Source organism: Corvus kubaryi, unplaced genomic scaffold (assembly GCF_017639235.1).
Source record: "Corvus kubaryi isolate FWS band 111438036 unplaced genomic scaffold, C.kubaryi_AGA036_p1.0 37398, whole genome shotgun sequence".
In the NCBI taxonomy this organism is placed as follows: domain Eukaryota; kingdom Metazoa; phylum Chordata; class Aves; order Passeriformes; family Corvidae; genus Corvus; species Corvus kubaryi.
The window spans coordinates 44,164,878-44,236,966 of NW_024581137.1; the positions used below are offsets into that span (position 1 = coordinate 44,164,878).

General features: G+C 38.9%; 1 protein-coding gene across 12 annotated transcripts; it reads right to left on the reverse strand.

Annotated features, from left to right (window-relative positions):
* Positions 1-5,419: 5,419 nt before the first annotated feature.
* On the reverse strand, positions 5,420-56,531 carry ZNF438 (zinc finger protein 438). 12 transcript variants are annotated; one of them, XM_042043136.1, is made up of 7 exons: positions 56,463-56,531; positions 53,759-53,812; positions 50,038-50,155; positions 24,632-24,688; positions 14,548-14,652; positions 8,311-10,084; positions 5,420-7,218 (listed from the first exon to the last, which is right to left on the reverse strand). In XM_042043136.1, exons 4-7 carry the CDS (start codon positions 24,657-24,659, stop codon positions 6,606-6,608), a joined length of 2,520 nt encoding a protein of 839 aa, XP_041899070.1. In that variant the 5' UTR covers positions 24,660-24,688; positions 50,038-50,155; positions 53,759-53,812; positions 56,463-56,531; the 3' UTR covers positions 5,420-6,605. The 12 variants fall into 12 exon arrangements, with proteins under 12 accessions (XP_041899070.1, XP_041899071.1, XP_041899066.1 ...); XM_042043137.1 differs by lacking the exon at positions 56,463-56,531 and adding an exon at positions 55,895-56,133; XM_042043132.1 differs by lacking the exon at positions 50,038-50,155 and having other exon boundaries at positions 56,463-56,530.
* Between the last annotated feature and the right edge of the window lie 15,558 nt (positions 56,532-72,089).

The following is a 72,089-nucleotide window of genomic DNA, read 5'->3' on the forward strand; positions in this document are numbered from 1 at the left end:
GGCACATTTTTTAAAGAGATTCCAGCAATGCAACAATTAATCCAATTTCCTGGAAGAACTCACATGACCACTGCGTATTTCAGGGTTCAGATCAGCCATACATATATTAGCAATACAATAATAACACTGTTACTGCCTTTTAATAAAACAATTAGAAAATACTGTCCAGTGTGACACTAACACACAGGTTAGAAGTGTTCCAGAGACTTAATCCTTTTACAATTTTGTCTGTGATTGTGTGTGCATGCCTGTATAAAGACACTGGAAACGCTGCTCTTGAAAGACATGAGACTGTTAACCGGTGCAGACATTGCAGTTGTCTCCTGGAGTGCTGGTATCCCATCCATTTATCAGCCCAGCTGTCTCACAGGGTAAAAATAAAAAGGTGCTTTCAGTTTAACAGGATGTAATTGACTTAAGAAGGAGGGCTGGGCTCTGCTGTGCTGGGCTTGGGAGTCTAAAAAGTGGATTAGGAGAGTAGCACGTAAAACAGCATAAAACCCCTAAATTCTACCCTGGAAAACTTTGTCTCCAAATATTCAAAAAAGAGAATAAAAAAAAGTGAGCTTTCAAACAGTCTATACCATTTCTCTATTTTATAGTTCACTGCAATTTCTTTTAATTACCTTGCAATTTAAATCAATTGAATTCTAGAGCTGGTTCCCCTTAAAAAATGTCTTCTTGCAAACTTTAATTAGCTCCAGAGAAAAGAGAGCAGATGACTTTAAATGGCACAGAAGTGGATTTATTGGCAAGTGTGTCAGGTTTGCACTTAGCAAGGAATTGGCAGATAGCAGAATATGGCTGGACAGAATTCAAACTCCAAGGACTTGGAGCTGGAAAAGGATTTATTTGAATAGCAAAGTATAGCAGTGTATTTGCTTCAGTTAAAATTATTAAAAGCTTTTAACCAAAAACACGAAGAAATTAAACTTCCAGTGAAAGGCAAGCAACTGCATTGCTTCAAAGGTATTGTCACAGGGATATTTATTGCTTTCCTTCCTCACTGTGTCACTGCTCCTAGCAATAGGAAGGTGTATTGATCTCCTTGATCTGGTGTTCATTCAAAAGCCAGATTAAACCTGAACCTGCACAAAATTACTGAGCATTCAGGAAATAAAACGGGTTTTTTTTGTCTTAAATCAACTATAGAAAAATAGTAGTCTATCCAGTGCATGTGAAAGGTAGAGAGCCTGTAGTCCCAGGAAAAGCAGTGTGAAAGGAGCCTGAGCTGCTCCACGTGGACAGACAAGAGGCTTGGCCACGGTCTGCAGCAACAAAACCAGGTGGTTGTGCTGAGAGAAGTTTGCACTACTGAAGGACTGCCAGCTGAAACTAGAACTTTATTTGGGGTTGTGGGGATTTTTTTGTCTCAAGCATCATGTTTTCTTCAAAAAAGGAAAAAAATTGCTTGTGACAGTGCTTGAAGTGTCAGCTGACACACTGAAGCCTTGTTTACACTCGTGACCCCCACACGGGCCATGGACCAGTGTGAACTGCAACAGAAATAGCTTCCAAAAAGCAAAAACCACTGCTCTGCTCCTGGGCTGGTGCTAAGCCCTGCTTTGTGCAGGTCGCTGCCCTGGCCAGCCCCTGGCCTCCCCTGTAACCAAGGGGAGGGGAGGGGAAGGGAGGGGGGACAGAGGACAGAAAAGCAATCTCATCACAGTGTCTCTGAACTGCTGCTTTATACTATCACATCTGCGTGAGACACTTTTATGGAACTTCTCTGATTCCATTATTCAATTCTAACCAGGTGATGGGACATTCTAGTCTTTTACAATGGTACATAAATACCTCAAAATCACATTTAGCAGCTGCTTTTTCTTGTAGCAACACTTCACTTTTTTTACCCTACTACTTATCAGTGTTGCATCTGCAGGAAACTGAGTGAGCCATTTTCCTACTTTGTTAAGCACAGATGCAGATTTTGATTTCATTTTTATGGACTAAAGATAAAAGATGCTTTCCTCAGAAAATTAAATGACCACATTTCAAGTCTGGCAGCAGCTGGTCTCAGCAGCCAGCATGTGGCTCACCCAACTACAAGCATGTAACTGAGACACCAAAAGAAGAGGACATTGGCAAAGAAAGCTGCACCATTTAGAAAAGCTCATGCCTAAGGAAGCTGAGGGTGCTCCAGACTGAGGTACCTCAAATGGAAGCAGAATCTGGAATGATGTAACAAAGGGGAGAAGTTTAAGGCTCCAGGACACTTCCACCAAAGGCCAGTCACACTGAAGCCTGAACTACATTCAATACATTGTGCCAACCTCCATCATCACTACTTCCCTCACACATTTCTTTGCCTTTCCTTTACTGACTTCTGCTCTAAGTCCCCAGAAAGTGCTTGAGTATCTGCATGGCTTGGACCACGATCTGGACCGGCACATCAGCAGAAATACTTAGCAGAAAAATTCAAGCCAAAGAGAAGGCATGGACATTGTTAAATTCTTATTTCCCTTGGCCAATCTAAGTAACTCTAGATAAGAACAAACTGTTTGTACCCATCAGTAGAAGACCTATCATCTATAAACATCACCTACAGTGGTGTGCAGAGAGATCCACATATGGAACACTTTGCTCACCTCTTTCCAATAGAATTTGCTTCTTCCTGATTTCATCTGTTATTCTAGATTAAAATGGGAGGTTTTTGCAAAGTAACCTCAAAGTGACGTTTCTGGGTTTGTCAGCAGCAGAAATCATAATTCATCCCATCATTTCTAATGCTTACACAGAAAAGTCAATACAATTTAAAAAAATAAATAAAAGGGAGAAAGCTTCCTTTGTACTCGACAGCATCAGGAGTATCATATTTTACACCACCTCTGGTACTACTACGTCAAAAAAATTGCCTAACAAGCACAAGTAGAGAAGTATGTTACTGTCATTTTTCAGGATTTCTTGAAGGTTTGTCAATAAGGTATTAGAAATTCACCCAAGTCTGAAAACCAAGTTATTTTTACACTCAAATTTCTAGTTTCTATTTGGGAACTGCAGAACAGTCAGCCTCATTAAGTCATACACTGAAACCTAAACTTACTTCCATGTTTCCCCACATTATGCGCATATATATATATATATATATACACACATATATATGTAATGCCACCAAGACTCTTTTGAGTCCATGGAACATGTCTGCTTGTTTAGAAAAAAAGAGACACATTTTTTACTGAAACTTGCTTGCAGACTCAGGTCTTCTTCAGTACTCCTCACCAAGAAAAATTACGGCAATTTAATAAAAAGTGAAGAAAATCCTGCAATGTGACAGATCAGCTATAAAAGTGCACACTGAAATGAGGACAACCTTTAAGCCATCAGAATTTTCTTCATGAGACCAGATTTTTTCGGTGTCATACTCAGCACAGAGAGATTTTCATTTTTCAGAGCTCTATGAAATTTGACAAGTAAACCTACTACAGTTAATAGCATTTTAATCTTTATGCATAACAATCACAAACCTACATTGTACAGGTTTGATAATAGTAGCTGACAGCTGAATTTGAAGTATACATTTTGTTCCAAGATAGATGCGCGTGTAGGTGGATGTGTTGTAGAAATACAATGTACGACACGGCTGAGCCTAGGTAAGCTGGTGATCCTCTAAACATCATCTGCACGAAGTTAGGGCAGAAATCTGCTCCTTTAAATACCTGTTCATCCTTCTTATGACACTTTCTTTAAAGAGCTCAGTGAATAGTAGGTAAAATAAGTATCTAATGAGGTATGACAGAAACCCTGATTGAGCTAAACAGCAGAGAGCTGAATTCTAATAAATAAATGAAGCAAAACGTTTACTGCCAGCAACTATGTCAAGTTAGACATAGGAAACTGTAGCTATGCAGCTGGAGAAGGGCAATAGTCTGCAAGCCAGAAAAGTGGTGGAACTCCTCCAGCTTTGATTATTTATGGTGTGATGATGAAGGAACAACTTTCCATGTGATGAACAGCTTTAAAGTTGAACAGTGAAGCTGAGAGAGAGATTTAATGAAAAATCAGAGGGGAACAAAACTACAGCTACAAAAACAATAACATTCGGTTTAACAATTTAAAAATGTAATTTGTGTGCAAAACCAGATGTTAACTTTTCCAGCTTCAAGGTAAACAGCAAACTGTATTCATAACAACCCTTCTGCTGGACAGCAGACACTACCTAATGTTACAGTATGTAAGGCTCACTTTGGACCTCCAAATCTTATCAAAATGAACACAAATGCCAAACAAACACATTTTAAACAAAGGACACATCTGTATTTAATGCAAAGCTATTTTCCGAAGTCCCAACCTTTCATAATCTACCATAATCATAATAGTCTGAAACATAAGACTGCTTTCAGGCTCAGAAAAAAAAGGCTTCTAATTTTAAACATTTATGAGGACACTGAGAAGTGGCTTAGAACCATGCTTTAAAACATGTTTTCAGGCTTTGAACTGCTGAAAGCTGAGACCCCTTTACCCATTTGGCCTGAAGAAAGGGAGAGAAGTACAAAAATATGATGAAAAGACTGCACATGAAAATTTCTATTAAAGAAAACGCAGCTGACTCCTTCATTCCAGCCCCTTCCTCCCATCACCACTGCACCTTCCCCTCCAGGGAAAGTGCACTTCTTGCCTGATGAACACCCCCACACAACTCATCTACATCACAGGCTCTGATGCACCACTGTTTTTAACAAATACTTTTTGAAAATAATTTTAAGGGGCCACTCTGCCATTGCTGATGCTGTTCCTGAACAGGAAGGACTTTGCCTCAGCACTGCATTGATGCCTGCTCATTTTAAACTATTCCTTGGGATGGGTGACTTAATGTTCATTCCAAAAAAAGATCATGATCAAACCTTTTAAATGGTTTTTCCCAACTCGTAAAATGCATGCTTTATGCTGGGAATAAATTTCCCTTTGATATAGTGTAACTATGGGAAGGAGAGATTGTTCTCACATTTCTGTTTCATGGAAAACACCCTGCTGTTTGTTTTTTAAAGGATTAAGTTGCAGGAGTAAAAAATGCTGCTAAATGCAACACACTCTACTAAGTTAAATACAGCCTCAGTCTGATATGAAACACTAACTTTAAAAATAGCTATTCCTTTACAAATGTGCCAGTGAAAATAAATATGAATATATTGTAGGCATTAAAAGAGGAATGTGTCAAGAATAAGAACAAGTACTACTTTTAAGGTAATTCAGCATAAAATATCCCCAATATATGAAAGCGAAGAAACAGCCAAAAATATAAATTTATAGCAACAGATAGTAGGAAGGAAGTTTTGAAAATCCATGGGAATTCTTCTACCTTATCAGGCACCTGTACAGTTCTGTGAGCATTTTCTTTTTGTCTTTTATTATTCTTGATTCCTGCCTTATAGTTCAATTTCAGGGCAAAGCACCATACAACAAGAAATTGCATTCAAAACTATTAGGTCATCAAAATTGCGTTTACTTTTTAAAAACAAAACATACACACAAAATATTGCAACAGCCTCTGGAATCCTACTCAGAAAGCCCAACATTTTTAGATCTCATGTTTTCATCACCATAATTTTTGCAAAATAGCAAGCGGCAACTCAGGCTATTTTAGGAATGACTCTTTCATCAACGCAGTCCCTCAACTACAGCTGACCACAAGAAGGAATGAATAGAGTAGTACTGCAAGGATAGTACTGGTGTATTTTTCAGCTTGCCCTCTGACATGCTCTGACTTCTGCTGGAGAGTGATGCAGCGATCTCTCAAGACTGCCTCCATTATTGCTCCCAAAATAATTCAGAGGTACATAAGGCTTTAAGCAGTTTAAACACCAATTTCAAATTGGATTCAATGGTTTCAATGACCTTTTCATCAAAACCAAGCTCCAGAACTGCATCCCCTGACAGCCTGACAGGACCTGTCCCCTGGAGATGTGCTGGGCTCCATCTTAATGCGTGGCAACTCATCTTCGACCCAAAAAGCTACAGGCAAAAAAATACATGTAAAGGTTTTACTGCTAAAATACAGAGATCTTTGCTGTTACCAGGACAGAACTGAACACAAAAACACCTGCAAGCAATGAACATGGTTGAAGATACTGAAATCAAGACAACAAGAATTAAAAGTTCTTAAATTATAGACTATAAAGCTCCTGAGTGCCAGCTGCATGTAAGCACATTCCAATGATCAAGAGAACTGTATGAAAATATGCATTTACCAGAAAATCTGGAAGCATAGTTGGGACCTGACTTCCAGTCAGGTTTGTAATTTCATTCCAGATTGAGATTACAACATATAAATTGATTTATTTTTGTGTGTACAGTATAATTTAATTTACAAATCTATTTCCTTGAGATTAACCATTAGTATTGAGTATTTGCTGTTATAAAGTTCCTTAAGCATGAATTTTAAGTACAATCATTCATAATCAGATTCCATGTACCCATCTGGAATGATACTGAATAAATACATTTTCTAGTCACCAAAATAAAGGTTAGTATAACTTTTTAAAAAATCCCCAACAAACCCAACTAACAAACCTTTGAAATGATACTTCTGTTGAGTTAGTTTAGCAAGACAGTGAAAAAACAATTTGGTAAGGTAGTTAATGCTTTTCATAGCATTGTAGAGTTAAGCTTCAATATTCACCGTTATCAGAAAGTTCAATAATTCCTTGTTTTGATACCAAAGTAAAAATTGCCCATAAAGTGGAAGGGTCTTCACAATTATGATGACTCTGCCAATGATCACAAAGATCCTCTTTTCTTCCAAATAACCGTTTGCATAAAATGCAGTTATAGCCCGCTTTAGACCAAAATTCTATTTTTTTGCTTGGTGTACCAAACCCCACATTTTGCCTCTCCTTGGAGGCTTCACTACTTCCTGACTGAGTCAGTTCACTTTTAGGTAAAATATTGACATTATTTTGATGGTGGAAGTTTATCTGTCTCTTCAGTTTTGGAACAGTGTACAGCTCCTCCTGACAGGCACTGCACTTTGCTAAACGTCTTCTCTCGCTGCGCTGTTTCCACAAGTGGGTTGTGTGTTTCACCAGTTCCCCCCTTGTTCCTCTGTTTCCTTGCAAAATCCCTTCCTTTACTCTTCCCTGAATCTCTTCTCCATGGCAGCACAGTAAGTGAAACTTCATTTCACCAAAAGACTCTGCAATAAACTGGCATTGACCACATTTGACCTGTAATTTCACTTCTCCCGGGTTATGGAATAGGTCCTCAAAATTGCACTTATTTCCCCTGTTGAAAAAAAGGAAATACAAGCTATTTCAGTATTAGCCAGGCAGAGAAAAGGGATGGCAATTTCTGTCCTTATAAGTTCCAAGAAGAGATGACAGTCATGAAACACTTTTAATTAAAAACAGGCATTGTTTCTACAGTATCTGATTCACTCAAAAGAGGAAAAAAAAAGAAACTAAATAAATAATAGTAAAGCTGGTTTGGAAAAAACTGAAACCAAATAACACTTCTGAGCTTAAGAATTGCCTCCAAAATTAGCCATGGTAGAAATAACCTTTTAACAACAGCTACTATGACAGCTACTAAGACTGACAGAAAAGTACTGCTGTTCTCAGCCTCAAGACCTTAAAAATTTCTAACTGATGCTCCAGAGAGTGGAGCTGTGCAAAGTAAAACAAGTAAAATGGAACTGTAGTGTTGCAGTGAGGAGTTACATTAAAGCCCTGAGTATTCGTCAGTGAAAATAAATGCACAGTGGAACAAACAAAAAAGGCAACATTTAAACTGTATCAAGAGATTTCACCTCAAAATCATAATAGAGAGGTAAAAGAATGTTCTATCCATCTTAATATGATAAATTAACTTTTCTACTTGGCTGAGTGATCACAAAAGCAGCAAACTCAGGATGGATTAGCTCACAGCACTCCCTAAAAGGAAATGGGATAATGGTATTTAAGAAGGAAAACCAACTGCAAGCTACTGCTGAAATATGAATTGTTTTTCGCTTACTGCAATTGGTTCCCTTATCTTCTAGGGAAAACCCCAAAGTGGGTAGGACAGAAGATGCAGATTAACAGAATGCTAACCACAAGAAACCAACTGACCCAAATACGGAAGTATATTGGGTGTTACTAGAATATATGCAAAATTACTTCGCATATTCAAGTGTCAATAACGATTTTTAGCCAATAAATCAGCTAAAATATACTGGTTGATCTAATGGATTGACTAGATTCAAATGGAATATTTAAACCTTTAGGAATCTCACTTGGGGGAAAAAAGCAACAATTTTCATAATGGTGAGGTTTATAGATTTCCACTGACAACTTGAAATCCAGTTTTCATTAGCATTTACTTAGTGAAAACTCTCACCTCTCTGTAGCTTCTTCTGCCTCTTTTATATTCCTGTCTCTCTTCTTTAAAGTATCTTGCATCTGTTGCTCACTAGTAGAGGGCTCTGTGCTGATAACAACCCTGTGGACTTCCCTGAGGTGGCCAAAGTACACTTCGGCATGGCCAAAAACTTTAGCACAGAATTCACAGCACACCAGCTTTTTGGGTTTGCCTTCGTTGTGATGAAGCTTCATATGGGTGCTGAGGCTCCCAGAATGGATATACGCCTTCCGGCAGATCCTGCAGCTGTACAGCCGCCGGCTCGTGTGCATGTTCATGTGGTCCTGGAGATGGTGCTTAAACTGGAACGTGTGGTTACAAACATGACATCTGTGCAGCGGCTTAGGGGTGGCTGAACATGTATTTCTACTTAGATCACTTGATTTAGCTGATGTAGCATCACTTTGCTTGGAACTTAAACATTTATTGGCGAGTGAGCCATTTAAAAGTAAGTCTTGCTCATGAGACGGTGTGTCTATGATTGCTGCAGGAGTCAGCGGTGCAAGCGCCTGCGCAACCACCACTGGTTTTGGTCTGATACTGCGGTATTTTTTCACTGCTTCTGCTTTATTCCTTCGCTTGGCCTGAAATGCCAATAAATCATCCGGGGCTCTTTTTTTCCTGCCTCTTCTTTTAGAGGCTGCACTGTTCAATTTCTTAAGGCTGTCGACATCATCCACTTTGCTGGATGGAGAGAAGGTATTTTCTCGAGTGGTTTGTTTGGGTACTTGTGTAAATGATACAGCTAATTGCTTATCAAAGGCTTTGGTTTTCATCAAAGATGGTATCTTTTCACACTCAGATTTTAGTGAATGACCAGATATATCCATAACATTAGTATTCACCTTGGATTTACAGAATACTGAATTTTTCATCCTTGAGTAAGGCAAAATAGGAAGTTTTCCTTTTGGTGCTGACGGAGTCATCTGAATTGTACTGCAAAAAACTGCTGGTGACAAGACAGCAACAGGATTTGCAGAATTTGTAGGTTTTTTCTTTAGTTTCTCAGATGTCATAAGTGACTCTCTTGTGGTTTCTGATGCTGTCTTCACAGAGTGTAGACTTAGTTTCAGGGGATTAGTTGTACTTGCTGGCTTGGATAGGGAGTCTTCAACTACAGATGGTCCAGAAATACTATTGCTATCAATTTCAGTTTTGTTCGTTAAAGGAGATCCAGATTCCCCACAATTGCTTTTCTTTATTAATGTAGCAACTCCAATTTCAGCTGAGTCACAGTCTCTTATCATCCCTTGCTCAGCTGAATCTGAACTAGAATGAGCTTCAGGACAGTCTTCAGTTACAGTAGTCATGGAGGAAGTCTGTGATGAGATTAGTGCTTTGGTAGGAAACTTGTTACGTGCACTCAAACCAGAGATTTGTGCTGGTTTTTTGTCACTCAGCAATTTATTTCTTACAGATTGGTACCTGGGGATGGGCAGCTTTAGGTTTTCAGAAGGGGCCACAGCTGACTGCTGAACTTGCTGTGTTAGGGCAGGTGCAACACACGGCACAGCCAACAGGGAAAACGTCCCCTTGTGAGCAGCCACCTGCATGACAGCATAGTTCTGAGCTGGTACCACCAGTGGCTTGGAACCTGAAGCTGAAATTGGTGTAACTGGCTCAGGCAAAGATGACTGAAGACAAGAAACCACTCCAGATGTTAAAATTTTTGGTACCATTTTTGGAGCAATGGTCCTAAACTGACTTTTCTTCTGAAAACTTTGTATTATATCCGAAGGGGATTTCTGTTTATCTGTAAGAATAACATGACAAAGATGTGATACACAGTATTTTTTAAAAATTACTCTCTCAAAAGTAAAACTGCTTGCAAAGGATACTATTACACACAAGCTTATAAAAAATATTTAGGCATTTAAATGACCACCCAATTAAATTTAGAATTGCAAAAGTTTCATAGACATAGCACTGTCTGAAGCAACATGCTTGAACAGAGATATGAAAAAAATTTTCTTCTTAATCAAATATTAATTGGATGTTTCATTCAAGGTTAGAAACTACATGACATTTCAGAACAAATACACCCATAAGCCCCTTCAGCCCTGGAAAAGCTGCAATAGCATGCTGCCAAAACTCTGCTGGAAGAACAAGGACAGGATTTAAGCTCCATGACACAGAATTTCTCTGAGCACCAGCTCTGATCATCTCTCTCAAACAGAATCATGCTATCCTTTCAGACTTCCTCTAATATTTTGAATTTGTGGGTTTTATCAGATACAGACCAAAGTTTGCCTGATGAAGTCTTAGAAAAATTACTGCTGCAAAACATACAAATAATGTATAATAAAATCAAAGAAGACTTAAAAGAATATGTGAATAAAAGCTACTGTTAAATACCCAATCACAAAAATTACTCATGTGCCACTAACCCACAACAGAACTACTGTAGTAAGTTATTTAAACATTTTCTTGAAAGATGCAATTTATCAACATTATATCACAATTCCTTCCTGTTTCTACTTGTGTTCATAGAAGTCACAAATGGTTTTAGTAAAGAAGAATGTGGAGGATAATTCAAACAAACAAAAGGAAAAAGATAAAATTCATATGATATAATATGCATTAGGCAGCAAAGACACCTGCTGACCTTTCAGATTCCACAGAAAAGGACTTCATACATAGTTAATTGTACCACTATCATTTAATCTATCAGTCTCATTACCCACTCCCAAATTCAATTATTGATGCTTCCAGTTCTTAAAACCTGGGATAGGTTTCCTGAAAAAAGGAAATCCCAACAATCTCAACCACTGAAAATTCAGCTACAAAGATCCCACGCTGAAAGGCAATTTGGACATAAGCAAAAATAATTCTGAGAGAGGAATCACATTTGAATAGAACACATGAAAGTAAATGTTGGAACCTTGAAATATTGTAGTAAGATAATTCCATAGGAAAGTTTCCATTCCTTGCCATTTTAAAGACCTGTATTATAAATGCATTTGTAGGTTACTCTGGATTTAAAAATGTAACTGTAAATTACTACCAACACTGGAAACTCCAGTAAATTTATCTTAATCCTGGATGTTCTTCTCAGACATCACATACTTTGCAAAAAGCACTGCAAGGTACAAACCTGTCATGTTTCATGACCAGAACTTCTGAAGAGATATACACATATATTCATGGTATGCACATGTGCAGTAAAGCCACTTGCCTTCAGGACATGTTGGATCCTCTGAGCAATCACATATAAACTGTACAGTTCATATTTAGTAGATCTGATGCTTTTCAAAACTCTTTGATCAGCAGATTCATAGAGCAGTAACTATGCAGGGCATAAGCCTTTGATTGTTTTATTGCCAACTACTGCATCAAACCCCGAGTCCATTATGTACTTTCTTTATACTCCAATTAAGTGAAACTACTGGGTACCGCCAAAACTTTCTGCTCAACGTCTGTAGAGATGTTCTGAATTTCTATACATTCTGTGCAGACTGGGTTACTGTATATATGGAATTCCTACACAGATATTGAGACCCCTGCACACAGGATAAGTCCAGGCCTACAGAATTTGTGCAACCTGGAAAAAGCAGAAACATGGTGTGTTTAAAATTGTTTCCCCACAGCACTTTTTATTCTCAATTTTTAATTGGTTTTTTTACATTCTAGTCACTAAATATATAGAAACTTTTACATTTTCAGCTGCTAATATTTCTATTAATACTCAGATGACTATTTGTTTCCTACAAGGTATCTTCTTGTTGTTTTTTTGAATAAATAATTTAAGTACTTCTGAGAAGAACAATAAAATTATGTAGTGTATTGTAATCACTAATCAAACTAGCCCTGAACTTCAATGATAATTACAGGTCAAACTGCATAGCTTAAATACTGCAGGTGACAGAATAAGTGTACATCCCTTTTAGGGAACAGAGTCAGTTCTTGTTTCTCCAGATTATGCTTGCCATTTTCCAAATCAGCAGCTATTCAGCTTGCCACAATATTCAACATGAAGCTGTTTCCATTCTCTTTCATTTTTCTTGTTCCTCTCCTTTTTTATTTCAAAATTTCATTAATTGATTTGCATAAAACTTTTAGGAAAGCCAGCATTTCAGCAGACTACTACCTGTGCTACTCCAAGTTACAAGGCACCCACTCTTCAACCAATGGTAACAGGAAAAGGTGGAAGTTTTGCTGTGGACATGCCACCTCTACAAATGGTAGCCACAAAAAACAAGGTTAATTTGAGGTTAGAAGGAAATATTTGTGGAAATAATGTATGGCACTAGCTCTAAGAAGAACCATATGTTTCTTAAATGCATTGACTTGCCTAATGCAAAATTAAGCAGTAAAATCACTTTTCTATAAAGAAAGTATCTCCACATATTTTCTCAGCATTCCCCTGGAGAATGTTGCTCTAGAAGCCAAGACCTTCATCAAAATCAAACACAAGATGCTCTTTGAAACAAGGTCTGTTTAGATCAATATCCTTCTCACCCAGTTAACACAATACTAAGAATTGATTTAACTGTTTGAGATGGGATTTTTATACAAACACTTTTTCCAACTAGTGTAATTTTATCATAAGTAAGTTTTCCAGGCAAGCTATGTTTGGTACCAACCTTCAATACAACTTTTTTGTTTTGGTTTGGTTCTTTTTTTGTTTTTCCACAAGTTTACATTAGACATTTTAGTGCAGAAGTATTCACTGCAGTGCTTCTGGTAAGCTAAGGATACTCAACTCTGCATTTCCCTCCCCTCCCACACAGCTACTGTAGTTAAGCTGCTTAGCCAGTGCCTAAATATAGAGAAGGGCTAGATGCAGACTAGCTGTCTGATGATGCTTCAGATTTTGTTAACATTTTGCTTGCAGACTGGGAAAGCTAATTGGAAGAACTGGTGGAAGACTACTTAGCATCTTGGATCAGGAGAAAGCAGCCAGTCAATTCACAGACTGGAGGTTCTACTGACCCTACCCAGAGCATGCAAGTGTCATAAGTGACCAAAATTCTGTTTCCCATTTATAGTTGGTGAAAAGTTTCAACAACTTCCTTTGCACACAGACAGAGATATAGTAATTCACGTCTTCATCACGCTGAAGGACTTGGATATGCTCTGGCTGCCTGCCTTGTGCAAAGGCTGCTTGGAAACCTCACATGCATCTTTCAGGGGCATTCCGTTTCCTCCAAATTATTTCTGTCTCTGATTCAAAGGACTCATTTTGACTTGTCAGCTGTGACCTGAGGAAAAGCCTTTGTGCCTATGCAATCCCATGAAGTCTTTCACCTAAGAAGGGGAAGTTTCACTTAAGGGAGGCTGTGCAATGGCATTTGTGAGGATGGCCCTTTGTTTTAGACAACATTCTTTCTACAAGTCAATCTGCAGATCCTTCACTGCTGTTGTCCTCACTCTTTCAGATGGGTGTGAGTTGGGGCAACAGGTAGACACTTTTACTAATTACACACTAATCTGAACCAAATGCAGTTCAACCCCTTTACTTTAGAAGTCTCAGTTAAAAGATTAATGGCTACCATGCTAGGACCTGCAAGTATCAAATCACTCAGAAACCTGCAGGATGGCATAAGCTTTCCTCCCTTCTAAATAACCTTAAAATTGTATAGAAGTGGACAGTGACACAAAAATACAAAAATCAACGATGCATTAAATTCTCTGACAGAGCCATGCTGGGAAGAGCCCTCTGGAGGAAATGGAGCCTCCATGGGTTGCTGCTTCTTCATGGTTCCCCTGCCTTCCCAAGTCAGGTCTACTCCAGCCTAATCTGCCTTATTTCTGTACTTCTTTTAGTTTGTTCCCTATGTAAAGCACACAACATTGCTGAACTCAGACACTGTAGAAAGTATCAGAAGAAATTTAATTTTCAGCACTATCTAGTCTATTTTGAAAATAACCCCCATAGAAACCACTGAGTAACAGTGTTCATTTTTTAAATAATCCTTGTAGGTCCACCTCAGTTGTGCAGGTATGTATTTAATTTGTGTATGAATGAACATATGAGAGAAAATAACACCAAAAAAAAGGATCATCTTGTTTTGAAGGAAAAGACAGAATACAGATGACAATTAATGAATATTCAATGCACATTAATACTGCTGAGTCTTTTGCTGACTTTGAAAGGAAGAGTATCTCTTCTGTGGGAAAAAAAAATGCACGACTTTCTAACACACAACATTAGATCTTTTTCTGCCAATAATAGTTAATCATTCATTTTGCCAAATCTCCATACACACTAAATACCTGTGGATACTGTCTTTCCAGAACAAGTGTCTTGCTTTTGCTGACCCAGCATACTTTGTTGGACACAATGTTTCTCTGCAGGATTAGCATGCAAAAAAACACCACCTGCAAAAGTACTTCAGTCAGTTAAAAATAGATCCCAGGACAAAAAAACCCAAAACAACCAAACTCCCAAAACCAACAAAACCCAGAAAAAGACAATATAAAATGGCAACATAAAACATTAACTTTCAGCTAATGCATTAAGAAAACTACTGCTTCTTGATCTTCACTATTTTTCTCTCCTCAAAATACGCTTTAAAATCCAATATATTACATGCCAAATGCAAGGTGATAGCTTAATAATTGAGTAAAGCTGGTTAATGTGGCAAACAGATGGGATGGTTTAGCTTCACTGTCACGGCAGACAGCCAAGAGCAGCAGAACAAATCACTTCAAAAAATGAAGTTTCAGTAGCTTTAGTGAGGAGTTTTAATACAGGGGCTAAATTCTGTGCTCATTTACACTTCCCATAATTCCATGTAAATAAACTGCAGATATTATAGAAAACAGACTGGACTTCTGTGTTCAAAACCAGTTTTGCCACGCACCTGTACAAAGTAAGATTAGTAACAAAGCCTACAAACCATGAGTGTCCAGCTCCATACATTATAGCAATTAATTTGCAGTTGTTTCTATCTTTGCTAATAATAACCACCTGGGTGGAATGTTCTGGTCTGGGTATTTGCATCAGATAATTTTCTAAAATTAATTTCAACAGAAAATACCAGCCATTCTCAGTATGCCTGCATTAAAAAAAGAAAAAAAAAAATTAATCTAGGAACACATCTGTGCAGTGGGTGAAGACCTTGATATGCGACACAGCAATGTCTCTTTGATCTGTGAAAAGCTGCCCAAATTAGGCAAAGCTGGAGATTCTGGGCATGTGTTCAGTAGATACTTCAAGCAGCTAACTTTTCCGATGATTACAATGTGCTCTTGCTTCAGGCTGGGCCAGATTTTCCCTGAACTACAGCTTTAGGTCCAAGCACCCAAGTTGGAAAAAGGAAATGGCCTCTCCTCATCTCTGAACTGCAGAGCTGACAGTGTATAAGAGAAACACAGGAACACACAGGGCAAGCAGAAAAAGGATAAGACTAGAAATGAGACTTGAAAAGTGTCCAGGCCAAAGAATCAGGGTGGGATATGGGAATTAATGCAGACTTAAGACAGGTAATCAACATTACACATGATGTGGAAAGGAGAAGCATTTAAGCCAAAAGAGGAATCTCACGTTTCTTACATTTTTAGTACTTGATTTTTTAAAGAGTAATATAATTATGTTTACGTAAGTGTGCTTTTGTGTAATTTAAACTAGTTTAGAAAAATAAACAATATAACAAATTATTGTAATGCAAGATTGGAAAATCAACATAGATCATTCACACAAACAGTAAAATACAAAATGTGCAAATACACTTAGAAAATTCATTCTGGTATATCACAGGAGAAACAAGACCAAAACAATTTGTTAAAATTCTAGAGGCTTAAAGCTGTATCTTTAAAGCCATATGTAATTAAATTTGATTTGAGCATAAATGTGATTTGCTAGTTGTATAATAAGCATTTTATAATCTAGAAAGGTTTTCTTTACAGTCTGTAAAGAAGTTTATTATCTTAAGGAATTAGGATTATAGTGCATTTCAAGGAATTCTGTGACCAGTGGAATGCTACCTGGATTCTTTAAATGGTCTCCAAAAGACTATTCTTAGCAGAAGAGCACATTGCAATAACAAAGGTAGACTTTTTTTTTACGTTAATTGGACTTCATTAAAGAGGCTGTTCAACATTAAAATTCCTACTGGCATTTTTCAGTGTGGGAATAAGATAAAACTATTTTTAGCATAAACTGTCACCTTGCAATGGTAAGTCATACAGTAATCCAAGAGCATGGGTGCATAGTTTGTATCTAGGTAAGTTCTTCAGTTTCCTCTCTAATTCAGTCTTTTGGTTTTGCCTGAAATGTCCTTTTTGCACTATTAACCATATATTGATATATGATAAAATTTATACAGATCTAACATACCTTAAGAAAAAAAAAAAATTAGATTACGCCACTTTTTCAACTTCCCAAATCGCTTTCCTCTGTTTTTTGAAAGTGTACATAGGAGAGGCCTTTCACACCATCCTCCTCAACACCCTTTTCTCTAAACTGGAGAGGCACAGACTCTGTTTATAGATGGACTATTGGATGGATAAGGAATTGGCTGGAAGGTAATGGTGAAGATCTCACTGCCTGTATGGAGATGGGTGACAAGTGGTGTCCCTTGGGTCCGTACTGGGACCAGTGCTGTTTTATATCTCCATCAGTGACAAAAACAGTGGGATGGACAATTGCACCCTCAGCAAGTCTGCAGCCAAAACCAAGCTGAGAGGTACATCTGACACACCTGGAGGATGGGATACCTGAGAGACCTGGACAAGATCAAGTGGTCCCATGGGAACTTTGTGAGTTCCTGCACATGGGTCAGGACAGTCCCTGGTATCAATACAGGCTGGGGCTAAAGTGATTCAGAGCAGCTCTGCCAAGAAGAACTTAGGGGTACTGGTGGATGAAAAACTGAGTGTAGCTGGAAATGTGCACTTGCAGCACAGAAAGCCAACAGTGTCCTGGGCTGCATCCAGAGCACCATGGGCAGCAGGGAGAGTGAAGGGATTCTGCCCTTCTGCTCTGCTCTGCTCTGCTCTGGTGAGATCTCACCTGGAGCTCTGTGTCCAGCTCTGGGGACCCCAGCAGAGACATGGACCTGTTGGAGCAAGTCCAGAGTAGGGCCACAAAAACGATGAGAAGGATGGAACACCTCTTGTGTGAGGAAAGGCTGAGAGAGTGAAGGGGTTGTTTAGTTTGGGGGAGACTCCAAGAAGACCTAATTGGGACCTTACAATATCTGAAGGGTGCCAAAAAGAAGGATGGCGACACTTTTTTACAGTGCTTGCAGAAACAGGACAAAGCATAAAGGTTTTAAACGAAAAGAAGGTAGATTCAGACTAGATACAAGGAAGAAATTTTTTAACTGCCCATCAATCTTACCAGCATCTTGATTTTAGTACCTCTGTCCCCAGAGGAAAGTATAACATAAAAAAATACCCATACTAAAGCAGACTTGTTAAACACAAGTTAACACATTGAGAAATTTAGTCACTATATTAGCAGCAGTAGCAACAGTACTACCTAAGACATAATTTTTGATTTCTCATAGATTTAGATTTCATAGATCTCTGTATTGTCCCAACACAAACAACTTTTAAAATACATATGAAATACTATTTCTGTAGGGAATAACAAGTGGCCAACAGCTTTGAGGTAACCTTTTTGAGTTGCAACCTGAAATGTATTAGCCACACAGAGGTAAATCACTATTCAAAAGCAACTTCCTATATAAAATGTGGGCAATGCATGGCTTAACACAACATCCTATTTAAAAAAACCTTTTTTGTGCTACTGTATAAAGCAAGAAAGCCTTCAAAATCCTTCCTAAGAGTCAGAATACATATACATAAGAGATTTTAAACACTTTTGCAGTGAATTAAAATACATTTATTAGCAGATCTACATGCTCTTTTAGCACCTCTCATGCAGTGTTTGTGAACTTTAAAAGCTTTCCATTTTTCTGAAGGCACAGTCTTTCAAGTTGTAAGTTACTCATTTCATATTGAGGTCAACAAAATTAATAGGTCTTAAGCAGATCAAAATATTTTCATATCAAGAAATGAAAGCTGGCATAAAGAAAGCTAGCCATAAAGCATCTGTAATTACTAATAACTTTTTCCACCTTTAGAGCTGAAGAAATCACGCACAGACTTTTCTCACTATGGCAATATAAGAACTAAGGGCTCTGCAACCATAAAAACAGTGACTGAATTTTTAATTACGGAATTTCTGTTTGAGAGACACTGTTAGATACATCACCAAAGACTGTGTTTCAACTTATTTGTGCTTCTGCTATTTTCAGAAACCAACCATGTCAGCCTGCAAGTGGGAATTATCTAGAAACCTTGGTGCTCTGACAGGATGCAATTGAGTAGAATGGAAATTATTTTGGTGTCACTGCAAGTCCAGTGGTTATCAGTTGCTTTTTCCCAGTCATTCTGCTCCATAGAGGACACCATTCCTGAAGATTTGCAAAGCAAGGCTGCAGTGATGCAGCCACTTGGGGGAACTAATTGTTCAGAAAATAGTTGAAAGGAGGTGATGGAAGCACTGGTCATAAACTAGTAATTCATAACCCCCCTATTTGCAAATACAAATTAGGTACTTCAGAAACTGGGGATAAACACCTGTAATTGGATTTTCAAAAATTTCTGGGAGAATTGCCAGTTGAAATTTCTTTTAGTGAGCGTCAGGAAATATATGGACCTAAACAGTAATTCATCCCCTGTAAAGTCAATGTAAAGTCATTTTAAAGGGCCTATCAAGATCAAATCAACATGGAAAAAATTTTAATATGCCTAATATGTAAGTGGTAATTAGTGAACGTATTTTCTCTTAAGTACGGGAAACAGTAATGACCAAGTGTGCTAAAAAAATGAAGGCAGAATTCTTCAAAAACTGCAGCACAAAAAGGTCAAGTAGAACAATTTTATGAATAAATCATAAAATAGTTTCTGATTAGATTTTTGCTCTCCTTTCAAAAAACATATCTACATCTTACTGAGAGTTCAACTCTATTTGGAACAGAAAACACGTATGTCTCACTTCGGTAAGGGAATTAGGCCTCTTACTCCCAAAATCTAATTTTTTTGCAAATACTGATGTGCAAATAGAGAACACAACAAAAAAGCAAAGGTTTTATTCCTGCAAAAGAGTACCTCTTTTGTTTTGGTGAGAATCAGTGCACTTTTTTCTAAAGAAAGACTGTATGCATGAGAAAACAATTAATTTGCCACTTTGGCTCAAAATTGCAACTATATTTTACTTAAGGCATTAAAAACATCTGCATGGTGACTTCTGTAGTACAAACCTCAAATATGTTCCCTCATAACCAGAGGATCAGAAGACTGTCAGTCTTGGCTTGGCCTATTTTGAGTCTTCTGTTATAAACTATACACAAAGTTTATTATTCCCCAAAGGAAGGGCCAGAACAATCATTAAACAATAATTAAACAATCATTAAAGAATAGCTGGAGAGTATTTGCTGGAGGATTTTGTTAATAGGTAATTTCACTGAAAATTACATAAGTCGTCTGAGTTTTGAATGGGGCATCCCTATCTAAGGTTTTTGTTTGCTCTAGTTGTGCCCCTTTTACTTTCTTCATGAGCCAGATTTCTTCAGAAAAAGCCCCTCCAGCTCTGGCTGAGATATGCAAAACATTGCTACCAGTAGTTAATTCCACTAAAGATTAAAACAAAAATAAAGATAAAAGGATCTCCACCATGCTTCAAATAGGTATGTATATTTTTTCAAAGACAGACATAGATCTGTATAGCATAGGAAAACTAAAACACCTTCTGAAATACTGTGGTCCTGGCTAGGCAAACATTAGTTTTCAGAACATATAAAATTATCACTTGCTGCTGAGCTTGAACACAGCTAGGCCTTACTGGCAGTAGGATGCAGCGGAAAACAACTTAAATTACAGTATCTGATTGGTTTTCCTCCCCCAGTGCACAATTACAATTATTTGCAGTGCTTACTGACATTGCTAGCTTGCCCATGCTAGTCACCGTGCTGTTTAAAGGCAGCACTGGCTCTCAAAAGAAGGTGGTGGATGTGCTGTAAAGGAGCTATGGAATACACTGCTGAGAGGTGATAACGGATCAGCAAAGCCCGGCAGTGGTGCCAGCAAACGAGGGGATGCAAAGAGGAACGCAGTCGCCAGGGATGTAGGCCAGAGATGATACCCTCAGCCCGGCGTGTGCCGCAGCCCCAGCCCGGCGCTGACGACGCTGCCGTGTCCGTGGCGGTGCTGCGGACAAAGGAGCCCCGGCAGCGAGCCCAGCAGAGGGAGTCGGTGCCCGCCCCGCCGCCCCGGCGCCGCAGGACGCGCCGGCAGCCCCCCGCTCCCCAGGTGCCCGCCCGGCTTAGAGCCGCGGCTCACGGCCACTGCCCTACTGTAAATCTCAAACGACAGACAGGCTGTTCGATTTGCCTAGTAATTTTGTAATGCTAAACATGGCTTGTCCTGAAAAATCAGGTACAGCGCCGCACCCAACCTCCGAACAACTTCACAACGAGTTACCTTAGTATTTCAAAACATTCTGTGCCTGCAAACTTTTCAGTAAATTCGATGTTTTGTATAACTTGAGAGCATCTTAAAGCAAAGCAGTTGAGCCTTCCCATTTACAAGTAATTACTTCTACTAAACTATTTAGCAACCTCTATAACTGCAGTAAGACTACTGTGCCTGAGATTAAAAAAATATCCTTTACTGAACTTGTGTTAATCTAGTCAGTGCCCGAAATGGCACATCCATGGCTATGTTACTAGAAACACCAGATTTACACTGGATGTTCTTCTTTCAGTAGGCATATGAAAAAAAAAGCACTGTTACCAAAATATTTTACCATCCAAAGGAATACCCTGAAATCTTTGTCAAACTTCCTCGCTTTCATCATTGCTCAGCTCATCACACAAACCATCTGCATAAATAAAGATGTAAGCATTTGCTGTATGGCAAATGGTCTCAGGGGCAGATGTTTTATCCTTGCATTCATGTCACTGGCTTGGATACATTATTTGAACAGATGTACACAATCTGAAAGTGTCGTGTCCCACAGTGAAATGTCTCCAACTGCTTTCTATCAAAGTACATAAATGCTATTTGCACCTGCATTTATGTTAATGATATAAAGGCAGCAGGGGTCCCAGCAAAGTGAGAGCTGATGCTAAGAAACACATTTACAAGGCTAATGGAAGTTTGAGATCTCCCAGCACCAAATAATCATACTAATATGGATACAAAAAGTACAGAACCACACTTGACCTATGGTTCTAAAAAAAATTAAACATGCTCAAAGACCAAAACTATTACTTTAGCGTGTGATACCCTTTTCCAACATACATTTTAAAAAGACAAAACCTGTTCGATAAATAAACCAGGACAACCTTATATTTTGCAAAATATTTGTATAAGATACACAATTCTTTCATGTTAGAGTCATTTAAGAAAAACATCTTATAAATCTGACAATGCCAATGGTATTTCAGTTCACTAAGGCACAGTGGTATTGTATGTCATTATAAAGCATTATAAAAAATACCAACACTTGCTCAACAGTAAATATTTAACACGAGTGTGAATAGTTGAATATAATGCTTCAGTGATTGTTGTCACGTCATAGGTTGTCATATGGATGAAATGATAATTTCATAATTCTGAGGAAAAAATAAGATTTGACAAGTTAGATACTTTTCATTTTTCAGAAAAGTGCATCTAGTTGAACATGATGTTACAATTGCTTGCTACATAAAAGATAGTCACCCTTCTTGGGTGTCTTGAAGGAGTATGGATCAAATTACAGAACACCTGCTATTACATGACAAATGGCAGCAGTGAAGGGTTTAGCTGCCACTCAAAGAACTTGCACTAATCATTACTTCCATACTTAACTGAAAAATAATGAGCACACTCAAAGTACAGAAACACTGACAAATATGCCACACTGAATGTAACTGATGGATAGGTTCCATTTCCAATATAATCTATTTTCAAAAGTTTTATTTGTAAGAAATGTGCCAACACTAGAGTTGTACATAAATCATCACAAATTACTAATACCCTCCATATTTTCAATGCGCTACATTTAAGAAACAAGTGGTACTTGATATAAAGATAAAAAAGTATCATAGCAAAAAAACTTACTGAGACTAGTATATTTATAGAATATCATCATTTCACACTGATATAGCTCCTGGTCACGATCTAGGGAGGCCCTGCAGAGAGATCTCAACAAATTAGAAGACTGGGCCATCACCAACCACATGAAGTTCAACAAGGCAAAGTGCTGGGTTCTGCACCTGGGATGGGCAATCCTGGGTGTAGAAACTGGGGAATGAGAGGATGGAGAGCTGTGCCACGGAAAGGGACCTGGGGGTCCTGGTCCATGTCAAGGTGAACATGAGCCAGCAGTGCCCTGGCAGCCAGGAGGGCCAGCTGTGTCCTGGGGGGCATCAGGCACAGCATCACCAGCCGGGCAAGGGAGGGGATTGTCCCGCTCTGCTCTGCACTGGGGCGGCCTCACCTCGAGTCCTGGGGCAGTCTTGGGTGCCACAATGTAAGAAAGATACAAAACTGTTAGAAAGCGTAAAAAGGAGAGCCGCAAAGATGGTGAAGGGCCTTGAGGGGAAGCCATCTGAGAAGTAGCTGAGGTCTCTTGGTCTGTTCAGCCTGGAGGAGACTGAGGGGAGACCTCAGTGAAGTCTTGTGAAGGGAAGAGGAGGGGCAGGCACTGATCTCTCCTCTCTGGTACCCAGTGACAGGACATGAGGGAATGGCCTGAAGTTGTGTCAGGTGAGGGTTAGGTTGGATATCAGGAAAAGGTTCTTCACCCAGAGGGTGGCTGGGCACTGGAACGGGCTCCCCAGGGAAGTGGTCACAGCACCAATCCTGATGGAATTTAAGAAGCTTTTGGACAATGCTCTCAGCACATGGTGTGACTCTTGGGGATGGTGCCGTGCAGTGCCAAGAGTTGGACTCTATGATCCTTCTGGGTCCCTTCCAACTCAGCTTACTCTGTTCTTCTTCTGTGAATTCTAACATGGAAGCTCACTTCCAAGTTTACCATTCCCTCTGGGTACAAGTTAGTAACAGGATACTGACTGGAATGGATTTTGATTTAGGGGAAAAAAGAAAAAGCCTTCAAAAAAATCTCAAAGCAAATGATTCACCTGAAGTTTGCAAACAGCTTCACAGTCTATATTCTCCTACTACTATTCAGAAATGGCTTTAACGTAAGACTATAACCAGGGTCAAATTCCTGTTACTTAAAGGAAAAATTAAATTAATGCTTTTAAGTATTAGAATTAAGTACTTCAGTCAGAAGCCCAGGAATGCAGGGGACACTGCAGGGTGGACAGCTTTACCCAACAGTAAGTACTGTCTTCCATGAAAGAATAGTCCCAGGAGACACAGAACTCATCCACTAAGATCAGTTAGAATGACATGCTTCTGGAACAGCTTCCTCAGAATTATTACAGCATCATAAAAATATTCAGTCTTCACAACACAGGTAAAGTATAAACTTACATGACAGTAAAAGCTCAAGGCTTCAAATTAAGTAATACATAGCGCTCTTCTTAATTAACGTAAGTACTAACAATGGAAACTTAACTGACAACCAGCAATGGTTCTGAAAGGTCCATTAGAGCTGATGTCATATCCATCAAATGTTCACTCACATTTAAGTATCATTAAAAATGTCATTCATGTTAAAAAATCATATTTAAACATTAGCATTGAGACAGATCAAAAAGGAAAGGAAACTGAAGTTAACAGCTACACATTTAGAGGCTTGGGAATACACAAATACCCTTACTAATAATGGAGGGAAAAAATCAAATGTTAACCCTTCTGAAAACGAAATCAAATGAAAGACAACTTTTGAAGAGACCACATAGAAGAAAGAATTAAGCACAAAAAAATATTCATATGGATGGGAATGCTGGATAAAAGGCATTTAAAAAAATCAAAGTTAATGTTTATTTTCCTGTTTCTGCTAATTGTGTAGCATAATTTGCAGATAGATTTGACCCCATTTAATATGGGGATCAAATATAGCAGGGATTTTCAAATATATGAGGATTTTTTAAAAATTTAATAAAACCTGAATACTTAATTCTGCTGAATCAAACAAGAAGCAGATTTATGCACTTCAAGTTTCAGCTATGGGTGTTAACAGTAATTAGCAATGCCCTAAAGAAGAAAACAATTTTAGTATTCTAATTGTTTAAAGTGATAAATGCTGCAGTAATGTCTGCTTTTTCAAATCATACCTCAGCAGAATACTAGACACAAGAAATACAGTGATTAATAATGATGAGATTTCTTCCACATTTTGAATCACAAGCATCTAATTTCTAAAAAAAGTATAGAAAGCATACTATACCTGCAGAAGTTGTTAATGGATTCTGCATTATGCCCTTTAATAGTTACGACAATGTTCCTAGAAAGAAATACAGATACTTAGAAGCTCTGATAATTTTTAGAAACTAACAAAAAATTAACAGGACAATGGCAATAGTTTCCAGACTTGTATTTCAGAATGGATCCCAGTATGTCCACAGCTCTCACAAAAACACCACCTGAGTTTTAAACCAAGTGTTTCTTATATGTGCTCTCCATATTTCAACACGGTGTACTACTAACTGAGCCTTCTTGTAATTAAACACCTCTCTTAAAGCCAGGAAGGAGGACAGTCATGAATCCCACCCTGACAATGCATTCTGAAGAATCACAGACAGGTTACAGGGTTAAGCAATCATTTCCCTTCAAACATGTGGACCTGTTGGGGAGGATCCAGAGGAGAGCCCCTATGCTGACCACAGCGCTGAAGCACCTCTTTACGAAGACAGGCCAAGAGAGATAAGGCTGATCAGCCTGAAGAATAGAAGGCTCCAGGGAGACCTTATAGCACCCTCCAGTACCTAAAAGCAGCCTACAGGAAAGCTGGAGTGGACTTTTTACAAGGGCATGTACAGATAGGACAAAGGGTAGTGGCATTAAACTGAAAGAGGAGAGGTTTAGATTAGATATTAGGAAGAAATTCTTTACTGTAAGGGTGGTGATGCACTGGAACGGTTTTCCCAGAGAAGCTGTGAATGTCTCATGCCTGGAAGTGTTAAAGGCCATGCTGGATGCAGCTTCGAGAAACCTGCTCTAGTGGAACGTTCCCTGCCATGGCAGGGTAGTTGGAATTAGGTGGCCTTTAATGTCCCTTCCAACCCAAACCATTCTGTGGTTCTCTGAGATTGCACAGATCCCATGTAACTGTCTGACCAACAGAATCTTCCATGGATGCTACAATGAAGATACCAGCTTGCTCTTGTGAACCTAACATTACACCACCATCTCTCCTTAATGTGGTGTTGGTATTTAAAACAAGATTTGATGCACTACATTTGACAAAACAGCTTTATATCAAATGGCCACCCGGTAAACTAAGACTTGGCTACTTCTTTCCAGTGCTGCTGAGTGTGCTGTTCAAGCTCTGGTGAAGTGGGATTCAACAGTCAGTTAAGAGGAAACATAGCAGAATATAATGACAATATAAAATTGTTGTTATCCACTTAGACTTATTTTTCATAAACTGGCCTAGCTTTTGGAATGGCTGCGTAACTGTTTGGTTCAACTGACCACCACCACCATGTTAGACATCACAAAGGGTATAAAGCTCTTGTTCTCCTCACACAGCAGGAGACTTTGGGAAGGTAACAGATAAGGCCATTGACTGACACAGATGGAACTACAACTTCTTGGGGGGTTACTCAGATCTAGGCTTTCATACCTTTCATGTACAGCTACAACATCCCCATGAACAAAGCCAGCTGCACAGATGTGGAGATTGCTTACTTTCCCAACCAATTTAACAGCCAGGAGAATCTTACACAACATGCCAGACATGCACTCAAGACCCATCTTCTGAGCACAGGAAGTACCAAAGATTAGTTTTGGTTAAATACAGAAATACATAGGACAAATACTAATGCAATTACCAAACAAAATAAGCCTTGAATATATTTCTTTATGATCATGCAATAGACTCCAAGAAAGCAAGGGTGAGGTTCTAGGAAAATGGTTCTGTAGGTAGCAGTAAAGTAAAAAACAGACAAAAAATTCCATTTCAGGAAGTTCAACATCAAAGCATAAAAGAACATTGAGTGTGGCTGCTGTGAGGAGACTTCTCACACAGCAAACAGGTGAAGTTCTTTGGCACCTGTATCTTCTGCGCTGAGCCATACAAACCAAGCAGCTCTGGTACATAACCAGCACCTCCTGGCAGAGGTTTGCTGATGCCTATCAGCAGATTGCAGACTGCCTCAAAGAGCCTCTGTCCGTGGTACTTAAGCAGCCAAACCCTGAGCTGTCAGACCCAGCACACAAACACACATTGGCTCATCCAAATGCAGTTTGGGGTTGTGCAAACATACAGAAAATTCCCTCTACACATCCAAGAATGGAACAGACCACATCAGTGTCATTTCAGAATGGTGAGACACTTCTAGAAACCAGTGCGGGTTTCCAACTTCTCTGTTACCCACGTTGTAAGACATCCTTCTTTAAGGCCATATTGATCAATAACAGCTTTTCAGAGAATCGAAGTCCGAAGTTTTTCTTCCCCCTTAGTATTTACAGCACTTCAAAACGTACTGAAGCATTTAAAGCAACACATATTCTTGTAAAAACCATTTGAGAAATGATGTTCAAATAAAGATTCTCAAAATTATTACTTCAAAGTCACATTTTTTTAGGTTTGCATGGTCTTTCCCTGTGTATGGGAGCATCAAACCACATTAAGAGGGTGCCCCATCTATAGTTACCCTCTACTTTTAGAATTACAACAAACCAGACTTCAGGATACAGATCAACAACTCTTAGAATACCATGCAGAAATAGAAGCTCCAGACATTTTTCCAATGTTCTTCCCAGACATATTCACAAACCCTAACCCTACAACACAAAATTGGATCATATAAATCCAAACAATTTGTAGAGGCATCTCTGATTTGAATTCAACTCTAACTGCAGTAAGATAATGGTATTAACCTAGAAAATCCAGTGCTTATTTGACAGACAAGTACATTGATCACCTGCTCTTAATAATAATTATAATTTTTAAAGAGTATAATTTCTCCAATTAACATTGATAATTTCTTTCAGCAATTCATGAATAGTTTTTTTATTGTTGTTACATGAAAGAACCTTTCACCACACTTTATATTTGGAGGTATTTAATCAAGTAACCTCCCTTTTTGGAAAAACTGAAGAGCTCAAGATTCTGAAATCAGGACAAATTCGTATCATTCCTTCAAATTTTTCTATCCATCCTTATATGTATGTTTTCTTTGACTACATACACAGTTTACAAAACAAACCATAAACATTGTGTACTTGTTCTGTCTGTGTTTTACACTGTTTTCAAATACATCAGCGGTGATCCTGTCTTTTTGATCCTTTCTCTGACAGTTTCTGACACTTTTCTGCTAGTCTGTAACATGTTTGACAGGTATTTATTATCTACACACATTTTATGCATGTCCTAAACATAAAATACAGCCTTATCAAAACGTTCTGTACTGCGCATTGATTCAAACTTTTAGAATTTGAAGTTTATAGCATCCACAAAACTACTTATGCCTGCCCTGAGCAGGTTTTTGTTTTCTGGGGTTTTTTTTCCATTTCACTATAAATCTGGCTTGGCATGACTACTTCCCATTAGAAAAACATGCTGATGTTCAAAAAAACTCTAAACTTAGAACTAAAATTACTAATTAAATTTTGTACCTCTTTTACACTCTTATAATCCAGAAAAAATTTTAGGCTGCTCACCAACTAACAAGTCAGTATGTCTTGATGTTTTTATTGAATACTGAGGACATAAATGTTCTTTCACTCTTCCCTGGTCATATTTGAGTCCAAAACTGGCTCTTTCCACATACAGGAGATGATATGGATTATTTCTATCTGGCAGTATCATAAATTCTTCTCCACCTGAGAGCTTATCAAAGTGATAAACATTTTTAAATTCTATATAATCTTAAAATTTGTTTTGCTCAGTTTGTAACTCTACCATAAGACACTAAATTAAATCATTCAAATCACAGTACTCCAGAACTCAAGTTAGTTCTCTAGAAATCTGCTGCTGACTACTCAGAGATGAAAAGAAATCTATTACAAGAATTTCAAGTGAAGCAGAGTTGAGTTGGACAGAATTAGAAAGTAAAATCTCTCTTAATGCCATAAAATAAGCTCTATCATGCCTGTACTACTCCTTATGTAACCAGAGAATGAAAGGATAAATTTCACTATCCCTAAGAGGCAAAAATAGCAAGCAAACTGGAACAAAATCCTATACTTTAACTTAGTCTTTAACAACCAAAGGACACAGAGCATATACATATAATAATTTAAGAGCAATTTTCACAGAAAGATACCCACAGGTCTTTTATATGAAACAGGTGTCCTTATAGACACACTGAATATGAATATCAGTTGAACCCAATTAACCTAATTTGATGCTTGTCCATACTAAGACATTCATCTTAGATGTTACACAAAATCCTTTAGGATATTACAGAGAAAGCGATAAATAGGCTGTAAAGGTTATCACATTAATTTTACTGTCATCCTCATGCTTTAAGCAGACATCAAAACTAAAAACCTCGTCCTCTGGGAAAGAAGAACTATCTGAAAGTAATTATAGGACTTATTATCATAACAGTATTAAACTAGACCACTATGACCCTACCCAAATTTATTTTTGGTACCTTTTGTTAAAAGAACAAAGCTGCTCAATGATGACTGCACCTTCTAATGCAGTGAACATTAGTTCAGGTACTGGAAGAAAGCATTAAATCAAATCTTATAATTTCGTATTAAGTTCAATTATGAATTTTAATTTAAAACTAAGCATGTAAAGAAGTGTTAGTCAAATATTATGTAATTTAATTTCAGAAGGAAAACATCCAGCTAAAAAGAAAAATTAAATACTTAGTACAGTTTAGAAAAGACATTCTCCTGACAGAAACCCATGAAATGCCCACTTGTATTTCAAAAGCAATTTTATTCACTTCATTTTTCACACCTGTTCTTTCATACACTGTGCCATCTTGTAAATGAGTGCCATGCAAACATTATTTCCCATAATTTAGAAACTTTTCAACTGAAATTAAGTTCCCCAAGAAGCCTGAATGTATTGAATCAGCATAGCTTCCAAGAAAGTTGGCAAAATCCATTTTTATATATATAGGCCTAGTTAAACTGGAAATAGAAGATTAAAACATTGAAGCTACGCAAAAATAGAGGAAGATAAAAATGACAGACACTATGACTGACTAGTGTAACACACAAAAGCATTTGTTCAAGCAATTATATTTGCCAAAAGCCTGCAGTGCTTGGCTACTTTATAAAATCAAGCACAAGGCATTAAGCCAATTTGTTTAAAAAATAAAAACCCCTCCAAAATCCTAAACCCCAATAACCAAGCAATAGCTGATTTGCATTTCTGAAAACCTGCAAAAATATTCTGCATTTCACTATTCGTATCCTCAGTCTCAAATGTCTGATTTATTCAATGTTTTCTATTTTACATATTTTTACATCAGGAGTTAATCCTATATCAGTACATCCTTGTCTTCCTATTCTAGATCCAAAGAGATATACATGTAGTCACAAACAACAGTGTGTGAAATTGCTCACTGCTTATGTTTCCATACTTAGATAACTCATCACGGAGAAATGTGTGTCCATGGCAGAATTCTTTTGGCTGAGCCCATTAGATGACTTCAGCAGAACCACAAAAACAAACAGAACAGTACAAACCCAGCAGAACCTAAAACCCAGGCTATTTTTAAATTTTTGGTCATCCTGTGAGATGGACCAGTCCAAGTGCCTTTCCTGAACTTCAAGCCTTACATGCACTGAATGCCACGGTGGCAATCCTGGACAAAAATGCTTCCCTTCATACTCTGCTGGGTGATGTGGGGAATGGTTGGCTGGCAAGCCTACACTCGGCCCATCTGTCAGAGTGGAACTGTGCCTACACGACAGGTTCTATGCCACTTTCAGTAACATGTTGCTGAGAATAAAAGCTTATTTATGAAACAACATAGGGCAACATCAACGTTTGGCTTAAAATAGCAGGCAAATGAAAAATGATTGCTTTTCTTGAGGAGATAAGTCTTTTGAAATCAGCTTGAAGGTTTTTAAGTTTTATGAATAAAGACTAGCACATACACTGCAAGAAATGAGGCTGTTCCACACATTTTCTACTATTGTAGATAAACTAGCATACTAATTATTATTTTACAACTGTAACTAAGAAGCAAATTCAAAGACCTCCAAAAAGATGTATGAAAGTGGAATTTCTCAAAAAGACATTGGGAGAAGAGAAGGCTAAAGAAGGTGCAATATTGATTCTTCACTTTATGAAATGTGTGTGTATTAAATAAAGTGGACTTGAACAGTTTTTATGACTATAAATAAACCCAACTATTTTCCATTCAAGGAAACAACGCCATTCCAAAAAAAATTAAAAATAGTATGGTCACTATTATGCCTCATATTAGACAATTCATTGAATGTCAAAAAATAACACTTTTTTTCCAAATTTCTAGTGTAAAAAGACAGAATGCCATTATGTTTTCCTTAATAAATCCCTTCTCGGTAGGAGTGCTCTGAACGCCACAAACTGGAGACCCGTGTAAGTTCCATGTCTGGGTTAGACATCTCTGCCATTACTCTGTATTAAAAGGCCAAAGCTTCTGATTTAAAATACAGTCTTGATTATTAGTAGTGTGAAACTAACTGTGAAATAATGAATCAATACAAATTAATACATTTTGTTCTTGATTCTGAGGACAGCTAGAAACAATAGTTCTGGAAAATACAAATTTAATTTTTGTAACATACTACATGAAATCTATGCTGTCCATAGTTCTTACAACTTAAAACCAAATTAACTTAGTATTTAAAACAAAACAAGAAACAGAAACATGTACCATTCTTTGGGGGTAATGACTAATCTAGAATTCACTTTAAAATTCAAACTGCACAGTTCCTTCTGCTCCTGTTCCTCCCCACCACCACATTATCCTGGTTCTTAATTAAGCATTAATTTATTGCTTGAGTCCAAACTGCTTAGAACCTTTGCTGGGATTCTCAACAATGCAGCTTCATAAGACACAATCTATGTATCTTACACTTCTGTTAGTAATACGTTGTAATATTCATAGTGGAATTGCAGCACAGCATTATGGTTTTCAGTTTGCAATGCCTGATTGAATTGTGAGACTTCTTGACTTTTGGTCATAATTAATTGCTGTTTTGATCTAGTAAGAGCAGACTACGTATTTTATCTCTCACTGTGTACCTGCTGCTGTACATTAGCGTTCTTTTCAGAGAAACAATATCACAAACACTAAACAGCAATTTCAGTGAAGTTACACTGAAACTTCACAGAGCCAGACAAACATCTATGATTGTGTACACAGCTATTCACAAAATCATTCAGGTTGGCAGGAACTGCACAAGGTCATCACATCCAACTTCCCTGCTTAAAACAGGGTCAACATCAGCCTTACAGTTTCATCCAGATGGGTTTTGAAAACCTCAACAACTGCCTTTCAGAAATCAAACTGTATTTACTAACTGACAGCAAAGGGTAGCCTGAAAATTACAGAAAAATTTGGTCTACATACATAGGACAGATAGTTCCATCAATTCCTGTTGCAATGCTCTTACCATACTTCAGAATTAGCTAAGCCTCCCATATTTCGTATCTAATTCATCAGCTATGCTGATGGATTAAAGAGAACTTCAGTGATCATCAGAGAATAAAGATATTCTGTAATAAATTGACATATATACTTTTTATTTACCTCGTAAATAACCAGTTTTTACACTACAGAAGACCAGGTTATTTCAAAGAGCAGAATAAGGTTAACATACAAAGCTACCAACCAAAATAATTAGAGGACTAAAGGAAAGACCAAAAAACCCACTAGCTGTATTTTACTTGGGTTTTTTTCATCTTCCTCAACTTTAACATTTGAAGAATAAGCTATTACTAGTAGTGTTATAACTTCCACTGAAAGCTTTAGGAGTCTGTTAGTTATCAATTTCAGACTACAGAAAGAACCAGCCAGGTCTGCAATGCTGAAAGAAGAGCAAGTTTTGTTTAATCTGGTAGTCCTAACATATTCTGGAGATACTTAATACCTCAAAACATAATCACGCATACAAAAGATTTATTTGAATGTGTCACATAACACAGCCCTAAAAATTCCATTAATAATTAAAGGATTAAGAGCTACATTCACCCGCTCAATTTGACTGATTTAAGTTTGAATTATGATGCTGAATTCTTCACAGAATCACAGATAGCCCTTAAATTTTGTAGAGACTAAACAAGAAATAATCAATCACTTTTTCTATTTTGGCTTAAGTATATTTTGGGTTGTCACTAATCTGCATCCCTCTAATAAAACTTCCTGTGTCATTCAGGAAGGATTTTTTACAGGGTTCCATTATTTTCATATAGTCTGGGTATATTGTCAATGTTCTACTTAGAAAAAAAAACCAACAGCCAACAAAAAGCAAAAAAAACACTCCAAGGTTTGCAAGGCGAATTGCTTTTACAATTCTGACTAAAATAATGGAATTATTTCTGATTTTACAGCTGCAAACCTGAGCACAGTACTCAATTTTGCCATGGTACCAAATAAGAGCATCATCTACAGCTGTTTCCGTAACAATTTCCATTACAAGTTTCTCAAAAGGTCAAGAAAGCTGCACTGTGGTGTTTATAGTTTGTGCAGCAATATCCTCTATACTTTATAAAATGCAGTGTATGCTTTGTAACTTCAATGTATCATAGTCACAGACCCAAGAAAAACAAGCATTCAAGAACTAAAAAACCAAAATTAATATTAAAAATAAAAATAAAGCAGTTTACTATCACTATGACTGTGACCAATCAAGCAATAAATGACCTAGGCCAAGATGGGATATATTTCTAAGATGTTAAAATTCAAACTACCTACCAACTAATGATTTTCTGTTGAAAGTCCCGCTCAAAAGGGCTCACCTGTAACATACAAACTTCTAAGACAGAAGTTAAAGAAACAAAGAACAGGAAAATTGTATTAGAGCCAAAAAAACTAACACTGCCTAAGACCATTGAAGCAAACTAAATTCTAAGGCCTAATTCCTCTCAAACAAAAAAAGCTCTTAATTTGATTTACACACTCAAATATTCACTGACATATATTGAAGAAAAAAGCCTATTTTCTTCAGCTGAACTCAAAAATAACTTCTAAGTTCTACTGAAGAAATAGAGTTCATTTGAGCACGTGTACACCCTTTGTGAGGCACAGCTGGTCCTTGCAGATAGCCCTGCAGTAAGAAATATTCCAGGTAACAAATCAGATGTTGTACCAAGAACTGCTTCGACTGTTTTGGTGCTACACTGATTCTGCCCTCTAACACTGCTAGCCCAGGGCTGTTTCAGGGCTAAGGATGAGGTTTTTTCTGGATAGTTGAGCATCCACTTCAAGAACACATACACTTTTAAAACTGGAGATGTAAATACAATAGTTGGATTTTTTTTAAACAATACTCAACATTAAAAACATTGCCCAACTATCAGTTGTATCTTATGTTTCCCAAACATGATCCTACTCACTAGAAAGGAATACGTATTTAACAAGTCACACCTAAAAAACCTGTAAAAATCTAATGACTAGCATAAGCAACTTCAATCTTATATGACTTCCACCTTTACTGCCTCCCAAGCATATAATAAACTGTTCTACACTAGAAGAATCATCAAACAGTAAGTTTATAAATTAGAATATGATCTCACTGAAGTACCCTCATAAAAGCCAGAGTTCCAAATTTAGTGCAAAAGTTAAAAGGTCACATTTTAATAAAAGTTCTGTCACAGTAGGTGCCTTAAGTGTTAAAGAATATTGCATAAATTTTATACTTGTAGATAAAAAGAATTCCCAACACACAACCAACGCACCCAAAATTATCTTGCATAATTAAGGGCAGTTCAACACCCACAGCTGAAGATGTGAACTACAGCCCTGGAACCCTCCTGAGAGCTGCAGCCAGGCAGCTGACAGCCCAGCTGAGCACTGAGCACAGGCAGCAGAGGCAGCATCTGCCCTCCCTGTTGCTGCTGCGCCCAGACTAACTCATCCAGACCCCAGCAGAGATGTTCAGCTGCTCGCCCGCATTCTTTGCTTGGTCACATCCCTCTCATTTTCTGGGAAAGGACTGTCACCACTCTGATGGATTCTCCTGCATGGAATGCCCCACTTCCCTGGTTGGGAGCTCCAAAAGCTATGATCCAACTTAGAAAGCAACTTCTGGGCTGAAGTGACTAATGTGTCATTTATTTTAACAACAATCAGAACATAACAGAGGGCATTTTCTAGTCGATCTGGTATAAACACAATTTTTAATACAAACAGTAAAATTTAAATAGACAAATATTCCACAGGCTTATCTAGTTTTGGTGACATGCTTTATTGACTAGCATCAAGAAGTACACAAAATATCAGCTGTTGTTCAAACCGGTACACCATTCCTAGAAAATATAGAGGACAACATATTCTATGATTTATTTAAATTACTCTTTTTTTTTTTGCAGTCTATTACTCCCTACCAGCACTACGTTACTAATGAACCATACTTATTAAAAAAACTTCCACACAGTTAAAAATACAAAAAAGAATAAATCAAAATCTAACCTGTCCTAGTTTACTGCCTTCACTGACTTAGATTGTGTTGTTCTCATTGTGCAAATGGTCCTTGCCAAAATAATTTTCGTTTTTGTATCCACCACCCTGTTTGCTGTTTAAAAAACGTTAAAAGGCATAGAGCTTCAAAGACTATCAGACATTTTTAATGAAGTGTCCTTAAAACATATTCACGGAGAAAAAATGTGAAACAAACATGTCAAAATTATTCCCGGATGCTGTCCAGCAACCAGCTGTGGTGTGCAGTCTATGCTAACCCTGGGAACATTCTTCTTTCTCTATGGGCCTCCAGCTTTGTCTTCTGTTCTTACGGATATTTGTATTCCAAATGCATTCAAGTTAAATCTCAAACTAAGCAAGACCAAACTGAATTAGTACTTCAAGAGGAAAACAATTAAGCATGACCAAGCTTTTAAAGCAACTAGGCTTTTTTGGTTTGACACACAAAGTACCTTTTCATTAATTTACCATAAAAACCATGTTGTCGGACACCTACACTGCTTAAGTCATGTCAAGCCTTCAAATTCTAACACTCAAGGTCTGCTCACTTAGGGTAATTAAATAACCAAACATCTATTTTTTGAATAGCAGCACTAATTCCTACTTTATGTCCAAATCCAGACTTTGCTAGTCGTGTTCAGTGCCTGTAGAGTTCTAATTATTTAAGACACTGTTCACAGAGAGATAAGAAAGGCAAAGGTCACGAAAGAAAGGCTAAGGAAAAAGTGGGCCTAATGCTTAGCAGAGAAGGTGAAGGAAGCCATGGAAAAGGCTGAGGCACTGATACAACATTACCAACAGTAGATGAAGATGCAAATCCATAGGATCAGAAGGATGCATTCAGTAGTGCTGAGAGACCCGATCAGTGTCACTGCAAGGATGCATTCTACAATCTTTTAAAAGTCATGGCATCAAGGGAGATTCCCAAAGACTGGAAAATGGCACATAGCCATCTTCAAGAAAGGCAAGAGAGAGGATCTGGGGAACTACAGGCCAGTCAGCCTAGTATCAGTTTAAAGAAAGGAGTAACCCCATGCAGCAGTACAGTGTAGGTCTGACTTGCCCATTCTCATCAGCATTAATTATGCAATTCTCCTTTAAATCTTCACTGACAGCATACTACTATCGGCCTTTTCAAGGTGCACTTATTATACTTTCTAAATTTGGGCACATTAGTTCCCCTTCACCTCCAGCCTTCTAAAATTTCTCCACTGTTCCATGATTTGTTAAAACTCAAAATGAATAATTCATATAGCTTCTAAGCTTTTTTTCTTTTTTAGTATCTGTAGGTGTCAGTGCAGCAGATTTAAAAACATTTAACATTAATAGTTGCTGGTACAGTGATAATACATTCTTCCCATCACTAATGATGGAGGTAGTGAGATGTAAAAGCATCATCCAGCCTCTTTCTGAATACAGAACAAAATATTTATTGAATATTTATGCCTTTTTCTGCACAGCAGAAATTTATCATCCTTGCCCGGTATTGGACTTCTATCATTACTAAGCTTTTGTACCCTTCAAGAACATCCTCTATATTTAAAGAATTCCATTGTACTCTACTGCCCACAGATTTTTATTAATAACTTTACCTCCTTAATCTCCTGTCTCCAAGCCATACAGTGCTTGCCATCATCAGCTCCCCATTCTTTAAAACTGTATTGCTTCACTCCCCTCCTTACCTTGTTTCAACCAAACAAATCATGTTTCCTAAGAGAAGAATTGTTCTGGGAGTAACTAAACGAACAAGTACGTGTAAAGCAAGTCACATTTTTATTCTCAAGCACTCCTTGTTTTTTAAGTCTGCTCTTTTAAAGATTAAAGTTGGAGATATGTGCATGCAGAATTTGTTCTTGGCTCCCAACCTGCAAAATTAGATCACAGTTCCTAACACACCTGCTCTATTTATTCTACATGCATCAGAAAGAAAAACCTGTACAGAAGGAAACAGAGTGGCTTTTGTTTGAAAACTGTCAGATACATATGAAGAAGTATTTCCAAAGCTTCAGAAATTGATTAGTGGCCAATTGATTTATCAGCACAAGCTGATAAAAACCAATACCTGCAACAGGCTGAATTCTCATAATTTTCCTTTACTGAATACAGAATGACTTTTAAGAAAGTGCTCATGTTTCTAGGATCTGAATTACATTGATAGAAAGTCTCCAATATATTTTTTTCAGATAAAAATCATTGGCACAGTACTACTCATCTGAACGGTGAGAACTCTTCAAGCAGGCAACAAAACACTTCATATACAAAACCACAGAAAAGCCTGTAAGGTTTTGCTGCGATATTTCACTTTTTAGAGAGGTTCTCTAGTGAACACTCATTGAACATGTTTTAACATACAAATTATTTCAGTCTGCTATAATTTTCTTTACACAGCTGTGATTTGGTTTTTTAATTTATCATTTTGCTTTATCTCAAAAACTTGCACTAAATAGCAAAATATACAAGCCAGGACAAAGAACACGATATCCTATAAGATTTAGATAAGAGTTTTAATACGGAAAGAACATTACCAAACATATTTCCATAAAAACAAAAATCAATGCTTCCCTTGCAGCAAAGCAGAAAACCCTGCGTATTATTTCTAACACATTCCCTTCCACTCTTCAAAGTCAGTCACCTTTCACTAGTAGTGAAATAATACAAGATCTGTGTTGTAAACTTTGTAGTTTTGAGATGTGCACTGAGTGAATGCCAACAATCTGCATCATCCTCTCTATCATTCATTCATCCAGCTCAACTACTTTTTACAGCACTGAAGGGAAGGGAGGGGAGATTAAAAATACTGTTGATAACAGTAAAGACATTTTGCACTTTTCTTCTAAGCTATTTCTGATCTACGTGAATTCACTTTCTGCATGCAGGGCCCATGGCCCATACCATGTAAATATCAGTGATCATGCTACAAGTTAGAACTGAATTAACCTTAAAAATGAAACACAAAATTGCAGTGACAAAGAGTTCCCTTGAAATCCACAGTCCTTTGATTAATCTAAAAAAAAAAAGTATTTCCACTGATGACAGTTATCTTCAAAGATAAATGAGTAAATATTTTTTTCAGTATTTCTGGCTATATACATATTTCATCTGCAAGTGTTTTCAGAACTATTGACTGCAACAGCTGTAGAACTTACAGTATTTAAATATCATGAAATTCACAGACTGGAAGCCAAATTTATTTTATATAGATGGAAGAATTGATCTTAAGTTTCTGAAATGCGATGTTTTGGATAGGAATTTTAGAAGAAGCCTCCAATAAGCAAAAAATTTAGACTATATATATGTATTTAGCAGATGACAAAACAAAATTACTTCAAGCATCAGAGCAGATAACAAGAACAGAACTCTTTCTATGCAGGAGAAACACATGTATAATAAGGATACAGTGTATTCTGTTTCCTAACATCTTTAAAATTGCTAAATACCTTGTAATGGTCTCTGTTTTCATGACCCTTCATCTAAAACCATAAAATTAAAAAGCCTTAAAAATACAAAATAACAGAGTAAACTGAGTTGGAAGAGACCCAGAAGGATCATAGAGATCAACTCCTGGCCCTGCAAAGCATCATCCCCAGGAGTCACACCATACGCATGAGAGCATTGTCCAAAAGCTTCTTAAATTCCATCAGGATTGGTACTGTGACCACTTTCCTGGGGAGCCTGTTCCAGTGCCCAGCCACCCTCTGGGTGAAGAACCTTTTCCTGATATCCAGCCTAAAACTCCCCTGACATAACTTCATGTCCTGTCACTGGTCACCAGAGATCAGTGCCTGCCCCTCCTCTTCCCCCTTGAAGAAGCTGCAGACAGCAGTGAGGTCTCCCCTCAGTCTCTTCCCCAGGCTGAACAGACCAAGAAACCTCAGCTGCTCCTCACATGGCTTCCCCTCAAGGCCCTTCACCATCTTTGTGGCTCTCCTTTTTACGCTTTCTAACAGCTTTATATCTTTCTTACATTGTGGCACCCAAGATTGCCCCAGGACTCGAGGTGAGGCCACCCCAGTGCAGAGCAGAGCGGGACAACCCCCTCCCTTGCCCGGCTGGTGATGCTGTACCTGATGCACCCCAGGACACAGCTGGCCCTCCTGGCTGCCAGGGCACTGCTGGCTCATGTTCACCTTGACATGGACCAGGACCCCCAGGTCCCTTTCCGTGGCACAGCTCTCCATCCTCTCATTCCCCAGTCTCTACACCCAGGATTACCCATCCCAGGTGCAGAACCCAGCACTGTGCCTTGTTGAACTTCATGTGGTTGGTGATTGTCCAGACCTCTAATTTGTCAAGATCACTCTTCTGGGCCTCCCTGTGGTGCATCAGGCACAGCATCGCCAGCTGGGCAGGTGAGGGGATTGTCCCACTCTGCTCTGCACTGGGGCAGCATCTCCCTGAGGCCCGGGTGCCACAATGTAAGATATAAAGCTGTTAAAAAGCGTAAAAAGGAGAGCCACAAAGATGGTGAAAGGCCTTGAGGGGAAGCCAAATGAGGAGCAGCTGAGGTCACTTGGTCTGGAGGAGACTGAGATGAGACCTCATTGCAGTCTACAGCTTCCTTGTGAGGGGAAGATGAAGGGCAGACACTGATCTCTTCTCTCTGGTGACCAGTGACAGGAGCTTACGAAATGGCCTGAAGTTGTGTCAGGGGAGGTTTAGGTTGGATATTAAGAAAAGATTCTTCACCTAGAGGGTGGCTGAGCACTGGAACAGGCTCCCCAGGGAAACGGTCACAGCACCAGCCTGACAGAGTTCAAGAAGTGTTTGGACAACGCTCTCAGGCACAGGGTGTGACTCTTGGGGTTGCCCTGTGAAGGCCTAGGAGCTGGACTTTGATGATCCTTGTGGGTCCATTCCAACTCAGGATATTCTGGGATTCTTTCTGCGCACCAGTGGTAAATAACATAATTCACCAACATTTTAGCAGTATTTAAGACTCTGTTACATATAGTTCAAGTCAAGAAAGCCATGAAGATAAAAACTGCCCTCAAAAATCTAGTCAAGAAGGGCTCTGTGACAAAACAGCTTGTGAACACTGAAAGTGAGAAACCACTGCACTTGAAAACAAAGTGCCGTCAAGTTCTACCAAATGTGCTATTACACCGGATGTGTGTTAAATTTGCTTACATGTTACTTTTTATAGCCAGTTTCAAACAGAGGCATTTAATCTTTCCTTAGATAAGTAAAATGAATTAATTACGAACAAATCCTAGACACATTTATGCATTTTGTCACAATAGTAATTTACATGTCCTCCCTAAGAGAGAACTTGTACAACTCTGAATAGAAAAATACAGTTGACTACATTGTCTGAAAGCTTAAAAGCTCACCTAATTCAAATCAATCTTTATTTCTATAGCAGCTTGTTAAAACCAAACAGCTTCTTTCTCTGCACTAAATAAACTTAAGGTTAGGTCCAACTCTTCCCTGCATCACAGCTACATTCATCACCTTGCCTCTAGTACATTACAGACATGTAAGTGCAAAAGAGTTTTAACTTAAATCACTAGAAGATCAACATGCACACACACACAGAACCAGCTTACATCCTGTAACATGACTTCTATATAAAAAGCAAGAGGCAATTTGCATAGACTCTGAAACCACAGATTTTTCATAGAAAAAAATTCATTACCACTCAGGGTACTTTCCACCACAAAGGTGAAATTCATAATGGAGAGACTGCTCAGTTACATTCTAAGCATTTTACAAAGTAAATTTAAAACAGGTTACCTTTAATTACAAAATAATGAATAATTATTCTCTGTCTTCATCTGAGGTCAAGAGAATGGCAAGATGAACTATACCTCCTATGAGATGGAAAACAGGCTTCAATAGAGTCTGCCTCTCAACTAACTCTAAAGTCATCAGTGTTTTCATAATATATAGTCAAAAGTAAGCTGTTTTGGGGGGGAAAAAAAGCTTTAACAAAAGTATTACCCTGCTGCACAGGAAGCCTATCATGCTTGCAATATGTTTAACCCAAGTGGCTATACAAAGGTAAACCCTCTTCATACGAAGTTTCCTAACAAATCTCAGGTATCTGAAGATGACACGCAAGCCACAATAAAATGACAGTCTAATTGGAAATTATAAGCAGTATCTTCTTCTGTCCAGTTATACTCACTTAGTGCTTCATGGCTTTTTTCACATAACTACTGTATAAATACTTTATGCCAGGACTGGATTTCTCTGTCTTGAACAATACCCCGTAAGAACATCTGGGTTCAACAAAAGAAATAGACATATCTGACAGCCAGGTTCCCAGTTATGTGACAGAGTACACAATTAAGAACTGGGCAGCATACTGACTGCATTCCAATTATAACTAAGCCATCAAATTCAAGACTTCCTGAGAAGAAAAAAAAAAGACATTTTTATTAAAATATATTCTTCCTATCCTTCACTAGCATAGCAGCACAGTCAACAACACACACACCGTTTTAATTTCTATTTATATAGTAAAGCACAGGCATCAGAATGCATGAGAATTAAACTAAGAAAATGGCTCAAACTGCTATGATTTATTACCTACAAACCATTTTCTTACAGGTATAATCATATAATCCCATTGAGCTCACAGCAACACATTCACAAGACTCCAGTCAGTCAGGTACCAGGATGACTTCTGAGTATCTGTGTTGCAAGTACAATAATACAGCTAAACAAAATAGAATTACTTGCAGCCTGAGAATTTCACAAAGCAGCCAATTAAATGCACAAGTCAATAAGACTAGGATTATGACAAAAAAAGTTACCTATAGTAGCATAATAAGATAATGAGATTGCTCTTAGCCAAAGTATCAAAATTCTGGCTATTTCTTGAACCAATAGTGCACAGAACCTCCAACTACTTTCTCTGACATTGTCAGTAACAAAAAAAAAAAAAAACCCAACACCCCCCATGTCAACGTATCAGCCCATTACAACTCCTCACACTGTAAAAAAACCCTGCCATCACAACTTTTCATCTTTCTTGGCACTGTGAGAAAACAACATAAAGGTCATGGAAAACAAACTTCACTCACATTCTTACAGGTGTCTCCTCCATATTAAAGCGGAAGAGCACCACAGAGAACCTTTTGGTGCCTTTGCAACAGAACAGTTCCCACACCTCTGAAGTCAACATCTTTCAGCAGTATAGTCACTTCTATTTAAAAACAAAATAATATTTTGGGTTTACTGTTTATATATCAAAATTGAAAATCAGAAGAAATACAGTATAATTCAACTATGTAGGAAAGACAGAATTGAGTAAGATCCTGGCTTTTTTTCCTTTTTTTTTTTTTTTTTTTTAGCTATGCAGCTACTGCAAAGAATTTAAAAGAAAAAAGAATCCTGAAGGCTCAGCTAAGTAGTTCTACATTCAAACAAGCTTAAAAAGATTTGCCAATTATATGGTCAAAAGTAAGAAGCTATAGTCAAAATCTGTCTTTTTTATATCATAACCTATTTTCCAAATGTATTAAGAAAAAATAATCTTTAATGTGAACTTCTAGTCATTCAACCAAGATTCAGCAAATTCTAAACCCACACACTTGATTTGTCATGTATTTTGGCTGCTAAGTCTGACTCTAAAAGAGTGATGTGCTACCTTATTATTATTTTTTAAAAGATTTCTCTTGGGATTGCAGCCTATCTCACACAGGAAGGAGAGATTTTTATCCTTAAAAACAGGAGGTTCGCCCACATGATCACCTGGGACAAACTTGGCCAGTGCAAGCAGGCTAGAAGGTTATAGGAGCCTGGGAATGTTTAACATCAAGAAAGTAATTACAGCCCAGCAAGATCAGAAGGAATTACACAGGAAATGTGAACAGTAACCCTTTCATGCCAAAAAAAATCATGAAAAAGTGAGCTCTCAGCTGCCAGACTATAAGGCTGTACAAACCAATTGCATAATGCAGGAATGGAAAAAACACTACATATTACTAGGCTATAAATTCCCAATGATGTGATAAAGCTACACCTTCATGAAAAGAACAAAACCCCTGGTCTTTCTTCGTGCCATGTATATGCAGTATAATTAAAGCCCAGAAGAAACATGAAAAAGTTGCAAACACCACACATGAATGGTTGATTGTCTCTTCTGGACTTTTTCTTTGAAATTTATGCTGACCAAACGGTGTTCCCTCTAGAAGATGGTCAAACATATTGTTTTTATTCAGTCATGGAAAACTTCTGTCCAAAATATGTAGAGCATTATTCAAGGAAGAATGCTAACTCTCTGTTACCTATTCCATAAAAATGAATCTCCCAAACTCTGAAATAAACCCCGTAACTCAGCAGAATGGGCTCCAAGTACTCCATGTGAAACAATTTCTGTTCTCTAGGGACACAGGGGGAATTTGAGTGATCTGACTGTAGTTCAGTCTAGTTAGAAAGGCTTCAAGTGTCATTTTGGAAAGTGAAAAGTGATCACATGCCTGTTCTTCACACAGAACTGGGACCCATTTTAGTTATACAAGAGATTTTTTAAAGCTCCTCACTAAGGAACATTGCATTCCTTTAAATCTATCAAGACATAATGCTGCACATAACCCCAGACAGACAAGAGATGAGCAATAAAGCAACCAAGCACTACTGTTTTTATTAGTTTATTAAAATTAGCATGAATATATTCTCATTAAACAAAAATAAGCTCCCCTAAAATGAGTGCTAGTGTTTATCTGCTCTACTGAAAAATGAGATAAAAAGAGATTTTTAAAATTAAAAAAAGAATCAGTGAATTATCTTATTTAAGCAACATGCTTCTTTAGCTGTTCTTAAAATTACAAATCAGAACAGCATCATCACATATTGCATTGCCAAAACCAGTGTACCATACCACCACTTCAGCATCTTTTCTTCCAAGCTTGTCACTCAGGTGTTCCGCTCTACCTTCCTTTACTACCAAAGCCTTTCTTTTCTCATCTCTTCTGTTGGATTCTGTTTTGTTTCCTTTTCCCTGCCTTCACATCTAAGGTGGGTGGGATTTTGCATCACTAAAGCCACATGCACCATCAATTCCTGGATGGCTGAAGTCTACTCAGCTACCTGCTCAGTGGAATTTCTAAATAAATAAAATCGAGGGACAAGAAAGAGAAAATACAAAAGCAGCACATGAGAATTTCAAACACAGGCATGCAAACAGGGCAGAGACAGTGTAGTACAGAAGTAACAAAGACAAAAAGTAATTGCTGACATTACAGCCTACACAAGTAACTGTAACTCCCATTCTTCAGGAGATAAAACTGAAACATGAAACAATCATATTTTCTATTTTACTGAGATGGAGGCTGAAAAGAGAGACAAGCACTGTGACCTCACTCTGGAGACAAAGGGAAAGTTCCATTTTCTCCTGCACTAAACTTAATCCCACTTCTAAGGGTTGGTGATTTGCAAAAATAAACTGAACTAGCTTTCCCAGTCAACACACGTTCTTCAAAGATTAAAGTCACTTCTCCTGAATTTGTATGTCTCCACAGCAGATTAAAGATTCCGCAGTACAATATTCATACAATATGCTAGCCAAAAAAACTGCAATAGTGGATGAGCCACTGATTTTTCAGCAGCTATAAATGCAACACAAATCTATCCACAGCATGTAACAGTGTTTGTGGATTGGTCAAAAAAAAAAAATTTCAATATTATTGCCAGATACTCTGTTTTCAAAGTACTTGTACGTGTAAAGCAAAAATAGTCCCAGTGATACTGTATGGTTTTTTCAGTTCAATGTGCTTAAAACCCCAGCCTATTTTCAGCCAGGTGAACTAGCTGAAGCCTGTCAGAAGCCAGGAACTACCTACATGGGCTATTACCGTGCAAATGAGTTGGTGGCAACAGCCCCGGGAAGGGCTCCTGTACCTCCCAAGTGTAGGCAACACATCAGAAACTGAGCATTCCTTTCAATACAGGAACTTGCAGCTGACTCATCTGCTGCACCCTGAAGCAGCACTACAGCTCACAACAGTGGGCACTGCATAGCATCCCTTTGCAAATCGACATTTTCCACCTGACCACATCTGCTCTTTGTGAAACCTCTTTAGAATTTATATCTGAAAACTAGTAGGAGTTGAACTCAGTGATGCTTGTGGGCCCCCTCCAACTCAAGATATTCCACAATTCTAGTGTACCACTACAAGTAATGCTTTTTAATTGGGAGCTTACTGGCATTCATCTTACTTCTAGAAAGAAATGTAATTAACTTTAAAAACTTTAAAAGTAAAAAATGTCATATTCTGGGCCTGTGAAACCACTTTATAATGAAAAAGTGAATTCCAAAGATACTAGTTTTTAAATTACTATGCTTCTAAATACAGTAATTTGTATTTATCTATAAACTAGATTTCAGTAGAAATTTAAAACTTCCTCTTTTGGGGACATCTACAATTAGTCAACCTAACACGAGTTAATATTCCCACCCAGTGCCTTCCTCACTACAAGTATACACATTAAACATTTTCTCCTTCCCAATAAAAACAGCTTTCTAAAGATAATTGCCAAAGACTGAATTATCAGGTAACTACACCATTCAGAGACAAGTGCTGGAGAGAGAGGCCATCAAAGAAAACCTGAAAATGTTCTCTGTAAATATCCTCCAAAAAAGCAAGCATGGCTATTCTCTCTCAACCAGTACTAACCTCTACAAAATCCTTAAGTTTATCTATCAATTTTGCAATTACTAATCAACATTTTAGAAACGGTCTTTCTAGTGTTTCATGTCTGAAATGTTATAAAGGGACAATTCAAATAAATTGTGTTCATTATTGAACAGCATACACTTTAAAACATACTTCCACTTGGACAAAAGAAGGCTAACATGCCCAAGTTTATTGTCTCTGAAACCCCTCAGGGTTAAATAAGACCCAGGATACTCAGCCTGTCTTATCTCCCTGATAAGACAGGACAGTTGCAATAGTATATATGTACAGTCCACTTTACAAATTATTTTTTTACTTTTTTTTGTCTAGTGGGAAGATGCTTTGCAAATTATTAGATATTACCATCAAGACAATACCCTTTTTCCTTGACTTGCACTTTTGATGGTCAAATTAAAACCCATTATTCTACAACTTCTGTAATCAAGATTTCATAGTTCTTGATTTTCTTGCTTTTCCAAAATGAACAGCTTCCTGGAACAGGAATCTGTAGAACATCTGTAGAACAAACTAATTCTATATTCAGGAGTTTCCATCAATTTTGTTAGCATTATTCTTAATCTGAGGAATTTTTCTGCTTCTCAAAAGCTGATCAGCTAAATCTTTCAAAGGTATCTGCATTTCTGTAAGTGTAGAATAATTTTAAAACTGAAAAAGAAAAGTAAGAGTTTGGTCTGTTTTAATCTTGAACAAGTTTTCTTGTCTCAAAATTGAACAGAAATTTCACTTTCCAATGAACATCAATATTTTATACCAAATATTTGAAGATTTTTAGATGCAAAAAACACCTTCAAAAAGGTTTCAAAACTTTTACAGTGAATTAGATCAATTATACCTTAACACCTCACAATACACAGCTATCTTCAATGCATGCTAGTACATAAATGTAGGTTTGACACTTGCACGAAAGCATGAAAAAAGAAATAAAACAGGTACAACCTTGATCTAGCCTGAACAGACTCTACATCTACAGTTTCATGCTTCTTTTGAAGCAAAATCTTATCATCTAAAAGAAACCTTTAAATGATCTAGAACACAATCTTTAAATACAGAATCTACAACTTAACCATTTTTCTAACTTTTCTGATGTGGTCACGAAATCTTTCTGACACAACAAAGAATTTGACAGCCAAATGAAAAAATACCTGTAAGAAATTAAGTTCAGGGCAAACATAAAGTATGTTAATCATACCCACCCAAACTGTTAATTTCACCAGCTCACCTTAGGCAGAACATGCCCTAAACTGGTCAGAGGTGAAAAATCCTGCACTGGACTAGACTAACTCAGTGCCTGAATAACCCTCCCAGCAGCTGTTGATCAAACCTGGTTTCCTTATCATTTAGGAAATCAGAAAGTCTTCACTCATTCCTCTTGGAGCAGCTCTGACCACAATTATCTCCAGGCCTGTCACTTTCAAGTCACTGAAATTAGCTGTCTAACCAAGACACTCAACATGCTACAGCCAACAGGCAAGCTAGTTTGTCCTGTTTTCTTTTAGCAGTGCACTGACATTTTTTATCAGCAAAAAACATGGGAAGATTTGTTCTCAAACCTGAAAAGCACACTCCACTCAGGACTTTGAAGAGAACAGAGCATGTCCAATGCTTTTGTCAACTCACCCCACTATACTAATTGCTTTTGAAAAACAAAGTCAGACTTTATATTCTTACCAAATGCACAACAACATACACTCCTTTTATGTCAAATCCCATCTCCCCACCAAATGAAAAGAGCTACTACCAGAGCTAGACAAGATTCCAGCTTCACCACCAGAACAGAAGATCCAAAGCAGGAGTCAACATGGTTTACTGAAACACTGACACAAGACTAATGAGAACCATCTCAAGGAAAAGCAGATTTATTACTGTCCTCCCCTCCAGATCACTGTATAAATAAAACTTTCTCATCACAGAAAAAGACAAATTCCTCCAGAAATTATCAAGTACCCCATTCTACACATACAACAACAGAGAATTGACACAATTTTCAAATACAGCAACCTGTAATCAAACTTATGCAAATATGATGTAAATTACATTGTATTTATGTTTCTGTAAACTATACTGTGGCAATATATACTCTTGTAGTGCAAGTAGATGATGAATGAAAAACAAAGATGTGAGAAAGAAAGACAAACAAACAAGTAATCAGTCTACTGACTAACAAACTACACCAGGTGTTTCCAGAAATGGCCCGCAATAAGATAAGATTTAAAGGGGGAAAAAAAAGCCACAACTGAATTTTGGAGCATTCTGCTCATTTACAAAAGTGAAAAGAAATAATCCAAAGCAACAAACTTCTCCAGGATCCCACATACATCTGGAACCCACCTGATTATGTAAAGACTGGAAACACGTAGTGGTGGCTTTTAAATGCACATTTTTCAAATAGTGACAATCCCAAATAGCAAAGCTTACTTTTCACATGTTCCAACCCTAAATAATGTTTAAAACTTGACTTATTATTTTAGACTTATCATCCCTGGCAGAGTACCTCTCAGTTACTGAAGTTTTTCTGCCTTGACAGGGGAATTCCATTTCTAGGATTCATGCAGAGAAAATGTTTCAGTATAAATCATGGCTATTCTAAGCCAGGAAAATGTCCCACGGATCGCTAAGTTACCATCTTTCAAGCAAGTTCTCCATAATTAAGGTATCAATTATAATTTCACAGGCATATTTTATTTTATAAATAAACTCTGTTTCCACAATTTGAGCTGTGGGAAAGAATGTCTGCGTCAATGCATCAACCCTTGCAGCACAGCAAGTTTTGAACTGAATGCCAGCTCTAAATGTTATAATACGGATTCTAGCATGGAAAAAATAGGAGGAAGACTTCCCTCTCACCCCCAAATTCCCACAAGCCTTCTGAATTTTTTTATTCCTGTCACGGCACCTCCCTGACATCTGCTCTTTGCTGCTCTAGAGCCAAATACAACAAATTTAACTCAATCTGCTGCTAAAGACACCAAAAGTAAAAACTGCAGCCTCTGTTAAATGGAGAGAAAAGGGCATTTCAGTGGGAATAAGCAAAAGCTGAATCTGCAGTCTTTTCCAGCTGAACACTGCTTCTGATACTTTTATCATAGAGTTTTATATTTGAGTTTGAGAGAGACTGAAAGCAAACAGTTTCTAAGACTTGAACCATGCCAAGAGAAAAGACTGGCAGAGCGACAAGCATGCTCATTTAATTAAGATACCCCCACTGCTATTTTTATGACTTTTTACATACTTGCTGGGAGTTGGCAGGGTGACACAGAAGGCCAGTGTTAGCTCATTTCATCCTCCCAAAATATTCTATCACTCTAGGTACAGAACAAACTTGTGTACTGACTTGAATTAAATTACTGCGGGAACACCAACTTAATCACAAGCCCAGGCAATAGAAAAATCAAAGCGGAACAGGACAGTGCCTCACGAGTGACAAGTCACAAAAACAACTGGCCTATGTAAATGCTTTCCAATTTTATGAGGACCCTGATGTTAATCCCCAAAACCTCTACCCCAATGTGCCCATCTACTAGAAAAACCAAGTAAATCAGTAGAACCTACCAAGGGAACTAGACATATTACCTAGTGGGTTCTCACCTAGATATAATCCAATACAGGGAAAGAGAGCAAACAAAAGAGATGCTGCAACTGTTTCTCCCATTAACAAACTAGGGATAGACTGAATTCATTTACTCACACCATCAACACATAGTTTTTAGATGAGCTTTATTAACAATCATGATGGAAAAAATAGTTTTGCAAGTGACAAAAAGATGAGAGATTGTATTCTTTCAGGAGAAAAGGTAACTTGAGCCTGTGGAAATATTCTTGCCCTCTAATTTATCCAATTTCTATTAGAATTTTTCTAAATCAAAATTATCCCTAGACTGCAGAGCTCAGTCTTATCAGTTTAAGAAATATATCCTTTCTCAAGTTTCCTTTCTCACTTTGCCATCCTAGTTTCACAGAATGTCCCCTTACTCTTATAGCATGAACCAACAAAACAAAAGCTTTTGAGTTACTTCTCTCAAACAATTCATCATTTTGTGTACCTGTGTTATACTTCTCCATGTTCACTGCCTTTCAAAGGCTAAGCAATCTGTTTTGTTTCAAGTTCTCTTTATAAAGGCAAATTTCCATCCCCCCAGATTCCTCTTTCAGACTCTTTCCTGATTTCTGTCTTCTCTACATCCTTTTTAGAGGCATCCAGCACCACAACCACTGTGATGGCATGCTGTATGACAGTAAGATACTGATTTTTACCACACCATTTTATACTCCATCACACTGTTTACTTTGATTACAAGTACAAAGACAGGTATCAGAAGTTAAAAGAGCTCCCAGAAACAAGATTCTTAACACGCAGTCCCCTACTTTGAGTATGTGGCATTACTAACATGTCCAGACATCATTTGGGGCCAGGTAGTCCTTGCTTTTTCATCCTTCAGCACAATTTCTTCCTTGTATCTCACCCATTACAGTCTGCAAATCTTTGTCTCTTGCCAGTCAGAGTATCTGCCCAGAAAGAAAATCACTGGTTTACAGGAGAACACAAACCCACACTCAGCAAAGGTAACTGCCAGGACTTTTTGCTTTTAGGTCTTCAGTGGAGCACCAAGTGTGCTTTGGCACAAGAGCAGGTCAGTAAAAAAATACAGCAGGCCTGCCCTTTGAAAAATTAAGACTGTTATAAAAAAGATAACTCACACTATATGGAGGACAAGAATATTCTGCATCCTACTTATTCTACCAGAACTATGGGAAATAGATAACACCTCTGAATTAACTTACTAAATACCATAAAATATAATAGATACTATATCGGCCCTTAAGAAGTACAATCCAGCCAAAACTAGAAAAGTTTCCAAAAACACAGTGCATTAAATTTATAATTTGAAGATTTGATATCACAACAGCCTATCTCTATTTTTCTCTGGAAGCTAAAAAAACCAAGAGAATCTGTAGGACTTTTTTTTTCTCAATGATGAACAATACTGTAAAGTTTGCTTAATAATGCTGTTCAGGGAAAAACATAATAGAGTGATTGACCCGACTCTCTGTTCTTAAACACTCTGCTAAAAGAACAAACTATTTGTGAAAATAACAAAAACCAGCTGAAGGCATTTGGGTGGTCTCCGTTTGAGTCCTGTAATATAGAACAGTTTCTTCTTTCTAAATCCAATACTGATTTGTGTTCTCACTTCAGTAAAGCCTTGAAATCTGTTGATGACAAAAGCAACACAACCCACTGAACATCCACATTATTTTACTGGCAGGCTGGTAAGTTCTAAGTGCTTGATTCATCACACGCAGAGTAGTACAATTACATACACAACGGGACTATGCAGGTTTCTATACACTGATCCTTTTTAATTCCCTAACAGTATTTTGGGGTGTCATATAGTTGTATCTTTAGGACAGTGCACATAATTAGCAGTGACCAATGCTAAGTAGTTCAACTTTACTGCCCTGCTTCCTAAAAACATGGATCTATTATTTCTTCACCAGCAGTTCGATTTCGATTGAGCTGAAGAAGAGCAGGAACTGTCAGAACCTCATGTCTTGGTGTATGTAGCACTCTTTGAAAGGGCAGCCTGATACAGATCTGAGATTACACACACCCCCAATAAGCAGACTGTAGTCTCACATAGGGAGGCCAACCAGTCAAGGCCAAAAACCCACCAAAATTAAGTTCTATGTCATTCAGCACAAGACAGAAGTGTGCTCAAAACTATAAAAATTAGTAACATTTTCGTAAAATCCCTATTTTCTACAGTTCATCCCAAATAACCACAAACATACATATAAGAAAAGTGAAGTGGCAAAGAAGCACAGGTACAATAGAAATTACATCAGTCTAAACTGGAATTTGTCACCATGCATCATTTTCATAGTGTTGGCCCAAGAGAAAAATCCTTTAAAGAAGAGATACAGTCCCTTGCAATTGTCCTTAACAGCTGAATAAAGCACCAAAAATTAAGACAATGCACCTTTGAGGGTTTTTTTCATTTGGTTTCTGCTTTGGGGTCACGTAAAAAATTAAATGCTTCCTACAGACATTTCAGCATTCAGCCACTGGTAACATAGGGCTTAATGAGGAAGACTGAGTATGGAAACATAGCTCTGACTGCTCTGCCACCCAAACTCAAACAGCAAAAATTCTCCCTGGAACTGTAACTTACAACGAACCTAATATCCCAAACCAATTTCAGTCATAGATCCTAGTAAGTCTGCCAGAAGTAGTTTCTTTCCCCCACTACTCCTTTTCCTATCAAACAAATTTTCCAAGCTGCTTTTCCATCTCTTTAGCACCTGGTCCGCCTGGCAAATACCCAAGTGAGCCACAAGAACACTCCTGCCTCCCCAGTGACTTGCTGCAACAGAGGCTCTTCAGCAGGGCTGAGACAGTCCAGCTCTGAAGCTCACCACCACATGACCTCTTCTTGGCATTAACCACGACACTTTTCCTAAACCAACAATCTTGGGTCTAGGCTTTCTGAAAAACAATAATGGGCTAAGCCACAGAATGAAACAACACAATGCATACACAGAAATTAACATCCTATAGCAGCCTCTAAAAGTAAAAGTTACACTTAAAAAAAAAATTGCATGTTTATTATTCAATACTCCATAATTTTATTATTTTTATGATTCCATGAAAAAAAAATCTCATCACTCTGCAAAAAATAAAAGCTTAACTACAAATGAACTCACCACAATGCATTACAATTCTGAAACATGCCCTGAGGTACTGATTACATTCTTTCCATTTGTGCAACAATTCAAGGTGGACTGACAGCTGACTACTAAGCCTCTTCTGGTAATGAGGACACTAGCCAGCCTCCCTTCAAGCAAGACTTTCAGTACTGTATGGCCTCCAAAAAGATGCAAGAAAGAACCAAAGATAAAAAGAACAGTTCACAGTTTAGGTGAGGAAATTATTCTTTCCTAAAATGGTAAAGACTGACGTGACAAACCAAAGATAGCCTCTCCTTAACTTACGCCCTTGTACATCATAGTTCAATACACAGTACAATTCTACCACAGTTAGGCTTACAGTGTTTTGATTACATTCTTGATATTAATTGGAACAATTACCAGATTACAACATATTGCTACACAAACTACGCTAACATTTCCTACAACATTCGATTATGCTATAAATACCCATGAAATCAATCCTTTAAAAAAGTAATACTTGACACCTACTGACATTCGGTTTGAACAGCCAATTAAGGACAAACCAATACCAGCATGTACAGTATTATAATACAGTAAGTCAAAGACACACTTAATTAGCAAATATCACACTTTGTGATATTTGAATAGGATGGTTTCTACCTAGTTGTTCTGTGATTTCATGAGGAGACAAGACCAACAGTGATAGAGCAAATACAATACGAAGACAACAGCATTCTCCAAATGCGATTTTAAGCTGGCAGTAAGAATCTCTTTGTTACACCAGCACAAGAAAGAATGAATTTTAAAAAACCCACAACTTTTTATTTTTGATATTAAAAAAATAAACAATAAAAACCTACGTCATACAATTTAATGGTGGTTACATTGTGAAAAAGTATGTAATCCACTCAACTTTGATAGCAACAACATAAAAATATGCTCCATGAGAAAGGGCTCAATTATTACTCAAGCATCACCGTTCTCTTATTTGCCAGTGTTAGTCTTGTAAAAATGTATGTTCGTGTTTTAAATTTAAATATATGTTCATGTTTAAAATTTATTTTTAAAAAATCTTTTTAAGTAAAAGCAAGTTCTCTGTAAGATCTCTGTAAGTGAATTAAAATGCCAACATGAAGCATTAAGTCCCGGCAAATAAGCCCAATGTCCTGTCTTGACTGCAAATAAGAATGAACATCAAAACATATTTTCCTGCTGCTGAACCACTAATACCTTTTATGGAAATTATGAAAACAATTAGTTTCACTGGAGTACAAGCCCAATGGAATACACCCTCAACAACCTTAAAGAATTTTAAATGAACAAATAAACAGCAACTCAAATACAGAGGCAAAAACTGTCTTTGTGTTCAGATAGACACAGAATCAAAATCTAGAATACTCTGCAAGGATATTAACTGTAATCTTTCAACATACCCACCTTATACATCCTGCTGCTGCTATGGCCAATGAAACATTTCATCCATCTTAACTCCTATTTCAAGGAAATAAAAAACAAACAAACACAACAGAAAGTTCCAATATCTCAGGAAATATATTTAGCAAAGGACAGAAAATCGTATTTAATAGAGAGATAAACATTTTAGGAAGTGGTAAATAAACAAGAATTCTACTAAAACATGTTTACCCACAATACAACAGCATCTCCTCTGAGGCATGCCATACATTAACAGGACTTTAGACTAGAGATTACAATAATAAATATTTGAATAAATATTGCTAATATAACTGATAGAAATTCACACGTTTCGGATTTTACCATGCACTTTTAAAACTCCAAAGTTTCTTTAACTGCAACCACAGTAATATTTTCAGTCAGCTTCCAATCAAAGTTCTACATTCAACATTTGGCTTTTCACCTTGACCTGACACCACGTACCTCCTTAGGTGCAAACAAATACATAAAACCATCACCAGTTTCATATGGACATTTAAAACATTAAACCACTTCCATAAATGTTTTACCTGTGACCATAAAAATGCTTGAAACAGCCCAAGTCACTGATGAAGAACACTCCTTCCACCTAGCACAACATAATCCTTGAACTTGTACATCAAAAACATATGTATGACAGTCACTACAAATTTCTAAGGCTTCATGTGAGAAAGTCAGAAATATCTCATCATATGCTCTCCCTGTCATTGCTAGTGCTGGTATTCTCACTCACAAATGGGATGAGGAAACATAGGAAACTAGTATTTTCTTCATCAAATGCTTTGAAAAACATTTCAATTACAACTTTAGCTACTGCACAATCTATCTCTTTAACAGCCTGCCCAAAAGCTAAAAATATTTGAACCACAGCATAGTGCTGGTTTTCTTCTGATCCTCCAGTTATAATTACCCAAGAATATTTTTATAACTAAGATCACTAGATCATTACAAAAAATATTTTAAACACATAACTTGTCATAAGCTTTTTCCCGTCCTTTTTCTTTCTGACTTTTGACAAACTCCAAGTTGGGAAAAATCCAATTCTTCTAGCTACTGAAGCAGAAAAAAATATGCATTCGTCCCTGAATTATATGTATTTTGCTTCACATAAGAATAACTTTGAAAAAGATTAACTTAAACTATTACTAAAAATAACTAGCTACTATCAGGTTATTGAAACAAACAAAAGAACAACAGCTCAGAATTTTGGCTGCTGAATAGTTCTGTGGGAAAAAAAAACTGCATACAAACTATTGTGATCCAAGGGAGCTGTGCGTTTACCCTATGTTATCCTCTTCTTTCCTTTTTATTAAGGAATAATAACATGAAAGACCACTTTAAATGGCATATTACGGGTTCAAATGAATCAGTACAAGAAAATTCAAGACTATATTTAGCTTAACTATACAGTATTTCTCAGTATGTTGACTGAGACTTTAACATCTATTAAAAAGCTTCAACAAGAGTTAACTTGGAGAAGAAAGGAACTGAGCACAAGACATACCACTACAATTTTAATTTAGGTATAGAACTAGGTAAAACTTCTAATAAAGCATTACTTTTGGGCAAAATGAATTGAAACAAGCTAAACTTTCACATTGTTCCAAATCTGGCCCACTGCAGACATTTGCACAGTCTTTTGAAAAGTCTCTTATGCGGCTTTAAAATCTTTCCCTCCTTATATTATCTATACCAGACACATCTGATAACTTGGAATCTGGGATATGTTCCTTATGTCATTATTAAAAGTTCTAATGGATTCATAAGCCGACAGGCCTCAGTAAGTTACACACAAACACTACACCCGTTTACTGCACCCATTTCTGCAGCCACAGGACAAAACCCCTTTGGCTGTCAGTTCCTTCCAAACCCTAAGGAGCCCGAGAGGACCGCGCATCGTATTTGTACTTTTATGGAAGCAGCAGCAAGGTTATGAAACATCGCTCAGGTCTCGGAGTCAAGAGCTCGGCGCACAGCTCTGACTCACGCTGGCAGGGACCGCACAGGGGCCAAACGGTGCCACGGCCCAGCGCCACGAAACCTGGAGGCACCCACTGCCACCCCTCACAGAAGACACGCTCTGTGGCCACCACTATATAAAGCGGAAGCTGTAGAAGTAACCTTCGTGACTTGTAGGAACCTGAACTACGCGGCCTTTCGGCAGGTCTTTATTGTAACATCCGAACTGGCAACTGCAGTCACGCCCTCTCGCAGTTTCCACACTCGAGGGGTGATACCCCGGGCCGGGCTGCGACACCCCCGGGGCCGGGGCTCGGGTGGCCGTGCTGGCTCTGAGCTCACACGGCGGCCCCGGCCGAGGGCCGCAGGCCCCGCACCGCCGCTCCCGGGCTCCGGCGGCGGGAGCCGGGCGGGCCCCGCACACACCTCGGTGGCGAGGGGGACGCTGCCGAGCCCTCCGCGCCTCCCGGCGCTTCGGCCAAGCTACGGGAGCAGCTTTGCCGTGACGGGGCGAGTGAACGGCCCCGCAGGCGCGGAGCTCCGAGCTCGCCGAGTGAGGGCCGGAGGAGGCGCCCGCCCCGCCGGAAGCCGCTACCCCTCCGCCTCCTGCTTCCCGGCCCCGAGCCGCCAGCCGGCTCCGCAGGCGGAGAGAGAGCGGGGCAGCCGCGCCCCGGCGCCGCCCGCCCCCAGTCCGGCTGCAGCCCCACTGCCGCGGGGGGAAGGAACTTACGAACGCCCGCTGTGCCCGGGTCCCGCCTCCACGGCGCGGGGCGGCGGCGTCACCCCCGCGGGAAGGCGCAGGCGCGGGGCTGCCGCTGCCGGGCGGGGGCTGTCGGCGGGGCCGACGTTTGTTCTGCGCCCGGGCTCCGGCGGTGCCGCTCCAGAGGCACAGAGCTCCGCGGAGCCGCCCCGGGCACCGCTGTGCTGAGTGAGGTCTTCCCACATCCCAACCAGCCACTGGCGTGGGGGAAGCTGCGCTCCCAGCCACCCCCCAAAACTAATGGTTGTCAGGCAGCGGGATACGAGATTTCGAGGGGCAGGTCAGAAAAAGGAGTCGCTGAAAAGTACAGGAACTGTGCTGGAAAATGAGCATAAGGGACTTGAAAGCCCTGGGTCGGAGGGAGTGCCGATGTCTGATCATGAGCCAGCTTGAAGACCAGTGGCATCCAGGCCTGTATCAGCAATAGTGTGGCCAGCAGGATGAGGACAGTGATTGTGGTTTGTGGAGGTCGGTGGGCCAGTAGTACAAAGGACAAAGGGTGTCCATTGGTGGAACAGACCCTAGTACCAAAGAACCTCCCCAGGTTAGTTCGACAAGAGGTTTCCCCCAGGATGCTTTGTTTTGTTGTGGTAATGCACCCCAGTTCTGCTTCCCTGGTTGGTCCATTGGCCTCCCTGCCCCTTGTTACATGTCCCTGATCTAGAAGGTTCTCCACTCCCTGTTCTCCCATTGGCCCCTGCCCCATCGCCACTCCCTCAGAGTTTCCCCATTAGTTCTCTTACCCTAACCCCGCCTGTGTACTGCCCCCGACCCCTCAGATCATTGGTCCCTGATGCTCCCTCCACTCCCGTATAGAAACCTGAACCCTCCCATGTTCTTTGGCTTTGTCTCTGGACCCTTTCACGTGTGTGGCTGCATTAAACTCCTCCTGTGGAACCCCATATGAAGACCCTTCCCGTCTCTTTGTTGTTGACACATTTTCTGGAGCTATCCGCATGTGTGTGCGTGTGTACGTGTGTATGAGTGTGTGGTGGTCCTGCCGAGCGGCTTCACCTTGGAGACGCTTTCAGGAGGTTGCGGCATCTCACCATCCAGCACTGCAGGCAGCCCCGTGTAGCAAAGTGGCACCCAAACAGGGACTGTTACCACTCGTCCCTGGAAGCAGGCCCCTCTCAAAAGGTACCACTGGCGTGTCGTCCCTCAGGGGAGGAAAAACTGACCATCAATTTGCCAGTGGTACGTGGCCCACATCCTCTCACCTGTAAGAAAGACATTTCCAGACACCATCATCCTGCACTACATGGACGATATTTTAATCTGTTCCCGGGACCAGTCCTATTTGGACATTGTGCTATCGAAGACCATCAAGACCATCAAAGAAGCCAGTTTTGAAATATGCAAGGACAAGATTCAGTGCACCTGCCCCTGGACCTACCTGGGACTCCGGATCGGCGAGCGGACTGTCATACCCCAGCAGCTCACCATCAGGGACAACCCAAGGACCCTCCACGACCTCCACCAGCTCTGCGGGTCCATTAATTGGGTGCGTCCACTGCTGGGGATTACAACAGAGGAGCTTGCGCCACTCTTCAACCTCGTCCGAGGCAGCAAGGACCTCGACTCTCCGTGAACCATCACCCCGGAGGCCCAGGAGTCTATCAGGAAGGTGCAGGAAGGCTTGTCCTCGCGGCAGGTGCATTGAGTAGACCCCACACTGCCACTCAACTTGATTGTCCCACGTAAGTCACCCAGGTTCAATGTGCTAAGTTTTCAATGGGATGTGACACTGAAGGACCCACTCCTCATCATTGAGTGGGTCTTCCTTCACAATCAGCCAATTAAAACTATCACAACACCACAAGAGCTCATGGCTCAGCTAATCATTAAAGCCAGAGCACACCTCCGCACCCTTGCAGGATGTGATTTCACATGCATTTACCTTCCCCTTACACTGGGGTTCTGGACCATTTGCTCCAGAACAACAAGCACCTCCAGTTCACCCTTGACAGCTACACAGGTCAAATTTCCATCCACAGACCCAGTCATAAGCTCTTCAATTCAGTCTTTCATTTGGCGCTAAAACCACTCCAAAGACATACCCATCTCAAGGCCCTGACAGTTTTTACAGATGGCTCGCACGGCTCCCAGACGTCAGTTATGACTTGGAAAGATCCAAAGATGCAGAAGTGGGAGTCTGATGTCCAAACTGTTGAGGGATCCCCGCAGATTGCAGAGCTAGCAGCTGTTGTCAGGGCTTTTGACAGATTCAAAGAACCGATTAATTTGGTCATGGATTCGGCATATGTAGCTGGTGTAACTGCTAGGGCCGAACACTCTTTGCTAAAAGAGGTGAGCAATCCAAATTTATACAGGTTGCTTCTGAGGTTAATCTACCTCCTCTCTCACTGAAAGCAATCATTCCATATAATGCGTGTGAGGTCACACACCAACCTCCCAGGGCCCATCGCAGAGGGCAATAGAAGAGCGGATGCCCTGGCCATGCCTCTCCAGAATGCCAGCATACCAGACATCTTTTCACAAGCCAAGCTGAGCTATGAGTTCTATCATCAAAGTGGACCAGCCCTCATGCAGATGTTCCATCTGCCGTGTGACCAAGCGAGGGCTATCGTTGCAACCTGTCCCAACTGCCAGCACTACCAACTGCCGTTGTTGGGTTCCGGGGTTAACCCCTCAGGACTCAACAGCAGCCAGTTGTGGCAGACTGATGTCACCCACTACCCGGTTTTCAGCAGGCAAAAGTACATACACGTGTCCACTGACACATTTTCAGGAGCAGTGTTTGCCTTGGCCGACACAGGAGAGAAGACCAAAGATACCATCAGGCACTTCCTCCTCGCGTTTGCAACCTTAGGCGTCCCGGAACAAATCAAAACAGACAACGGCCCTGCTTACACCTCCCACAAATTTAGAGATTTCTTTAATCAGTGGGGGGTTAAGCACGGCACTGGCATACCCCATTCTCCTACAGGATAGTCAATTGTTGAGGGGGCCCACTGTACCATAAAGCAAGTCCTTGATAACAGTGGGGAGGGACAGAGATCAGTCCTCTCGTTGAAAGGCTCTGTAGGCCCTTTTCACAATGAATTTCCTGAACTGCTCATTCACGGAGCCAACCCCCCCAGTATTCTGGCACTTCTCCATTTCAGCCCAAGCTAAGCTCAATCAGAAGCCTCCAGTGCTGATCAAGGATCTTGAGAGCCAACAAATATTGGGCCCTTTCCCTTTAATAACCTGGGGGAAGGGATATGCCTGTGTATCAACACCGTCAGGCCTGAGGTGGCTTCCAGGCAAGAACATCAAGCCCTACACTGGCCCAGCAAACACTGCTCCCATGGACACAACTTCGAAAGAGACGAATAGGGTGCAACCTCAAAACCAGAAAAGTGCAGCATGGAGATGGAGACAGTGCAGATCTCCACCACCGACACTGACCCGCCGTCCCACAACCAGAGCCTCCACCAGGTAAGTCATACACTTTTAGCGTCTTCCCAAATCTTACCCCCTTTCTTTCCTCCACGTTATCCATTCCCCAGCCACATGTTCCCATACCCTGTTACCATTTCTTTTTTCCCCGGCTTCTTAGGTAATAAAGAAGGGGGAATGCACAGAGGGAGAGAAAGGAGGGGTTCTCCCCCCCCCCCGCCCAAAACCGCAATTTTTATTAACTTTATTTAAAACTTCAACAGAGGCAACTGCCAGAGCCCATGCCCGCATTCACCATCATGATGCCCAGCACTTGCCTCACCACCATCTTCTGGATGCTCCTGACAACATCAGCCATGGATGCATGGATGGTAGTGCAGCCCAAAGAAGACATCTGGTGAAAGCATCCACACCAGCATCCACAAGATGAGGGACTTAATCACGGACTTAAAGAAGGAAAAACCACCTGAGTGGCTTGAGGACCTGCTGGGACAATGGGGGCTCAAAGGGTGACTTGCTTCCCTGTTGAGGGTTGCGTTGTGGGCCTTTGGGTCACAACAACCCCTGCAGCACTAAAGGCTGGAGGAAGAGCAGCTGGAAAACTGCCTGGTGGAAAAAGACCTGGGAATGTTGGTGGACAGCAGCTGAACGTGAGCCAGTGAGTGCCCAGGTGGGCATCAATCTCTTTTGCCAAGTAACAAGAACTAGGATGAGAGAAAATGGCCCTGAATTGCACCAGGAGAGGTTTAGATTGGATATTGATAAGAATTTCTTCTCCAGCAGGGTTGTTAAGCACTGGAACAGGCTGCCAGGGGTAGTGATGGAGGCACCATCCCTGGAGGTATTTAAAAGATGTGTAAAAAATTCTTAAAAGACATTGGGCTTAGGGACATGGTTTAGTGCTGGACTTGGCACTAGCTAACTGTGTTAACAGTTGGACTTGATGATCTTACAGTCTTTTCCAATCTGAATGATTCTATGGTTCTATGAAGGGATAAATGAAAGTGTGTCAGAAATAGGATAATACAGGATTTAAGAGAAGGCTGAAGGGAGAAGTGATTTGGGCAGGAGAAAGATAGAAGGTGCAGAAGAAAAAAGGGAAGTGTAGAATATATAGGTGTGAAAAGAAAAGGGAAACAACATTCAGAATTTAAAAAAAAAAAACAAACTATTTTCTTTCCCTTCTTCTAACCATCTCTTCTACCACAGAGATGTTACTTGTGGGGGAAAAGAGGACTTCTGTCTGCACGACTTCAAAGGTTATTGGACATTGAGGCCATGTCCTTTTCCAGTTTCATCCTGTGATGCAGGACTGGGTCCATCTTCATGAGCTCCTCTCACATGTGCTCTGCCAGGACACCCCATCTCCCATGAGCCTGCACTCATCTCAATTTTCTGCCATGGCCCTTTGCTGGAAGAAGGATAACAGGGATCCCCTAGCCACAGTTGGAACAAAGAATCTGTGGAAAAGCATAACACAGCTGGCAAGTGGGAGTAAAGGAAAGGAGGAAATGGTGTTATGCTAAGCATTTAATTCTGATGGTTTTTGCTATCATGTACTTAGCATCATGATGCAGCTATGCTAAAAAGACCAAAAGCACCTAAAGTGGCAAAAGAAATCAGTGTGGGAGAAGATAGAAGGAATATGGAATGTCTTCCAAATACTCACATTTCTTTACATGTACCTAAGGCTGAAATGTGAATTGTGTAGGTATAGACTGTGTGCTGACAATTAGAAATGTATTTAAAATGTATGTGCACTTTTCTGAAAACCTGTTTCTGCGGTTCACTGCAAAGTGACAGCCAAGGAAGCAGATATCCTGAGTATCTGACACTTTTTTCCAGTGTAGCCGAACAATAAAAAGAAGTTAGAAGTTTAAGCTCTTTTTGAACTCAAATTTCCTGAAAATAAATGTGAATTAGAATTAGTGATTCTGAACATAAGCACAGTTTTGTGAATACAGCAACTGGATCTTGGCAAATGAAATTTGTGGTGATAAAACAGGTAGACTGGCTCAAAGTCATTTCAGAACATTTATGATATGATACTTCTCTTCAGTCATGTCTTCCACTTGGAAGTTCTGTATCTGAAATAACTATTCCAGTGCTTCAGAATACTTCATTTAAAAGTCATTGACAATTTCAACAGGAACGGCAGTTTAAAAATAAACATACTTATTCTTCACCTTTATGTACCTACTAAAGCTGAAGTGGTTTGCAGTTACAGAACTTATAAAATAGAGTGAATTCAAAGGTGAGTCGTCCAAATGATGTTAAATAATTGTAATTCCTTTTGAAGTTATACAAGTCCTAACTGTTGCTTACACAAAATGTTACTATATCCACTGTATGTACTGCCATTCTGAACCACAGATGTGGCATAATGAGCATACAGTGGTTCTTGATATATTACATGCCACTTGGAGAGACACAAAATAATCTTTCTAATGTGCACACGTATTTGTGCCTTTGCCAACTATTAGTTTTCATTTTTAACATGTATAGACTGTTTTCAGTATTCACAGAAAAGATCAGTCATTTCTAATGGAGAGTGTATTAATTTTCCTCAAGCCTTACTTCATGATATACTGTAGAAACTTTGTAGCAGTGATAATTAATGTAAATCTGGAATATCAAGTTTTAAAACAACACTGGGAAAAATGATTCATTGTGACTAGTTGAAGAAAATATTTTCTGTGGTGTAGCACCTCAGCATCTGAGCTTATGATATTCAGTAGTACTGTTTCCTGAATATTTTTCAGAAAAGTGTGTCAGTGATCTCCATTTATTATACAGGCTTTTGTGAAGGAGTTTTTTCTTAAAAGCAAAGTAATAGAATGAGTTTCTGCTTAGAATTGAGAGTAAACAGACCTTAGTCACCAATAAAGAATACCATAGGAAAAAATGAAAGCTGTGATATCTGATGAAGGTAATACTTTCTCTTTTTGCAACCTAGAGAGGACAAAGAGCTACTGTTTTAAAGATTACATTGGTAGTAATTTAGAAGAGTGGTAGTGTATTATCAGATAAAAGAAAGTGAAGAATATACCTACATGATTAAGAATTTTATGATGTACAGTATTAATGTGCACTACTTAGTAGTTTAGGGTAGTAAAAAATCCATAGTTGCAACGCCCATATTATTTTTTTTTTGTATTTAGCAGTGTGGTATATTGCCAGAATTAAATTAATAGAGGTGTTTGCACAGCAGTGCTTTTGCCATACATCAGTGCAAGTGGAAATATCAAAACGTGGTCATAAGGGGGTGAACCACTGTGTTCTGTGGTGCTGTGAACTGGAGCCTTTATGGGGAGAGCAGCAGCAACAGACAACTGTAATACTTCCCACCCTCCTGTAATCAGTGAAGTTTTAGAAAATTAATCCTTACCCTGCTGTTCTCTCTTGCACTTTAGTCTACATAGAGGAATTTTACATAATCTTTAAAGAAAATCTACTAACATGCAGTAAGGTATTACTGCATAGTACTAGTTTGCTTTAGACCAGGCAGAGAATCATTTAGGTTAGTGTTGGTTTCAGTAGTTAAGTTTGGAGCAGTTCAGAACACTGTTACTTGAAGAGGATGAAGCTACTTAAATCCGCTGCACTAGAGCACAGACTCAAGGAAGTTGGGGAACTTGGACAATACCAAACACAAGCTTTGAAAAACCTCTTAGTACCAGACTTCTCCCGCTTCCTACAGATTAGGCCTCCTGCTGACTATTTGTACTTCTCAAATGTGTAAGAGATTTAGGCGTTAATGTCTGCACCTCGGTTCACCTACCTTTGAAACAGCAGTGGTAATTCTGACTTAAATATTGTGATGATACATTAATAAATATGAGCAAAACTCTTTGAAGTTGAAAAATATAATGAGATTTAAGTACATTCCTTTTTGTCATGATTAACCTGTCAGATGTTTAAGTGCTGAAACACTGCTTTTGGAAAAAAAAAAAAAAAAAGAGAAATGCCAGTTAAGATAATAAAGAAGTCAAGATCCAGATCAAATAAGCAGAACAAGCAACTGAAATAAATATAGGGGAAAAAATCCAAGGGACAGAGCAGATCTGAAAAGATACAGCTCAGAAAAAATGAGAAGAAAAAAATCTGAAACAAATTCTGTTGGAAATTGGAAGGGCGGTTCATATGCTAGTAAGAAATACCTTTGCATAAGACTCAAAGTGACTGCGTATTAAGCCAATGTGTCAGAGAAGTCTGGGCAGCAGTTTAACTCCCCCAGTTTCCAACAGATCAATGGTGCCCTAGAAGTTCCTGTTTCTTCTCTTCTGACTCTAACACGGGGCTACGGCACTGCCTCAAAGATACGAGCTCAAGTACCTCCTGTGTTAGGGGATGGCCGAATGGCGATTTTCAGAAAATGATTTTGATCTTATCTTGAAACAGACTGGACAAGAAGACTGAGGCTGGGCTGAGTCCCATAAGTGAAGTAAAAAGACTTCAGTCTGCTGAAGTGGCACAGGATAGACTTGCAGGAGTAGGTAGAAGGGGAAGGACAAATAAATGGACAGCAAGCAGAATAGTCTTGCACACAAGAACACACCCTATTCCAACTCCTGGAATGGATCAGAGATACTTAATTTTAGTATTTCCCCTTACAATAATATATATCTGCAGATTAAAGGTCAAAAGCATTTATCTTCATTTGCACAGAAGAGAAGAATCCATCTCTGCTGGTGGTCAGCACAGTAGTCAAAACAACAGCACACTGTATGGTTGATCGCCCACCTGGCCAGAAAAGCAAAGTAAATACACAGTAATTGCTCGTTTAGTGAACTTCTTGTTCTGTTTTTTAAAAAACGGTTGGACACACATAACTAAGAACTGTATCATCATCAAGAGCATGAAAGCTAAAATCAGGCTGGTTGGTGTTTCCTAAATTCTCAGTATGTGATTTGTCAACCTCTTAAAATTCTTTCAATGTAGCTTTTGTGTTGTGAAGGCCGGAATTTATGTCCTTTATTACTGCTGTATAGAAGAGAGTAGGAACATATTTTAAGTATTTGTTATCCTTCTTTTGAGGTGACACTTTCAAAAGCTTCTAAGAAATCTTAAAGTAAGAAAAAACTATCTTTAAACTGATTTGGTACCAGCTTAGGTTGACTGATTTTTCAAAGACAGCAATAGATTTCAGCAACATGAAAGGCTTGACTGGTGATGCCAAATAAAAATTATTTTTAAAAACCCATAAGCTGCTTGTTCTAAAGTTTTCATTTTGTGCCCAACAAGTTCATCTCTGTCCTTCAAGGTATTAAAATACAGTGACAAGCCAAGAACACATGGTTCTTGTCTCTCTTTTTTGTTTTTCTTAATGAGAAGCCAAGGAAACACACATGACTGGGAGGAAACCTGCAGGCTTGCAAGCAGGAAAAAGCAAACTCCCTTCTTTCAGTATCACGAAATGTTTTTTACTACTACTGTGGACTAAAAAGCCTCTACAAGGTGAAGGGAAACTGAAAATAAGCACAACATTAAATGGGAATGACAGAAATTAATGATTCAGAAGTAGTGAAGATAGTTTCATATTCATTTAGAAAGGAATTTCCATAAAGATTGGACAACTTAGAAGCAACAAAAGATTTATAAATATCGCTGTTCCTAAAAAGCAATCAAGGAAACATTAGAAAAATGTGCGGAGTTGTAAGTCCATCAGCCAGCCCAGCTGCTATGCATCCTAGGGGATAAAAGGTACTTGCTGTGAAACTTCCTGTAGCGCTGTCAATGAAGCTTGAAAAGAGGGACAAATACTGGAAGACTGAAAAAAAAATCAAATATGGCCTTTTTTTTCAATGAAAGCATAGAATACCCTTTGTAACTGCAAACCATATTTGACCATTATCTATCTTATTCTAGAAATGCTGTATAGCAAGAGGATGCGGTGTTTCAGAGACAAGGATTAAATTGCTTTTGCTTAGAATTTTGAGTTAGCTCATGAAGGTGTTATGCTGACAATGAAGAGATGCTTTGTAAAAATAAACTTTTGAATGAAAACTGCATTTCACAGAGAGGCCTTTCAAGGCAGTGAGTAGAGCAGGAACCCTGCACAGACAGCCGTGCTTTTAACACCTGATGATCTGTGCCACGGATACACTATTGGCTTTCTAGATGGTTATTCACATGTTCTCATAAAAATCTTTATTTGTGTGTGTGTTTTACAATATGTCTCTCCTCTAATACAAGGAAATGCCCCTCTGTTTCAGTTTTGTAATGCAGAAGATTTGCATATTGGGATTTTGCTTCTTGCCGATGGTTGTCCCAAGGTGTGGTTTGCACAGGACCTTCTGGGAGTGCAAAGGTGGCACACATGCAGCCATGTCTAGCAGAGCTGCAGCAATGAGGGTGAGCAAATTGCTCTTGAATCACAAAACAGACCATTGGTTTTAATGAAAATTGCAATCTGGATTTGTTTTAAACCATCCTATTGTTATCTACAGAATGTCTGGGATGTGTGGGAGATTAGACTACAAAGAATTTTTGTCATTTTAATCTCAATATTAAAATAGTCCTTTAGTACCTCTTGAGGCAGTTCTTGCTATTTTCTTTCTTTCATTTCAAAGAATTAATTTGAATTCTTTATCTGTATGCCACTCAGTGGGCAAGAAAACTATATTCTCCTTTCCCAGTTAGCCACCGAAGCAAGGAAGCCCTAATGTTTTTGCAGGGTTTCTCAGAGAATCCCAGCCAGTCTGTTCTGCCCAGATTGACAAATAAGATAGAAGCTCCTGTTAGAGGTAAACCATATAGGAAAGGGATCCTGGTGTGAAAAAGCTGAGTGTCACTGAGCTACTGGCAGTCTTCCCTGGAAAGTTTTTTTGCCTTGTCTACTCTTTATAATATATATTTAAAGTTGTGTTTGTTGTTGTTTTCTTTTACCATTACTGGCAGTCTATAATTTCTGCATCACTTGTCTTCAGTGTACTTCACTACACAAGAGAGTTATAAATACATCTAAATTTATTTGGTCGACTTCTGTGTTTATACAGTTCCCACTGAAGTGAGGTCACTGAACTAGAGAACTGACTCTCCAACTGGTTCTCAAACCCCTGTAGCATCTCACTGTCATTCTTGGCACGTGAAGCATGACCTCTTGTCCCACAGTGGCCAGGCCTGTTACCAAGAGGTTTTATCATAGTCGCTTACTCCACATTTAATTAGTAATTTTTTTTTTCACAGCAGTGCATCTACAGGGCAGTTTTATTTTTCATTTCCATTAATAACTCTATGGTGTACAGATAAAAGTGAGAAATCAAAGGTCCCTGTAAATGCTTACGCTTCTGGAAAACTGTAACATGTTAAAAAAAAAAACCCTGAAAATTATAGTCAGATTTTATGTACTCCTATTCCCCAACTGAATTGAAAAATCATGGGAACCAGCTTCAGTCACTATGAAGTATCATGTGCTGAAACCTCATCATATCGACACATCACCAGCTAAGTATAGAGTAAACTTCTGGATGCAATCAAGTGACCCATGGCCTTGGCAAAGGTCTAACTTGAAGTCTCACGGGGAAATAATTTCTGGCTCTTAATTTAAGACAAAGCCAAAGGAATTGAGCCCTTCAAGTCCTACAGTTTAAACCCAGAAATTCCATTTTGATTTGAATAGAGAGCTTCTCATTTGCTAGCAGGTTTGTGTGTAAGAGTTAGTGAGGCACAGATTTCCTGCTATTTTGCCCTTAATGTGGAAAAATCAATCACTCTCTTTAAACGGCAGACTTCAGATAGAACATGCAGTGCTCAGTCCTTATGAAAAGGCTCTCTTTTTCCAAGACTTTGATAAGAAGAGGAAGTTAAACAGAATTTTAACCTTTTTTGTGAGTACTTTTGAAGTGACTGAGGACCTGATTTTCATTTGCATCAAGGCTTCTGCATTAAGCTTAAAGAACCTTAAATGGGCATAAGCTGTAATTAGGACCAAGTCCCCTGTCTCTCCTAGCTTAAGGTATGTAACGACTCTGGATCTTTAATGTCTGTAGATGCAGCTTCAGGGGACAATCTCTGATGTCCAGAGATTCATCTCTAGGGAATAGTGACAGCCTGGAAACAGCCCAGAAATATGATTAAACAAAAGTCTGTCCTCTGAAACCCCTAGAAAATCAGTATATTTTAAAGCATTAAAAATTTATTATTCTTTTTTCAGGATTCGTATCACACACAAATATGAAACCAACTATTATAGTTTTAAGCCAGTGGTGAAGAAGCCTAATAATTTTTATAGTTTATTATCTGGGTATTTTACATAGTTGATACATTCACTGTTATTTTATTTTTCATATATATTATTTGTACATATGTATATTAAAAATGTGTTAGTGAATAAGGTCCACAAAGAAAAATCTGTAACTGCTTTAATTAGTAAATCCAGTTTACATGTTTTCCTTATTAACACAGTGAGTGCATAATTTCAGAAGGTGTGTGTGGGAAAATGATCTAATGCTCATATAGTGCCTTGTCATCCTCAAATAGAAAAATTATAGAAAGGCAAAACCTGACTTTAGCTTTAAAACCACAAACAGTATGTTCTTAAAGGGTAGCATAAGGCAAGGAAATAAGTTGTTCCAGCAGTCTTAAAATTCCTGCACCTTTATTCCCTATACATTTGTCCACTTCTATTGCATTCAGGACCATCCTGATGTTCCCAGTCTTGCAAGGGACACCAGTACGATGGCTAGCAATGCTTTGAGCTTGCTGGGTCATCAGCCAGCTGCTGCCACCTAAAATACGGCACAATCTGTGTCCAGCTAATCCCCCCAAACGGCACAAGTTTATCTTGCTGTCCTCCCCTACCTGCTTATTGCTGCAAAACCAGTAAGTATGTCATTTTCTTTCAGACTCCTCTTCCAGATGCAAAGATTCTCGGTGGATTCCTCTGTTACTACCAGGGCACTGGCAGGCAGGAAAAGAAAAAACAAGCCACACCACCAGATGAAAAGCGGTGTTGCAAATACCTCATTTCCATCGGCAGCCAGGTTAAGAAAAGAAGCTTACAAGGCCTGTGACCATCCGGCTCTTGGCCATGAGCAGTCCAGCAGTGAGAGGAAGGAAAAGACCAATAATACTGAGCTATGATTCTTCACAGCAAATCCTGTGCCAAGCCATCTGTGTCCTAAACAGAAAGAAATGGAACCATTTTGGTAATTCATCTCCTGGGTTAAGGGTAAAATATGTCACAAGAAGGATGCAGGATATCCTAGCCAGTTCTCACCAGTTATAGTCCACATAGTAATGCTTACACAAGGGAAGGTAGATTTAGTATACTCATTGTATTACTTAGCAGATGTAAGAGACAAGAAAGGAGGTGCCTGATGTCAGGTGTCTGGTACAGAGGACAGCAAAGGAGTCTCCCACAGCTTCTCCCCCCCATGCTGGGTTCCAGAGCAGCAAGACATGTCCATATAAAAAGTGAGGAGGGCACTTTGTTTGGGCACAAGAAATCTAGCTAGAATTTTCCAGCTTGTGAAATAAAACTAAAGAAAAGTATTAGTCTAATAATGGCAAGTATAAAACAAAAAATTAATACCTATAGTTTATTGTTATATTTAATAAAAAATGTCATCTTGCTACATGAAATAAAGGTTTAAAAAAAAAAAAAAGGTATTCCTAGGGCCACAAACTGTGGAAGGTGGGAGAGTATTCCAAAGAAGTACTGAAATTTCTTGTAGTACTTTTCCCTACATATCTGCTAGGAGGTAAGACATTGGAATAGATAAATTTTGGTCAGGAAAGCCTTTTATCAGCCTATTTGTTCATACTTCATTTGCTGATGTTTAAAGTTGGATGTTTCATACCGTAGTCAAAGGAATTATTCAGTAAAGCTCTTTGTGATGGCAATGGTAGCATATATCCTGCTGTTTATTTTCTTCATAAAAAGCAACAACTATATTTTAATTCATGAGCATGTGTTGTACATAATTTAAGTTACATGAAATGGAGAGCTAGAGCACCATATCTAGAGATGAAACGTAATGGGTTTATAGTTACATATCTGAAGGACACGCCGAGCGTGAAGGAGTCATAGTTTGATTTACTCTTGAAGGAGAAAGTACATGCTTTCTATCATGAGGTTTTTCCAAATGTCACACAAAAAGGTTTTATAAAGCTTAACTATTTAGTTGATATTGACACTGAGTACTTAAGCCTTTTAGACATGATTGTAGTCCTATACAGGTGAAATTGGTGGATCTGAGAAAAAACCAAAGGTTCTGATGTCTATGTATGTCTGTTTAATATTTTTATGATTTATATCCTTTAGACATGAAAACATAGTCAGAATTATGTTGAAATAAAACAAAAAAACTCCTGGAAACAGGAGGCAAAAGCTGAAATTTAGTAACTGTCACTAATGATTCCTGATTGGATGCTTTCATGCGTAGCCTACTAAGCCAAATGAAGGTGCATAATAAAAAATGTCACTGAATTGAGAACATTAATTTTTCAGAAGATGTTGAGTTGGTAGTTGTCTTTTTTATATATATTTAGCTAGGAACACATACCAAAGCATGTTCTAAGTTATGTATAAATAACTACACCTTTCCCCCATGCTGAGAGATCATGTCTCTGAATTTGCACTGGTAAAATTTAGGATGACAGAATATACACAGTATAAAAGCAGAATATGGAAGAAGGACTGTTTTGATTTTTAAAATAAAAACTTTTCTCTCTACAGAAGAGAGAAAGAAACAAAGTTTTTTAGGGGCACTCCTAATTCGAACAGGCTCAATAATAAAGTGTACAGAATTAGAAGTCCTTTTTACAAAGCAATAGAGAGAAAAGGTGCAAAAAGTGGGGACGTGACTTTGGGAGACATCAGTGGGAAGTTCCTGGATATGTCTGCTTGGGGTTATTCCATTAGATTAGTTTCGTCATTCACTGAAATTACAGTAATTAAAGAGATTAAACAGAAGTGCACACATACCACCTTTTTTTTCCCCAGTCAAGGTGCTTTTCTTATTAATCACACAGTCTCTACAGCTCTATGTCTATGTATTAATAAATCCTCCAATATTCCATGGGGCTATTCCATAGTTGTTTTTCTAATGGTGAATTCTGGGATGCGTACCAGAAACTACAGAAATTTGGAAACTGGACTTTAAGGTAACGACTGCCTTGATTCCTGTGCTGGCATCTGCTGATTTTGCCAGTGCCACCTTTGACCTGCTGACAGGCAGCATAGAGAGAGGATGCTGAGAGCATGTCCATCAGAGTGTGCACTTTTGGCACACTGGCAGGTGGGCAGCAGACTGGTTTGGCAGTGTCATTTCATCGGGTTTCTGAGGACATGGGAGTATTCGTAACAGAGAAGAAGAAAGACAAGAACTGAAAAGCTGTTTTTCTGGAATCACTGCACATGATAGAAGAGGTACTTGTGGACTGAGCCAGCTAGCAGACCTCCTGGGATAGGTGGTGAAGCAAAACTCAGATGTCTGAGCCTCCTAGCAGATTGTCAGAAAGGTAAAGGAACTCCCTAGAAATCTGCGTCCTAGAAGCCACCTAAGTGTTGCAGCACCAGAGCAGCAGTATGAAAGTTGTCCCCAGTGCAGAAGGAATAGGTTGTCCTTGCTCTTTGGGGTGCTGGCTGCCCCCACTTACTGCCTGTTAGTAGTTAACCAGGTTGGGGATGGCAGATCAGCTTCTGGGCTTGTTGCCATGGAAGATTGAGATGTTTCTTTGAGCAGTGCTGCTCTACCAGGTGTATACACAGGAGGAACTGGCATCCCTTCAGAAAGCAGAGGAGAGAGATTTGTGTCCACTGATTTTTGGGAGCAACTTTTCTGCTTCATTTGCTCTGACAGTGCCTTCTCAATGTTTGGGTTAGTGACTCGTAGATGGAACTAAATGTAGCACTTGGGAAGTACAGGACTGACCTCTGCAGCAATCCATGCACATACATGGCAGGGCATTAATGATTACTGTGTAGCATCTATGCTTAAATTTACCTCAGACAGCAGTAGAATTTGAAAAAAAACAACGGTTCCCATGTAGCTGCCACAAATACTACTTAAAAACATTAAAATGCTGCCACCCAATTCAAGGGCTAGAAAAGGAGTAGAAAACTTGCTTGCTGGTAATCTCAGTGAGAAAAGTAACATAAGAAAAGGCAGAAGGTACCTTGATGAGGCTTTTGGAAATAAAGCATAAGAATTGCATGTAAATATACAGGCTGGCAGTGGCAACAAA

Excerpts from the sequence above, each read along its gene's own strand:
- ZNF438 (XM_042043136.1), bottom strand. The coding sequence starts at position 24,659 with ATGCAGAATCCATTAACAACTTCTGCAG. Across the intron at positions 14,653-24,631 it reads TCCATTAACAACTTCTGCAG|GTGGTGTTTTTTTGCATGCT; the intron begins GTATAGTATGCT and ends GTACTTTTGCAG. Across the intron at positions 10,085-14,547 it reads TGGAAAGACAGTATCCACAG|ATAAACAGAAATCCCCTTCG; the intron begins GTATTTAGTGTG and ends TTATTCTTACAG.